At 50.0% G+C, this 70,468-nt stretch overlaps 1 protein-coding gene and 1 long non-coding RNA gene across 3 annotated transcripts; one reads left to right on the top strand and one right to left on the bottom strand.

The window, feature by feature from the left end:
- Window positions 1–24,718: 24,718 nt before the first annotated feature.
- Window positions 24,719–29,663, bottom strand: LOC129785082 (uncharacterized). Its single transcript, XR_008748610.1, has 3 exons — window positions 29,507–29,663; window positions 26,777–27,011; window positions 24,719–25,396 (listed from the first exon to the last, which is right to left on the bottom strand). It is a non-coding gene; the product is annotated as an uncharacterized LOC129785082 (long non-coding RNA).
- Window positions 29,664–32,029: 2,366 nt separating this feature from the next.
- On the top strand, window positions 32,030–69,511 carry ADRB2 (adrenoceptor beta 2). Of its 2 annotated transcripts, none has more exons than XM_005231715.3 (2): window positions 32,030–33,399; window positions 39,233–40,488. In XM_005231715.3, the coding sequence occupies exons 1-2, from the start codon at window positions 32,226–32,228 to the stop codon at window positions 39,325–39,327; spliced, it is 1,269 nt and encodes a 422-aa protein (XP_005231772.2). In that variant the 5' UTR covers window positions 32,030–32,225; the 3' UTR covers window positions 39,328–40,488. The 2 variants fall into 2 exon arrangements, with proteins under 2 accessions (XP_005231772.2, XP_027634501.1); XM_027778700.2 differs by lacking the exon at window positions 39,233–40,488 and adding an exon at window positions 65,953–69,511 and having other exon boundaries at window positions 32,031–33,399.
- Window positions 69,512–70,468: the final 957 nt, after the last annotated feature.

The raw sequence follows: 70,468 nt of genomic DNA, 5'->3' as shown, positions 1-70,468 counted from the left end.
GAGTGAACAGTTTTGAATTAATAATGGCACCATCTTCTTCCAAGGAAAAGGCCGTATAGATCTTAGCTAAATATTCAGGCTTCTGTGTCCAGTTTTTTTTACTTTTCCCCTAGTTCTTAGCTCTCCTCATGGAGAGGGAAGAACAGTTGATGCTCAGAGCAGCAAAGCTGTGCTGCCTCCACAGTTAGTCTGCAGCTGGCAGTGGCCTGACTGCATTGGTCACTGCAGCATGCCAGCCTCTGGTCGTGGGTGGAGAGGGTTATTTATTTGCACCTTAGGAAAATGGGACAAGGACACAGGTCTTTAAATCGTACTGGACTTTAGAGGTGCTTTATTATGGGATCAAGGGAAAACACTGCAAAACAGAAGTGTAGTGGGTGCAAGAGGTGATGCAGAGAGCATCGCAAACAACCCTCCCTGTGGTAGTCCCAGCCCACTTGCTGCTGCAACTCTAAAACGAGGGGTCTTGCCTGTGTGACAAGCCCCCCAGCCCTGGCGCCTCATCAGCCACAGGCTCAGTAATGTCCCTGGGTTAAAGGCCAGATCCAAACTCCTGGGCTCCCTATGTCCCCCCAGGAGAGGCTGTGTGTGTCTGGTGCCCAGGCTGCGCTTGGATTCATATTTATGCACCAATGCAAATCTCCACAGGAGTGACAAGAGCTCTTTGCCAGCTTCCAGAGTAAAGTTGCTCTTGTTACAAAGTCCTCACATGTGAAACTTCTCAAAAGCAAGACCAAGGAGTCTCCAAGCCAAATCCAGCCTAGCAGAAACCACTCAACGGTACAAGCACATGGCAAAATACTGTGCATCGGTATCTGGGTGTAACTGGATTTAGGGATTAGCTGAGATCAGCTCCAGCGCTGACTCCGGGGCGTCAGGGAGCTGTTTCTGTGAATGGTACCTGTGAGAACCGTCTGAGAGTGACTCAGCCAGACAGCTTCACCATCCCTTCAGATCACACCTAGTTTCCCTGCCCAGCCGTAATGCCGCGCTGGTTGCTGAAAGCAAAATTGTCCAGGCCAGGTGAATTGCAGCTGCATTGCTAGCCCCCAGGCACTTGGGACCATGCCTGGTTTGCATCAACCAGACCAATTGCTTGTATTTTTTACCCAAAGTAGGACATGGAAATTGTCTTGGGAGCACCTATGCTGTCCTTATCTGAGGTTGTGGGAGAGCACTGTGGGCTGGGAAGTGCCACTTCTGTGTCAACCTGTGTTGACAGTGGGATAAGAGGCAGACCAGTGCTGAGGGTGCTGAAGCAGTGATTGATTTTGCTGCCCTGGAGGTCTCCCTTCAGGCCTTTTGGGGGTGTATGCCCAACATTTCCTTTCAACAGCAAGCTGTCTGAAGAACCAGCATGAACAGGAGAATTGTTTTTTTCAGCTGGGCTATTTAAAGGACTAGAGGGGTGAGAATCCTGCTTTCTTTCTTATGCCAATGAGCTGAGGATGCTTGTTTGTTTGCTGCAGGACATGTCAAAGCTCACTGAGCTTTGGACCATTTTCAGCTTGGTTAAAGGGGTATCTCAGCTCTCCCAGGAAGGGTTTTCTTTGTTTCAGGCTGTGGCCATCATCTCTCACTACCCTGGGAACAGCAGCACCCAGTGAGCATGTGCTGCAGGCAGCATCAGGATTTATTCTCCTTGTCAGCCTAAATTTAAACTTTTTTTCCCCATAGTCATGATGAAACAGATGAAAGTGCTGCAGCCAATGGGTCCTTTACAAGCTGTGGCCCAGGGACTTTAAGGTAGCATGCTCTGTCTTTCAGAATTGCCTTTGAAGTGTCAAATACCGGGTGTGATGACATAAAGGAGGCAAACTTTTTAGGTCTCTGTGGGCAGAGCACTTGCAGGCAGAACTAGAAGGCTTCCTGCAAATGTACCAAGTGCCCGAGGATGTCAAACCGTGGATGTCTTTCACTGTTGGTAAAGTGCAGTCACTGCTTGGCTGGGTCACTAGTGTATCTATCACCCATGCCCAGCAGTACCTAAGCAGTACTTGGTGTACTCCTAAGTACACCTTAGGAGATGATGTGCAATTTCTGGGTAAACTGAGCTGCTTGAGGCCTCAAGATGATTTATGATCCACCTCCAACCTTCCTGAAGGATCACTTCTAAGTGTGTCACTGCTAATGGTCGTTCCTTTAAGCTCAGAGTCTTTGCAACCTCCCCAGCCTGTAATCATCCAAGTTAAAGCTGGGCGGCTGCAGCAGAATGAAAAGCATGAGATGAGGGCACCATCTGGCCTTATCCTGAGGGCAAGTGTTCAAGCAGGCCTCTGTTTTTATGTTTCAAGTGCAGACCACCCCCTCCTGCTCTGGTGCAGCCCCTCAGCACCTTTACAGAGCATCCCTCAGTGGCTGGGGACACGCTTTTTGCTTTGGCAGCATCCTGTTCTGGGGCCACAGAGCCCAAGGGAAAGCTGATGATGACCCAAGTCATCCAACCACGTTAAAGCTTGGGAGCTTTGGTCCCTTTACCCTCAAGTATTTCACAAACAGATAACATCCACAGCTTGCTTTGCTGAGAGGGGGGTGGCGGTGTCTCTCACATCCCTTGCCAGCGTGGAGAGCAGCATCATAACTAAACCTCATGAAAAGTTACCAGCTGCCGTGAGATGGGGAATGTCCTTAAACTCATACCAGGGCCGCAGCGCTTTTTGCTCAGCTGTCCTCTGAAAGCGGTGTAACTGTGCTGTGCCAGGGAGCTGCCTGCTTTCTCCAGCGAGCAGAAAGCCAGAGGAACACAACAAATGGAAAGCCTCAAGCTGTTGACATATGAAGGAAGATGGAAGCGGTTCAAATTAACCAGTGACTAATAGGACACTGTAGCCATCTGCAAACACAAGAAGGGTGTACACACCAATAAGAAAAGGAAAGCAATTAGGAGTACATTTGGGGTATAGTTAAGAGAAATAGAATGACTAATTGAAGGAAAGTGTAAGCTGAATGTCAGGAAATAATTCCTAACTGTGAGCTGTGTGGGGCTGTGGGACAAGCTCATAAAAAGAATGGAAATGTGATTTCCTGAGCTGCTCAAACCCGAATCAAACACTTGAGATCCGAACCCGCCTGGCAATAGACCAGCTCCTGAGCCAGTTCTGCCTGAGCCTCTGGTCTTGTCACAGTTGTTTTAAAAGCAAAAATGATGTTAATGTCTATAAAACACAGTTAAATTTCCACTCAGCATTTGCCACAGGAATCATGCATTTCTTGAGACTCCTGGTCAGGCACAGACCTTTGGTGCCACAAAACAGCAACAGAAAGCTCTCAAACACTGATTGAGTACATTGGCCTTGAACCCTTCCTTCTCTTGAGGTTGAACAAAAAGCTAAACAACTTCAAATCATTATTTTATCTTTATTGTCCACTCTGGAAGGCACATTCATTTTCTGATTCATTTACTCCTGTGATCAGTGCCCTCTTATCTCTTAAATTGCCTCTCTAGGAAGCTACTGCCTGTCTGGGAGGGGTGGCTTGGTGCTCTCCAGCCCTGGCCATGCCCTGTGGAGCTGACCTCCACTTGCCATTCCTTTCTCAATGTCCCCTGCAGTGCTGGCAGTCCTGCCGAGCCCCGGCGAGCACAGTGTGCCATAGGAACAGGAAAAGAGATGGCCTCTTGACAAAACTTGCTATTGTGAAATCCTAAGCTTCAGGGGAAGATAGTAACATAATTGGTGATAAACAAAGGCAGCCCAGCACGCGGAGTTTCTGTTTCTGAATTTTCTCCAGCCTCTTAAGAAGGGCTGAACTTCAGCAGAAAAGAGGGATGCAGCTCTCAGGAAAATAGTTTAAGGAGAGTGGTCATCCCTGCCTGGCTCCGTGCAGCACCACTGCTAGGTGAAGGGATGGTGTGGAGAAGCACCAGGAGCTGGTTGAAGGAGAGTTTTGTCACACAATTTCATCCATATATTCATCAAAAGGGCTGAGATCAGGGGGGGAAAAAAGCAGAGGAAATCTACTGATGCTTGTGGTACCTGAATGCTTGATAGCAAGAGATAAATACCACCTATTAGAACTTCCCTTCCCTCCCCTGACAAACCCAGGGCTGCTTTGCAAATCTTGGCTGGTTTCTAAAGCTTGCCAGTAGTTCCCACCGGTCTCTTCAGTCTAGCAGACCACGCTGGCAGGAAACTTCTCCAAAAATTCAGCCCATCCTGGTCCTTGCTTTCCTTGCTGTACAGCCAATACGTTGCACACCATGTTTTCTGAAAGATTTCTTGTATTGTTTTGAAATCTTGTTGCGGGAAGGAGAGGACAAACCATTTCCCTGAATGGAAATTCCCTCCCAGCCTGCTGAATACAGCTGCCTATAGGATGTTTAAATTCCTATGGTGGCTTTGGAACAGTGGTGAAGTTTGACTGAGAAGCACCCGAGAGGCACATACAGAGGTGTCATGGTTTGTAGGACTGATTTACAGAGCACCATGAATTTCCCAATGCTGCTGAAGTGGAGATATAAATCAGCAGTGACAAGAGATTCTCTCCTGGGAGGGTGTGTGAACACAGGCACAGACGGGGCGCTTTGACAATTACCTAGGGATACTTCCCACCGCGCTCTGGTGAACTTTGCTCTGTTCACCACGTCATAGAAAGAGGCAATTAATGTTACTTAACATTTGACTTTTTTTCCCAGATTAGATGTTGTTGACTCATTTGGTAGCTGCAGAACTTCTCTGGAAAGGTTAAAGGTTTCCAATCAGCCAGGGCAGAAACAGGAAAAGATCACTAACCTAATGGTGGACACGGACCTTCTTCTGACCTTCAGCTGTAGTTCCTGCCAGGCCCCTCAGACTGCTTTTCTCTTACTATTCACATTTTTCATGCAGAGTAACTTTCTTATAACCTCAGAGTTTAAATTCATTGTTTCTGATGTCACTGATCTATGGCATAACATTATAAAATTTAAATTGGGTTTTGAATAGAAAAGTCATAACTTGCGGGTATAAACGAGTCACAGATCTCCTAAGTTACAAATGAGAAATGTTACACTGATGGAGCAAGAGACCTTGACTGAGACTGGGAGGATGTGACAATGACATCCCTTTTTGCATGCTGCTAGCTCAATAGCACAGATAAGACAGCTACAGAGAAATAGGTGAAAGTAATTTAAATTAGTAGAAAACAGAGCATTAAAAAAAAAAATAAGAGGGGGAAAGCTCTGGCCTTTCTGCAGATCCTTTGGTACTTCTAAATCCCAAATTATTTCAGAATGCATTTTGTTAAGAGACCAGCCATGTGGAGACTGCGCTGGGCTATGTTAGATGCTACTAATCCAGCAACTGCACAACGCTGCACATCATTGCCACCCGCTTCACTGAGAAAATTTCTGTGTTTCTTGGATCACCTGTTCAAAAATTAGTCTCTGCCTGTGGCAGATTGCTAGTGAATGGCACGTGACAGATGTCTGTACACCACCTTGTGCCCTGGGTGCTAAAAATATTCTTGGCACTTGACACCAGGGCTCAGCACTTGACCCACCTGTAACCTGCCCCCTGCCAGGACTTGGTTTTTCACTACGGTGGATGAGGGCTATGCTGAGCTCACCAAAGAGCTGAGTCCTTAATAAATGACAGGTTGTTCTGCTTAGGTGGCCTTGAACTTTCTGTCCTCTTGAAATCTGTAGTACGCCCCATCTTGATAGCCAAGAATAAACCTAAAGCCCTTCACAAACACGCTTGCAGAGCTGAGCAAACAGCCCTTCAGCAGGAAGCAGGTTATCTGCCCAACTGATCTACCAACAGGCTCTTCTGCCTGAACCAGTCAGCTCCGGGGCTTCCCCTTGGGGGCAGCTGCAGCCATCTGGCCCAGGGAGGTCCACCTCTACCTGCGGCATCGGCATCGCAGGAACAGCACTTCCAGCCCGGGCTCCCAGGTGGTGACCTGTGGCCTGCTCCTCCCTCTTGTCCTAAATTCAGCCATTATAGAGGTATAATTGGATCTGTGGCTTCATTAGCATAAGGGAATCTGGGGGGAAGGGCGGTGTACCCTGCAGCAGTCCCCTGGAGGATGAAGACCTCCCTGACCATGACCAAGGCTGTGGGACAGTGCCGGCTTGCCCCGCTCTCTGCTTTGTACCGCACTGACACAGGACCTGCGTGAAGCTGTTGCTTCAGTTACCACCTTGACTGGAGCTTGGTATCGACATTTGGTTTGTAGCAGGAGAAGCTGTTCAGCAGAGAGACAGCCCAGAAGAGCTGCACGTGCTGGCCCATGTGCCTCCCTGCACAGAGCTGGTCTCTGCGGGGACCCGTCTTTGCCCTTGCCTCAGAAATGCCCACTTCCTATCTCCAAAACACGGCAGTATTTCAGATTCTTTCTCCCCTCCTTTCTCCCCTAGCCACAACCTTCCTGGTATTGTATCTGTGCCTGGCAGCACTGTTCCTGGAAAGGTCTCGCTGTAGTCATCGAGGGACTGATTTTCAGGTCTCATGTGGGCACCAGTACCAGAGAAACTGCTGGCTGGACAAGCTGTCCAGCTGCTCCATTGCCATAACTGTGTGTATCTGTTCCAAAATCACATGGGCTAATCTGCTGGCACTCAGTCGTGAAAAGAAAAATAAATGCTAGTTTTGCAGTCTGCTGGTTTTGCCTTCAAATGTTTTTACATTTTAGTTCAATCTCTGCATACCGTGTCCTCAACAAAATTACAGTTCTTCACTTTCATAGCTGAGACTTAGCACTGTGTGTGCACAATCCTCAAGAAAGCACAGAGAGGGATCCCTAGGAATCTTGCCCCGGGCAGCCCATGGTTGTGTGGTCATTAGCCACCAGCTCAGTACGATGCTGAGTTTGGAGCAGGACTGAACTGTGTCGGAGCGTGCTGCTGCTGAACTGCCCAGAGGGTTTACAGAGCAGAGGGTTTACCAGGATAAACATGCCCCCATTTCTCAGCATTCGGAACAAACTTAGGGTGGCAGCATGAATCTGTGCCAGTTCCAGGATCTGCAGTGTGAGTCTGTAGGTCTCAAATCTGGTTGAGCATCCTAAAAGTGCATTTAGCTCTTGAATCTGTGGTGTCCTGTTAACAAAGCTCAGCCATATCTAGAATTTACCTTTGGGTAACTGATCTCTTTGACAGCATCTTGTGGAGCAGTCAGTCACCATGTCTCAGCTATGCCATGACAGTGACAGCAAGAGCAGATTAGGAGATCCCTGTTCCTGCCTCCTACAGCTTGCAGAGACTAGGATCAAAGTACCGAATGGGCTGCAGGTGGCCTCCGAATTCCTGAGTGTTTCAGCCTTCCTGACCTTACAATGAAGTTTAGGTGAAGACTGTTAACCTATGTTGAGCTACCGTCTGTTCCTCAGTTTTCATCTGGTTTCTCTCAGGAGAGGATAGAAGTGGTGGTAGCAGTGTTCACACTCTGAGCTCCAGCAGTCCAGCCTGGGAACCACATGAACCCTTAGCTGCTTTGCCTCCGTTCCTTCCTCTAAGAGTGAATTAAAGTCACGGTGACGAACCTACTTTACCAGGGCTGGACTCTGGCCAGAGCTTGAATATGTGGCTGCTCGGTTATTTTTGTCTTGGAATCCCCTGGAATTTTCTGTCATGATTCCTCAGCCAAAACGCTGCATTTCAACAGCAAGATAAACGCAAACATGAACTGGAAAAGGTCTATCTAATCTTGTCATCATCTGTTAACAGTGCAGTGTGAATGGCTTGACATGTGATACTCGTGCACAGTATTTTATCCGAAGTGTGGATTCCTGTGCTTCCAGATGCTGTTTATCAACTTCCCCAAGGAGTCCCTTGTGAGTACAGGGACACATTCTGCTCTGAGCCACACCAGGATATGTCTGAAATGCTTTCGTTGTCTGTAGTAGCATAACCGGATTTTTTATCAATGTAACTGAGACGAGATTCTGTCCAAGATGTTCTAATAAAAACAAGAGTCTGCCCTGGGAACAAAGAGCATGTGATAGTTTTTTTCCAGCTCACTCAGCACTGAAGAGCTGAAAACAAGATGGTGCTGCTACAAACTCTTGGAGGTGCTGACATGCCTCATGCCTTTCACATTACGGTTATAGTGCTACATGAGGCTCCTGGTGCCTTCAGGGATGGAGCTTTTGCATGGAGATGAACTTTGGTATTGATGGACTTTGTAATGGCCTGATGAAACACATAGCAGGGGCAGGAGGTCAGTGAATAGTAGGGAAACGTGGATTTGTTGTATGCACTGACACTCATGGCATTACAATAACGAAGTGCCTGCACAGTTGCATGCTGTAATTGCTCACTGGTTACAGTGTTGGCAATGCAGTTATAGTTTCTTTTATGCCCCTGGATCAAGAAGGGGCTAGTTGTGCACAGGTGTTGTATTGGCTGTACAGTACTTTGTGGCTGATGGTGAATACATCGCTTTGTTTCCTACTCAAGTTCTGATACGGTTCTCTGCCATGGCTTTCTGAGATTTTGTAATCACATGAGCAGTAATAACCAGTTAAACAAAAACAAACCTTCATTAAATCTGCAAAACATGTGGCAGGAGCATGGTCGGGATTTTTTTCTGCCGGCAGCAGACCTGAATGAGTCAAAACTAAAGTAAGTTGAAATGCAGAGCAAAACACACAATAGCACCGAGCTTGTGAACGTGTCTCCTCCTTCTAGACACAGATTATCCAGCACAAGCGCCTGCCTGATCCACAGCCCATAGGAGGAGAGACCGAACGGCAGGGGCCTCGCTCCCTCTGATGGGCTCTCCAGAGCCATCTGTCTTTGTTTCCTTTGAGAACAGCTAGTTCTTGTCTGCAACAATCCTACATTATAAGTGAAGTTTGGAGATGTTCTTACTTCTAGCATGTCCCCTCTGCTGCTGTCTGTGATTTGGATGCAACCTCTGGCTCGGGAAGACCTTCAGCTGCTGATTGCCAGAACGGGGAGTGCCTCTGAGGGAAGGGTTCGTGCAAGTTTTGTTCTGCTGCTTATTATCTCTCTGTGATCATCCTCAGTTGGTCACAGCTGGAAACAGAATACTGGTCAAGCTGGACTTTTGCTCTAAAGGAGTTGTGGTTTATTTGTGTTTTCCTTAGAGACGTTTAATTTCCCCCAGGAGAAAAATTGTCTCTTAGTGAGACCATGAGGAGGCTGTTTGACAAGGCAGAGGCTGGGTTTTTTCTTTTGGGATAGGCAATGTGTTGAGGACAAGGGGAGACCATGCAGCCAGGTGATAAGAAAGCAGAGGGGACCTCAAGGGTGAAAGGTGTGAGCAACTTCTCAAAGGTCTGATGACTTGCCCAACTATAACTATTTTATCAGCTAATGCTGAGCTTCAGCAAAGTTTTCCCCACTGACACATTTATCCAGCCCTCTTGAATTCCTGCTCTGAGAACTGGCAACTTTCACCTTAGGGGTGGAGAAGGATCCAGAAGAACATGAAGAGGCGGCAGAACCAACAACTTATTTGCTGAGGGCCTGTGACCCAGCCACCCTCCCACTGCTGAGCGCCCACAGGGCAGGGAGGACAAAAACCTCTGGGGTTTGCCATCCAGTGTGTCAGTGACCAAGGATTCATTATTACTGATATCAAACCTGTTCAGTGGGAATTATGTCCCAATATTGTGGTAGCTTCCATCACGACAGAGATACTGAGACCTCTCTTACTCAGCATGTTGTCTTTAGCCTTTCATTTGCCATGTTGGAAAGTGTCCAGTTAGGAATGATGTGGGAGGAACACTGGGAACTCCCTGGCAGGACCTCCAGATAAAGGGAAGCCAGCTGAGCTCAGAGGGAAGCAAAAGATAATCCAGCATTGCAACTGTTGAGCTCCAGGTGTGACCTCTACCTGGCTCTACCTATCTGTGGAAAGTTGGTGGTCAGCCCTTGGTGTCTTCTGCTGTGGGAACTGTGGGGTCACAGCTGGATGGGACATCCCGCGGGGCAGTTTGGTGGATGCTTGCCTACTGCACAGCCCGAAATGCCCTGCCCATCCCTGTCCTCTGAGTATGCCCTGCCACCGCCCACTGTTCCCCTTCTTCTTGGAAAGCAAGTACCTCGTTGTAGGAGCAGGGCAGGGGAGATGACGGCTTTATTGCTTGAAACTATAACTACTGCATCCTGCTTCATGTAGTAAAAACTGGTTTGCCCTTTTCCAGGACTGCTTCGTATACTTTTGGGTTCACAGCAGTTCAGCCTCATCAGGTCAAAGGCAGCAGAGTGCTTACGTGCACAATTGTTTCATAGTGGGAACACAAGGAGAAATTAAAGGGGATGGATGGACAGCCACTCGAGATCAATACAAACTGTGCTGCCGAGTGGGGAAGACTGCAAGGAGGGAATGAAGGTCGCACGGGACAGAGAGACTGGAAGGCTCATGTACTGGGGGAAATGATGTTACAGCGTACAGGAAGAGAGTAGTAGGACCACTTGTACTCCAGACCTCCAGTTTACAAGTGTCTTGCAATACAGGTGATACTGGTCTTGTGGATAGTGGCTGACATGGGACAACACCCAGCAAATTATCAGAACTTGCAGGCTTGGGCTAGACTGAGGTATGAATATGGATGTTTCTGGTGTAGTTATCTCAGTGCTATGGTCATGAATATGAACCTGAGTGCATGTCTGAGTATTGCTGATGGCACACGCATGCTGACGTTGCCTTGGTATCATTTAATGCCACCACACACATCATATTCTGATTCTAATTAGTGAGTTCTAATTCAGATCTAAACCAAAAACCCTGCCAAGAGAAATTTTATTTACATGGTCTTTCTGCTCATTATCTTTTTAACGCCAAAACCCACTGGATTCTGCCCAACCCCTTTGAAATAAAAAAATACAAAGATTTTTCTGTTTCATCAGTGCATTATTGGGTGTCCAGGATCCACACAAGTTTCAGCTTTAAAGACGTGGAAGAATGTCTTCCTGACATTTCCAGAGTACATTATTCACTGTTGCACCAGACATACAAGTGGTAACGTGGCAGTGAAGTGTTCTGGTTCTGTTCCCAGCAGTGACAGTACTCTTAAGCAATCCACTCAGAACTATTCTCCTGATCCAGTTCTCCCACCTGGACAGTGTGTTGATAAGCCAGGGGGCTGTGATGATGAATTGACTCCCTTCGTAGGTTTCCCCGTGGAACCAAGTCATTGCATGACAGATTCCTGAGGCTGTGAAAAAGCCTGCAATCTCATAAAACAGGGCCAACACCTCTGACAAATGGCCAGATCCTGCTGTCCTGCTCTGACAGAAGCACGCGAAAACAAATGCGGAGGCTAATGCCTGGAAGAGTGTGTTACCCTGGGTATGGTGGAATGCTCTTGCTCTTTTCCTGCTGGGACTGGAATGGTGCCAAGCTGACGGGACCTTGCTGCCTGGTTCAGCAGCTTCAAAGCCTGCTGGTATTTCCTTTGAGTCATCTTGGTGAAGAAGTTGATAAGGCTGAGCCAAGACTCAGTGCAATGTTAGTGTCTCTCTGTATCTGCCGGGGGGTGCAGATCTCTCCAGGGCACTGTCACTAGGAGCCCACCTGGGCATGAGTCAGGGCTGGAGCTTCGGCTCTCCTTCCTGCTGTGCACAAACATGCCTTGCTGTGTATTGGCTCCTTTTGGAAAAGCTTAGTAGAAGAGGTGATGCCAACAGGAACCAGCTGAAGAATAAACTTGATACAGTAAATGGTGTGAGGATGTTCCAAGCCCCCTATCCCAAAGCTTTCCAAACTTCCTCAAGTCTCTCCATGATGTTTCATGATTCAAGGCCAGGTCTAACATGCATTTCTGACCCTCCAAAGATGTGGGAGCCCAAGCACGCTCTGAGAAAGCCGCTGGGGATCCTGCCAAAGGAACCCTACGTGCCACGTGCAGACTTGCCAGGAGCAGAGGGCACTGCACAGATACCTTGCAGCAATCCAGCAGCAGTGGAGCATGGAGCCAGGACCTCTATCAACTGAAGAGCAAGCTGCAGTAGTACAGGTGTATGTGATTGGAAGCTTTCTTTCAGGGATGGGCAAAATTTGGACATACATCTTGGAGCCAGTGTCAGATTTTTAATGCAAACACTGGGTAACGCTCTGGAGCAGGACAACTTTCTGCAATTGTTTTGGTGCCCAGTTTTGAGAACGAATTTCTCATTCCCAGTCCTGGACCTGCCTTGTGGCACATTGTCCTCATAGACAAACATGTTTGAGCTGAACTCATTGAGCATTCAGGAGCAGCTAGACTGGGATTTATTAGGATTTTTGCAGAGAACAGAACAGACCAAGAAGCAGCCTGACCCATCACTGCCTCCTCTCAGCTGCTTATAAAAGTGCTGTTTCTGAAGGCCAAGATGCCCACAGGCTCTGGCTGACCACCCATGCAATAAAAAGTCAGAATAACCTCAGCTGGGCTCTTCGGTGTGCTACAATACCTTGCCAGTGCAAAGAAACTCCTTAAAAATTAAGGGATTGTAATTTGCTCTCTTTTCCCTTCTTTTTACCTCTCAAAACTAATAAACCTTGACAAGCTCTAGCTATAAACCAGTTTTATTTCAAGCCTGCCCAGCAGCTCTCAAATCCTGAGTATTCCTTGCAGCCGGCTCGTGCCGTTGGGGTGTGTGGCACTGCTGGGGTTTGCAAAGCTGCCATCCTCTGGGGAGGAGCTGGGACCATCGCCAGATCGGGAAGGTGGCTAAACATGGACCTCTGAATAGACTTGGCTATTCAGTGCCGGCAGCGTAAAGGCAAAGCTTCTTGGAAAATCCCACTCCCAAAGCGAAATGTGGTAAGCAGCATGTGAAGGTCCGCTACCTGGCTGATTCACATTTAAGGACTTTTTAAGACAATTCAGTGGTCCCTGTCTGAACAAGTCAATGTATGTGTGCAAAACACCGCTAAAGCTTTTGAGGTGTATCGCTGTGCCTAAATCGTGCTCTGATTTTGGTGGAATTTCCTTGTTTTTACAGCAAGAAACGTGTTTTGTGCTGTGATAAATGTAGCAGGAATAGAGCTATGACTTTGCTTTTTAGCAAAGCGTTAGTTAAAAGAGATACAGGGAAGCTGGAAGAGCAACAGCTTCCAAGGGGCTCATGTAAAAAGCTGGATGGGGTCATTTCCACCAGTCGCTTCCAACTTTCCCTGTGATTCCCCAAAGTTCTTCCAACAGAAACAAAACCCTGTTTGCTGAGGCTTTCCCAATCCTCCCTCTGACACCAGAACTCTCTTTAGTGGAGACAAATTCCCCGAAGCTGTTTGCAGCAACTGCTGCCTAATGACTATCATGCTGCCGGTTCCTTATAGATTACTTCAAGATGCTGAGAGATCCTGCCTGTCTAATCCAATTGGCTTCACTTTGGATGCCTATGAGAGATGAAGTTGAACAAAATAAATGTAAACCAAAGCAAACCTCTGATGCACGCTGCTGAGGAATACTGCTTGTCATGTAAAGGTCAACTGCTGTCAGACCGCTGCTAAATTACAGCGTTTTATTTCTCCTCCAGTCTGGGAAAAATATTGAAATTACGGCGCAGACCTGCAGTTGGAAGAGATGTGGATTTGACGCGGGGCTGGAGCAGTCTGTAGTTTCCCCACTGTCGATGGGTGTTCTGGTCCATGTGGCTGGGGCAGCCCACCCCCACCTCGGTGGTGGGAGAAAACCTTTAAGGGCACGCACAGAGCATCTGGGAAACAGGACTTGGAGGTTCTGCTCTGCTACCGATTTCTTGCACGACCCTGAGCACTTAACCTTTCCATATGTCATCTTCCTTTGAATTAAAAAAAAGAGTATTGATACTGTTCTTCTGCTTCTGCAGGGAGCAGTGAGGACAAGTACCTTAAGATGTGGCTTCTTTACTTTGGCCCACAGGGCATTTTAAGTCCTGTGGATAGACATCGTTTCAAATTCACGTCTCAAACGTCTGACACGGTGCCAAGCAAAGAGATAGAGCTTTGTGTTTGCTACAGAGAGGTCACCACAAAATTATGTATCATTCTGAATTGTGCCAGAAATTCTCTTTAGCCCGATTTCTGCAGCAAGGGGCTCTGTTTACGTCAGCATGTGCAAACTTTAAAGAATCTTCAGACTTTCTGCACCAGGCTGGGAAGCTTGCAACAAAATCCCAGGATGAGGCTAATATTGTCCAGTGTCCTGGCCAAATGTACTGTACAAACCCCACAGTTTTCTGCACGTTCAAACCATATCCAGACTAGTTTAAAATGTTCAAACTCTAGGAGACATGGAAACAGGCACTGTACTAGGGGTGGTCTCCTACAACATCAGTGGGACATCCATTCTGCACAAGGATGCATCATCATGTATTCCCAGATGTCACCACCAAATAACAGAGGGGAAAACCTGCAGAAGCTCCTTGTTTGTCTCTGGTTTCAGTCTTAATAACTCTCTTGCAGCTGCTGTCATAACCACTGATCCTTGTTCTCACCTTTCCTTAGTCTGGAAGAGGAAAAGCAGAAATACGATATATGAAGGTCCTTGACACTGAAGGGACACTGTAATTTATTTTCTTGTAATCCAGATAGTTACAAGGTCTTATCTTGCTATTCTTCTAATTTGCCTTCATTTGGGGGGGATGGGGGGACGGGGACGAGGATCCAAGAAAAATCCAGAAAGTACCTCTCAACAGAAACAATATTCTCTGAAGGCACTTGAGGAAGGATGTCAAGGAGGCATTCATATAGCTGAACGGATTTTTACCTCCAGAGACACTACGAAAACTTACTTTATGTGCACTGCATACCTGAAACAGGAAGAAACAATCTTGTTTCTGTGCTTTGTTCGCAAAGCTGTTTCCATCTCCTTAAATATGGGCTTTGGACAGAGGAGCTCAGCACCAATAATCTTGATCTACATGTCAGACAGATACAGTTTATCATCATAACCAGGCATCAGTAATGCCTTCTTAATCTTGCCTTTACATGGAAAACAAACCTATTCTTGCCATATAGAATAGACCTTATCTTAGTGTTCCAGTTTAACCTTCCTCTGATTTCTGTCTGAAGTAGGAAGTACCCAATTTTTATGGATTTACCTTTCAGCTTATGAAATATTGCTCCTGGCACTCCGTTCAGTTTTGGTTTTCTTGCTGCAAACAAGAAGTGATATCATCCCCACCATAACTGAGTTTTTTTCTTTTATGTTGAGTGCTTTGCCTTTTTCAGGAACAGTAGAAGTGTATCTGAAAGGTCCTTCCCTTGCGTTTTGCAACGCACAGCTGTCCTCATTACCTGTAACCACAGAGTCCAGTTAGCATTTCCACGTTACTCCAAGTTATAACTGAAATGTTGTAAGATTTAAGATGCAAAAAGCAATTTCTCAGTACATTGCACAGCCACAAACGCAAATACAAAGTTTCACTGGGTGCAGAATACAGATTTCATGTTGTTTTCTTATTAAAACCATTTTGGACTGTGGACCTTAATACCCTATATGGTCAGATATGAAGACAATTCACTACTAGGAGCACTGCCAGCTGATGTCCTAATTGTTCCTCTGTTGCAGTGTATTTCATCCCTTGAAGATGGAGTACAGTATGGAAATCCAAAAGGATGAGTTGAATTTCAGTCCCCCTACCCTGAGAATGTTGGGAGTTTCAAATCCAGCTCGGAATTATACTGAGTGTAGAGCCAAGTTAAGCTCCAATGTGATGTGGGATTTGATGAGTATCCCTAGGAGACTAACTAGAAGGCATCTTTTCATACTGAATCACAAGTAGCTGTAGTAGGATTCAACATGGATAACCTTTACCAAGGCAGAGAGAACACAAGGTTCATCCATATGAAATACCAAGAACATGACCTGTGGAACAGGCAAACAGAACCTTGAATAGCTTATAATTTTAGGTGTTGACTGAGCACCAACAAGTTAATCTGATTGTTAGACAACCCTGGTTTGTCAACATTGCAAAAATTCCCTCTGATTGTAGATTCTTCTTCCCCCTCATTCCACCTTTTCCTCTGCCTGCATCTGCTTTGGTTTCAAGCACTGAAGAAGAGTCAGATCACAGCTGAGATGGGGGCACCAGCAAAGGACCTCCATGTTGCCAGCATGGAGGCCCTGCTGCTGCTCTAACTGCCCACTGCATCTTGGACATGCCCAAACACATGGTCTGCGGTTTGTTTGCATCATGTCTGTGGTAGCTCTGAACCAAGCTGCCTCCTCCAGAGGAGCTTCTGTCCATCACAGAGCATTAGGGAGAGAAGCCATAGGCAAACATCATTTTTAAAACAAGTCATCAGGCACAAGTTTTCACACTGTAGGTCCAGATTATGCACAGGCATGTGTGTACTCCTCCAGCATGTCCAGAGCCTGCCTGGTGAACACCAGTGCATGGCTGGTGAGCTCCCAGAGTTCTGGCTTGCATCCATGCAGTGTTGTATGTGTCCTCCATGGTGACATGTGTCTTCAGTACACTGGGTGCCTGCTCTGGCTTGTGTGCGTTTAGAGGCAGAGACAAATGACGGAGCCTGTGACAGCATGGAGGAAAATAAATGAACCTTCAATCTGAGTGGAAGAACACCCCCAAACACATGCACACACACAAAATAAAACCAAACCAAAACCTGCTTCCATCTTGAAAATAGGTGAAAACTTTTCTTCAGCAGCTCTTCAGTTGTTTTGCTCTTTCTTTGTCTACTCCACTAGTATGTTTTAAAGTTAATTGCAATATTCTATAGCCTGTTGACAGCATGTCAGCAAGACTCTAGAAGGGACTCCACAGAGGATCTCTGGTCCATGCTAAGGCCAATTTTACAAACACTCCCTTCTCTCCTGAAGCACTGCAGAGATAGTAAAAGATCTTTCCTCCCTGTGCTGCTACTAGACACAGCGCGTTACAGCTTTACCTCAAATCAGCAGTTCTGAGTCATCTCCATGCACAGAGGTTTTCCTTGTTGGATCGAGGAGGTTCATTACTGTACACAGCAGCTACTCTGGTCCAGCCACCCAGGCTGTGGTGCTTAACACCCTCAATCATTTGATTTGCCTCTTCAGATCAAATTACTGGAATTCTACATTAATAAAACTGGCGCTCACCCTTGGGTGGATTCCTTATTTTCCTAAATTTCCTCTCTTTACATACCAAGTCCTGGCTCCTCGGAAAGCCATTATTTCCAATAAAGGCCCTTTAGGGCAACTGACTGCTCTATTTAGCTCTCCTCTGCTATCCTGAACCATAAGAGCAAAAGGGATTTTTAATCAATATCTCCCAACTATGCTAAGCATGATGCAAAAGGAGGTGCAGGGAGCAGCAACCAGATACTAAGGTGATGCATGTTGATTTGGGAGCAGGCAGATACGCATTTGCTTACATTAAGACATTGAGATGTGAAGTGGATGAGTGAACTGGGAGGCAGCCCCAGTTGTTGTCCTGGGGCTCTCTCCCTTCCTGCTGCCCGTCCTTTTTAGCTGGTTTTTCCTTCATAACCTGATAATGAAACTTGTTTGTATGAGTGAGCGAACAGCACCCCCACATCTCCCCTGCAAGGTGGCAGACAAGCAGCAGATGGAGGAGCTCAGAGGAAAACATTTCTTTCCTGGGGAAAAAGGCTGGGGAGTGAGAATTCAGGAAATCCCTCCAGCAGTACTGCACATTCATAGTAGCCTTCACCAAACCCACCTGGTTCCATCTCTTCCTTACCCAGCCAAGCCCCATGGTGAAGAGGCTTCAGCACAAGAACAAAGCCATCACATTTGCCTGTCTTTGCCCTTTGCCTCTGTCCTTTCCCTGCTGTACCAGACCTTAGTCCCAGATCATGATGGCATATTTATGAAGGACACTGACCTACTCAATTCAACCCTTGAAAGACCTACAGTGCTCTTGTGCCAAACCACAGCTAAAAGCAATCTTTGAAAACACAGATTAAAAAAATCCCTCCCTAATCCTTCTGTCTTGGCAGAACTTAAAAACATGGTTTAATGCATGACTAAGTCCTTAGACATTTCCATGCATCCTATTTTTCTCCTACCCACCAGCATGATAACGAGAAATGTGTCTGTTTTGCACTGTGCACTTTGCCATGGCCTGCCAGGAGCCTGGGGATGGTCCCTGGGTGTCACCCTTGCAGAGACGGTACCTCACATGGTTATCATCTCCTCTCTTTGGGCCATGAGCTGAAAAGCACTGGTCACAGTGCCACTAAAAGGGCTTTAGCTCCTCCCCTGGCTTTATGAGCTGCTGTGCCGGGTGAAAGTGAGCTTGAGAGAAGTGTCCAAACTCTAGGTTTCCAAGGGTGCTATCAGACCTTCTGCTATGCAGAGATGAAGGATGCTGCCACTGTGCCCTTCTCCCCACGACTGGCTCTTAGTGTCTCTTCACTGTGTGTCAGATGGCTGAAACTAAAGGCCATCCCACCCTGCGAAAGCAGTCTTTGAGAGAAGCACATCAGACTGGTTATCTTCCACTGTCAGCTGCAGCAGCAAAGGGCTGAGCTACCAAGGATTCAGCTCTGCAGTTGTCACTAGATGCTTTTCTTCTCTTGTTTTCCCCAGAGAGCCCACCTACAAGCAGAGCAAGCAACCAGCCTTCATTGAACAACTGCACAAACAGGAGCTGTCAGCAACATCTCAGACCATTGAGGAACCCTGGCTGACAATAGGTCTTTAAGAAACCCATGCTTTATAATTTGCAACAGGAGCTATACGCTCATTTTTTCCCCCTTGGGTGAAGGATCCAAAGCAAACAATGCTGTGTTCTTATCAGCAGAAACATTTGTTGGGGAGTGGTCCAAAAGTGACTGACGCAAAGCCCTCTTCGGTAAAGTGCTTTGTCCTATTCCTAGATGAAGTACATTTGCATCCAGTTAAATCCACTGAGCTTTATCAGTGGGTGTATATATAGATGTGAGTAAGAAAACAGTGATGGACACAGCGGTAAAAAAATACCATAAGGCTCCTGCATTCCTTATTCCCAATCAATATGTTACATGCCAGATGGCTAGCTGTATTTGTGCTGTGCTATTAACTGTAATAGCCATATGAAGGGTCCACTTCCCTAGCCAACATCCTAGAAGCAGGAGTGGATATCTACTATCAATTATCCAGGAATAGCAGAGGGAGGAGGCTCCAGAGATGAACAGACCCTTTATAGATTGAAGAACAGATGATTTGGCTCCACTGACAACACAGATAAGAAATTCAGTGGTGGTTCCACTGGTGGGATGGAGGGAACTATAACAGATTCATTAAATACGTGCTATTTCTTTCCAGTCTTGAGGGTGTGAGTTTCTAAGCAAGGTCACAGGTCCCAGTGCACTGCTGGTCGTGGCAGATGGCTACCAGGTATCACAGCTGCTCAGAGCAATAAGGAGTTGGGATTACTGAGCCTTGACCTCAGTCACCTACCATGGCACCATGACTTCTGAAGTCAGAGGCATTGTTATTTCAAATGGGTGGTTGCATGTGGCCTGCTGCAGTCTCGCACCTCAGTCTCGCTCAGCTGCATCGCTGGCAGCCAGACACCATCATTCGCATCCTCAGACCCTGCAGCTTCACCAGAGCCTTGAGTCCCAGGCAGTTTTATGACATGGGCAAATGGGATGCAGGTGGGAAGGTCCAAGACCACGGCTGCTGCTGTGCTGCCAGGAGGATAATGTCGTCCCAGGGCTGAGGGGCTGGTGCCCCCTTGCTTGATATCACTGCTGGGCGCAGGTCCCTGGTCTCCAGTGCCTTCCTGGGAGAGGCTGAAGATGCTCTTTCCTTCTCCAGCCTTGCTGAAAATCAGTTCAGCAGGAGTTCAGGGAAAATCCAGAACATGCAAGGAAAACCCTGCCTAGAAGGCAGGTTTTGAGACCACCAGCATTTGACCTGTTCCTCTGCTGCAAAACTGATGGGAGTGGTGCCTCTCAGCCCTTTTTTCTGCCCCAGCCCCATGGCTTTCCCAGCAGCCTGGCTGTGTTAGCCTGTGCACTGACACCAGCTTTGAAGTCACCGTCAGTGGCATAGGAGCAGAAAGCTGGGGATTAACAGGAGCATTTCTTGTGAAGGGGATAATCACGTGCACAGCGCACAGATCGGATAGCCCTCCTGCAAGCCAGAGCTACTAATGAGATGTTTCCCCTGTGGTTGTTGAAGGGCTCATAACCAAGTTCCTGTCCTATTCTGTTTCCCAACATTACTTACGACAGCTGTCTGACAGAGGTCTTCTGTCAGAAATACTTGTTTCTTGCCCTCCCCTGTGGCTGCCCTTCTTCATCCTGGACACAGATGGTGTGTTGAGTCCCCCAGCTCCATCCCCCAGCATGGTTTCTGGGCTCAACGTGCGGGATCTGCACAGCATCTCCTGACCCTGCTCCAGTGCTGGGTCCCAACACATCCGTGTGGACCTAGCCCAGCCATCCTGCTCCCTTGGGCCACCCAGACACACTGCGTAGCCACCCTCACTGCTCTGCTACCTTTTTTTCTTAAAGGGTTTAACTGTTTAATTTTAATTAGTATTTACATAATGAATAGCTAAGCAGCAAGCTTGTTTTTCATGTAGCCAGTGCTAAACAGCTGTCATGTACTTTTTATTTTGCCAGGTAAATAAATCATTGGAAAGCAGGTGAGTGAAATTAAGATTTTGCCTTTATAGAATACAGAAAACACTGCACATGGAGTGAAAATTGTTTGAAGGTGGTTTGGAGGTCACATGGTGGTGTTATATTCTTGGGTCTAATCTAAGGGCATCAATGGAAAGTGCAGTTTGAAGCAATACTCCAGGAAAAAGTCTGCATTTGAAGAAATCCAGACCTCAGTAGGATTCTGCTGTAGTCCTGATAACGGACTTGAATGTGCAGGAGCAGGGCTGCGAAGTGGCTGCGAATGAGGTGGTGCAACCATGTAAAGGACATGGCAGAGGGGTTTCAGACTCCATGGTCACCTGCACTTTTGCCTCCTGTTTTGCGTTTTGGGGATTCCATATGAGACATCTGCTTCCTGACATGGGCTCCCCTTTGAAAGGTTTTAGCTCCAGAGAAGCAGCGACCAGGCATGAAAAAGCCAAGAGCTGGGTCTCGTGGGGCTGGGCCAGACGCCTTCATTCCTCCCCCTACAGCAAAGCCCCTGTGAACCGGGGTCTCCCACATCTCCCACAAAAGCTGCTGACTTCACTCATAATGATAATAATAACACAGACTGTGAGGGTTGTTTAGTTAATGAGCTTCAAATGCTTGGGGGAAAAGAAAGGTTTGGTGACTTGGCTGGCGAAGTGAGTGATGGAGCCAGGACCCAAGACCTCCTGGTCCCACAGTCAGTCTGAAGGGAAGGTTGTTACTCTTGGCACCAGAGACCAGTGAAAAGCAGCCGCTCTGTGTGCTCTGGACCATTTTACCTGCTTCAATAAACCATCCACATCCACCCTGGGTGGGAAATACAACTGCTGAAGTCAACTTGCTAGCAGGTGAAGGATAGGGGTGCTGTTTATTTTAGTTTAGCTTATTTAAAGCCTTATAATTACTTTCCACAAGGCTATATTTGTTATTATTTATTTTGGATTTCAAGCACGATTTTCCCTTTTAAAACTGCACCCACTCCGACTAGGCAGCTGCCTTAACTCATGCAATAGGAATGAACTGAGATTTACAAGGAAAGGGAATACATACCTTCAGATAAAATGTTTCTGTCTTATTAGGGTCTGTCAACCACAGTCACCCTAAAACTCTAAATCTGGCTTTCTTCCAGATTAAAAGTCTGGGATATGCTCTATGGGACAGTTATAGCTGGTGCAGCAGACATCAGACAAGGTGAACCACCAGGTCTCCTCCACACCTTTGCTTTGCCTGTAAAATCCCTCATCTTTTAACTTCAGACAACAGTCTCTTCAGAAGCTATTTCAATTGTTATGGAAACTGTTCAAAGGAGTGAGTTAATCTCAAAAGAAGCTTTCAGCTCAGTCACCTCTAGTGTTTTTGTGGAAGAAGGCCCCTTGCTAAGCTCAGTTGTTGGTGGTGACAGCTCCTGACCCACCTCAGTCTGCAGCTGGGCGTCAAAGCCATCGACATGAGCTGTGCCCCTGCCCCTAACGGGGACATTGTGCTTGGGTTGCTGTCATCTCCTTGGTCTGTTTCTTTCAGCTGCGCAAGAGTATAAACTACTCTTTTATAGGAGATGCAGCTAAGGATCTGTTGCAAATATCTGGTGAGAAACAAGGGTTGTATAAATAGGTGACATGGAAATGTTCCTGTTTCTGGACCAAGGCATCTCTACCCTGACGTGCTCTGACTTGTGTTGTCAGCTCTGGGGTGTGAACGCTGCTCCTGTACCACACCTCAGTCCTGAGCAGCAAAAGCAGCTGCTGTGCTGGTAAAGCGACATCCACCTGCCCCACCTGCCCTAAGCAGGCAGAGGCTGTGCACTGATGGGGAGCTGGGGTCCGTGCCATCCTGCCCCACCACCCTTCTGGCCAGCCCTGTGCAGAGGAAGCCGCCGGCACTGGCACGGATGCACATAGGTCTCTCCCTGTGAGTGTTTTACTCATAGTGCCCATGCATCCAGCTGGTTGGTGATGGTTACATTATGAATGAAACAGTGATGACTAATGAATTAATCAATGACAGGGACAACAGGGAAGGTGGGGAGCTGTGGTGACTCCCAGAGAGGTTAAAAACCGGAGTAAAAGCCCCTTGTGCTGCTCATGCTGGGAAACACATGGGCTCCTCCTGTGCAACAGAGATGGGACAAGGACAACACAGCACACTAGCTCTCTGCTGGCTTCGGGGTACGCTGGAGGAAAGCACACAGGCCTTCTAGCTGCTGGATCCCCACGACTGTTTTATTTTAAGGATAAAGTCAATTTGTTTGAATGCATCTGCATTTATAGCAAAAAGAACCCCAAAAGTACAACTCCACAATCTTCACGCATCCTGCTTCTGTTCGGCTGCTCAGCAGAGCTGCCAGCCACAGGCGTGACCTTTTGGCAAGAGCCTTCATAGCCTGACTCAGAGGGACCTGGCAGCAGTGGGGGGCAGAGCTCTGCCCGATTTTCAGGGTAATCAGCAGAGGATGGCTGCTAGAAACCCCCTAGATGAAACTGGGGTGGCCTGGAGGGAGGAATTCTGCCCCATGAAAGGGCAATGGCATTTCTGCCCCCTCCTCTCCCTAATCCTCAGCCCAGAGCTACACTTACATCTAGCTCTGTATTTTGGAAAGGTAGGATCTCCCTCGTTGCACCACCTGCTCCTCCAGGTCTCTGGGACACCTCTCTCTGCTTTCCACTTCCATAAGAGTGATTATGAAACCAAATGGCTTTGACCTTTGAAGTGGGAAATCAATGGCTGGGCAGGGCTCAGTTCACTGCAGAAATATTTACAGGCAGATCAGGAACGTTGTACTAAGTTCTTTCATTCTGGCGAGAAGGCAGGGAGCCAGCATGTGTTACGTTCAATTCATACATTCAGATTTCGTTATGACTCTTGCTTCGCCTGCCTTGGCCTTCTGCCGTGCCCTGGGGAGAAGCTCAGCTGCGGTGCACGAGTCACAGATATTTTCGGGGAAAAATGTTTCTAGAACTGCAAGTGTAAGTGCAGAACGCTACTCCCAGAGGTGTCTAGTGGCTTGGAGGTCCCCATGGAGCTGGACACAGGTGGCTGCATGATAGGAGTGCAGGCACAGAGGCTGGGCTCCTGGAGAGCTCCCCTGCTACCTGTGCCAGCCAGGGCTGCTGGACCGTTGCTGCAGCAGCATCTCCAGGGATGCACTTTAAAAAGTCCTCAGGCATCAGGTGCATTTTTGATGCAAAAATCTGAGCCTTTGGTACTTTCCTGGTGAAGTGAGGGAGAGCATGCCTTTTCTCTGGGGAATGTGGAGGAATTCTGGAGGATACAGGATTCTCAAAATGTTGAGAGTCTGTGACTCCATCGAAGAGGATAATAGCCTGAGCAGCAGAAAAACCCAGGTTTGCAGGTTCTCTATCTATTTAGCTGTGTGAACTTGCAACCGTTTTTTATCCCAAGTGTTCTGCCATGAGCTGGCAGAAGGGAGGGAATTTGAGTTTGCAAAGGCTAATTTTAGTAAGAGACAGCCTTAAACCAGTTCCCTCAGGGCTAGCTATGTTACCAAAAAAATCATCCACAGATTAAAATCACCCAATTACCATACTATAGCAAATAAAAACACTAGCCAGAGATGTAATCTCACGTGCTATTAAAATACACTAACACGCAAAACACCATTCACAGATACCATCTACCTAGATGAATGCCACACACAATAGCCCATCTGAAATCACTTACTTAAATTGTTTAAGGAGTTACACACAGTATTTGTTCTTGCATTCCAGGGTGGGCTGGGTTGGATAAAGAGTCTGGATGGTCATGAGACATGGTGCCTTTCACTTTCATGTGCTGCTCTGAATTTAGCCCGGGTTTATTAATGAGCAGAGAAAATAAGGACTCACTGATGTATAGTAGGTGGGATATGCGATATGACCTGGAAATGAGCTGCAAATTTCTACCAGAGCTGGGGAGTAAGTCAAACAGGGTTCACATCAGATGTCAAGACCAGGCTGAGAGAGGGCGAGAGATATGCGAGCTATGGAGACTGAATTCTGCCTACCGCCTTCTGTTGTACACATCACCTGGATATCTTAGTCCTTACCACCCTTCTTGCTACTATACAACGTCCCCAGTTAGGCGAATTTGTTGATAGTAACCAGCAAAATAAGTATCTTTGCATGGAGATGTTTGTGTCCACATCTCTCAGTGTGATCATTTTCCTCAAATACATTCACTTCTAAAGGATGCTCCTGTCCCCCCAGTCTTTCATGACACAACTACTGCCTTTCTTTTAGGGCATCGATTCACTTCCATGCTAAGAGCAAAATCTCCATGACAATTCCCCCTGTAAATGTCCAATCTCTGTGTAAAACAGGAAGGCTGATGGCTGCAGTCAGACTGGAGGCATTACAAAGTAATGAGTTTACCCTAAGCCACTTCTGAATTGTGATTTCCTTTTTCCAGCCAAGGTATTGAGGGAGAGCATGGGACCATATATATTGTAATCACAGAGAAAAACAACCTTTTTGGCACTACCTTATGAAGTCTTCTCCAAAATAACTGACAGACATCAGTGGGTGTCCTTGTTAGATGCCTGGAGGAATAAGGATTAATTAATTCTGCCTCACTGAGGGAAAACAGAAAATTAAGGGTACAATGACCGAAAAGGTCTATGGGATCTAGGGACCAAATGCCAAGGACTATGGTCTTTTCTTCGTGTGTGTTTATTGACACTCCAGGTCTGGAGCCACCTATGTAAATGCCAAGCACTTGCACAAGGGCTCGGAAGACATTGTAGCTCGCCACAGGGATGTTGTAGCTTTTGAAAGATGCCCACAGAATGGCCAGGCATCTTCTGGCAGTGTGGGCATGGCAGGCGTGACCTACCATGCTCTAGCTAGCCAGGGTGCCATAGGCTGTAGCATGGGCTGTTCAAATCTGTCCAAGATCTTGGCATTGCTGAAGCCGTTCCTTCTGCACCCTTGCTGCTGCTGTCAGTCCTCCTGGCCATGCATACAGTGCAGAGTTATGGTTATTGCTCAGCCCCATCTCCACCTGGCCGTCTTCTCCTTTTGCACATCTCATCTCCCCAGCTGGTTCTGTCTTGCTGGGTACAAGGCACCCAGACACCAGCTGTTGGCTTGGCCCCAGCGCATGTTGGTGTACCTGCCTTCAGGCCACGCCAAGGGCCTTTCCCACAGTGAAAAAGGCTGTTAAAATAAATTAAAATCCCTTGGGTTTGCACCATCTGAAAGGCATGCACACAGCACCCACCATGGCTGTACCACCTTGCAGCAGTGCGTTAGCAAATCCTCCTCTAGCTGTTGACCCATCCCTCAGAGCTGAGGGAAAGCTTGGTCTGACCAGCAGCCACACAAGCTATTTTGGGTTTGATATGCAGTAGGTTTGATAAGAAAGCTCTCAGGAAAAAACAAATTTCCTCTTGGACTCGGTAGAACTGGGCACATACTCCGGCACACAGAGCTTCCTTTCCTATAAGCTCATGAAGTAGCCTTCTAAAATTAGGAATGGGAGATGAAGCTCTGGACCCACTGCAAGCAGAGACCTCTGTCCCCAGGACCAGGATTCACCTTAGGGGTAAGGTAGACCCTCCCTTGATGGCAGAGAGGTGAAGAGGAAGAATTTTCAACACAGTACAAAAATGTAAAGCATTCCTTTCTGTGTTGATTCCCTGGTATGCCTCCTATGTACATGCCAAGTATTCATGTGGGTCAGGGGTTTACACCGGGTCAGTGCAAGTGCCATACAATTTGCCTCCTGTCTAATGATACTGAGCATTATCTGAGGAGCTCAGACCACCTTGCAAGAACAAGGGGTTCTTGTTATTGCTCAAAGTGAGAAACAAGGCACCTCAGTATGGCTACAATTTGGTGCATTTCTGCTTGAATCGGATTTGTCTGCCTCACACTATGAGTGCGCGATTCACCGTGGCTCCAGCCCAGGCTCCCATGAAATTATGGCTACATTTCTGTAGCCTCATCTGCTCTGTGGCCCCAGGTGCCCATTGTACCTGACTGGTATCTCCTCTGAGCTGCTGGATGGGTGCAGTGGAGCAGAAGCCGCTTCAGTGCTCGTGATGCCCAGAGGATGGGGTGCATTTTATGCTCAAAACCCCTCCACTGTGTGGCAAAACTCCCTTGCTGCAGCCTCACGCCACAGCTTTGCACCATGTGGGGAAACAAGATACTGGGGAGTGGACAAGAAAATACGGCTGGCAGCACAGGCCCAGAGGTCATTGCCAGGGACAAATCGAGAGGGAGATGCAGGTCAGAGACCATGATCTCCTCTGCTTATGAAAACGGTGTTCAGTTATGGGAAAAACACTAATGACATGAAAAAAAGTCTTGATACCGATCTTTTACCTCTATTATTCTGATGCTCTCTTCTGTTTCCTCTGCTGCGCTCATGTTGTGTCATTTTATAACCTGTGTTCACCATCAGTATGGATTTACAGGCGAACAGTTCAGTATTTGGCCCAGAGACAATGACTCTCTGGTGTTCAGCTGTTCCAGCCAGTGTCATGTTCCATATAAAGCACCTCAGTTTTCACTGGGGTCATTGCTCATATTCAGCAGTTTCCTTTTTCCTTGATCTAATCTAAAAAAAAAATAATAATAAAAAAATTAACTACCTCCCTACAAATGCCAGTACTCCAGAAGCTAATCGCCTGATCTCCCACACTCAGAAGATGCCCTGGGAGATGCACAGGGAGGACCAGAGGATCCTGCCTGCCTTGGTGCAAGGTGGTTGATCTCCCCCCTCAGTTTTCCTTCACACCCCTACGGGCACCCTCACATGGGAAGATGTAGGGATGGGTACCCTAACAGCGGTGGCACCTGTGGAAGTGTTAGGGATGTTCCTTTGCCAGATGGGTGCTGCCTCAGGCATTTCACACCACCTTGCAGCCCCCAGAGCCCCTTGGCTGCCCCATCACCCTGTGGAACACAGGGTGGGCACGGTCCTTGGGAGTGCAGGGGCTGGGGACGGCTGCCCGAGGGTGGCAGTGGCAGCATCTCCCAGTCAAAAAGAAGCAGGAACGTTTCTGTCCCTTCTGCTGGCCTCCCTGCTGCAGGTGGGTGCCAAAGGGAGTCCTGGGCTTCTCCTTACTGCTGCGGGCTCATGGAGCAAGGAGATGTTGAAGGGTCCCACCAGACCATGCAGGAAGCTCAGAGAGAGAAAGAAAGACACAAAAAAGCCCGCGCTTTATCATTTAAACCCTGATTTCTAATTGCACTGCTGTTTCAAACAAGCGTACAGGGGAGCTTGTCACGGGTGGCTCCCCCTCATGGCTCACAGCACGAGAGGAAGAGAAATCCAGAGCGCCAAGCCTGCACTGCTGCTAGCACAGCTAACCTGCTGCAAGCTCCCTGACCCCTGCCAAGCTGCTTGGAAGGAATGAGGAGACCAAAAGCCCCTGAGGAAGGCAGAGGAGACCCCCAGAAAGCGTCCCTGTCCCTCTTCCCGCAGGCTGGTGAGCTGCCCCAGCACAGCACCCTGCCACAGCACTGCTGAGCGCCCGCTGGCAGCCAAAGCCAGGCACGTGTGAAGTCATGCAGCAGGGAAAAGGGGAAAAGCAGGCTGAAGCCCCTCCGAGCACGCACTGCCAGATCATCTGAAGGGTGCCCGGCGTGGGTCAGGCCAGGGTGGGCTGCTCGCCTGCTGCAGGGGCTGGCGGCAATCAGCAGCCACACCAAGAGGAATGCTTGCACGCTATCTGCATGCTGCTGCTGCTGCCCTACAGCCCTCCCCACAGTGACATACCAGGCACAGTTACTTATCTGTTCTCTACAAGAAGAGAATTTTACAATTCCTCTCCCGCCAAACACTGTGTTGAAGATTGTCACTTCTGAGCGCTTGCCAAGGGCCTGATCAGGCCAGCTGCTTAATATCAGAGTGCTTTGCGCTTTCCAGCTTGTGATAAGCATCTGGGCAGGCAGGGTTGAGGCCAGCATCCCGGCTAGCTGCAGTCCTGAGGAAGGTCTTGGATGCCCGAAAGCCTGGCTGCTTTTTCCAATTATGTCAGTTGGGCTAATAAAAGTGATTACCTCTTTCTACCAACCCTGCCTTTCTCATTGATCCCACAGGCTGTTCTTCAAATGTCACCCAGCAAGGAGGGAGCACACATCCAATTATAAAAAGAGAAAAGATTAGCGTGATGACAAAGCAATGGGGTCAGTGGTGCAGATGTGCTGCACAAAACAAATGAGACGTGCCTGGTTTTGGCACCCTCCAAGCCCAAGGAACCCAGAGGAAGGTATTTTGGGGTGAGCTGGGGCTCTCCCCAGCACTTCAGGCAGCATAGGGACTGCCAGCTTCACTGTTTTCCTGACCTCTCCTCTGAGGTTTGGTATTATATTTGTTTATATAAGAAGCTTTGAACATGCTGGAAAACCAGTAACTACTCAAAAGCGCAGATAAAGGCTTGCAAACATCAAAAGCAACTCGGACTTTGGGTGATGAAATTTATTTTTATGTGGGGCAAATTCCTGCCTTTATTTTGAACCTGTGGTCACTAGTCACGCTCACTTGGTGTGGGTCGTGGGTGCATAGCCAAGGGCAGAAATCAGCTCGAGCCATGGGCCCACCCTGACACACCTCACATAGGAGAGCAAAGATTGCCAACAAAAGCACGAGTTACAGAATCAAGAAAGAAAAATCAGCCTTTCTTGGCTTCGTCTACCACATCCTGTTAACCAAAGCAGAGGTTCAGGCTTTTTTGAATATAGTACAACGAAGAGAAAATATTTAGGTGTAAGCTGGACTGACTGATTTCTGCACCCTGGGCCACAGACACTTCCAGAGTCCTGTAGAAGACTCTGGAGAGGGATATTACAAGGGATGTTGCAGGGCACACGGGTGCCTTTGGTAAAGCACTTGTTACAAAGCAGAAAACTTAGCTTTGCCTCTCCAAGAGCTGGTATCACCCACCAAGTCCCCAAACCTGCCTCTCCTCCTCTGAAGGTTCAGTGCTTCATGCAAAGATAGGGATAGGGGACTCAACGCTTTGACTTGGTGTCGGAGTATTCCCAGATGTTAGCGTAACCCACAGGAGACAGCACAGCAAACTCACCAGGTTATTACCAGAAACTTACCTCGAGCACTTTCCAGAGATTTTTGGTCACCTCTTACAAAAGAAGGGGGAACAGGGAGCTGAGGATGACATGTAGTTCCCACATCTGCTTTTCCTTTCCCGTTTTGCTCTGCTCCCCCACTATTGCATCTCATCTCTGTATGTCTGCTTTTCCAGCAGCTTCTTCCTGCTCTTCCCCTGCAAGGGGCACTCAAGAGAGAGTGGGGGGGTGGCATGTGTGCCCGGGGGGAGCTGAGGAATGGGTGTTGCACCCAGCAAGTGCTAACTGAGCCTGTGTCTGTGTACGGGCCAGGCTCTCAGCTGCTGTGAAGCCTCTGAACGCTGATGGAGCACTACAGAACCGCACCAGCCACCAGCCGGTTACAGCTGTACCTGTTGGTATGTGTGGGAAACATATGGCCCCGTTTATCTCGATGGTGGGCAGGGGAAACTCCTGGTAATTAGCTAAGGTTGTTAGCACTGCACGTGTGGCTCCTCCAAATGCTCCTGCTTTCGATGGGCTCCTCATGTCTGCAGTGGGAAGGGGTGTCCTGTGGGTCTTCTGTTCATTTTTAAAACCTCGGAGGTGTGTGGATGCAAATGTGGAGTGTGGAAAGAGTGCGGATGAGACGCTAGCTAAAAGGTCCCTGCCTAGACAGAAACCTTGTACTGCTGAAACTGCCTTTCATCTCATTTCCTGATTCCTGCACCTCATTTGCTTCTCTTGTTTTAAACCGCAAAGCTTCCTCCGCATACACCCTGCTCTTGGCTATAAATAACCCGGGTGCAGCCGGGGTGCGACACGGACCCACAGCGGGCCATGGCACAGGGCCAGCGGGGTGACGGTTGCTCCCCGCTGGTATGGCCTTGCCAGCTGGGAAAAACGAGGCAGAATCGTGAAGCCCCAGCAGTTTCCGGCAGCTGATGTGTTTCAGATAAGATTTAACATTAGTAAGTGTTTAATTGCTAACGAGAGCCCTCCACGGCCTCTGCCATGGGAGGGCCACAGTGCAGCACCCAACAAGACGCTGACCCGCAGCTACTTCTGGTGCACCAAGAGGTGTGGTGGGAAGTCTGGGCAAAAGTGATGCTTTCCATTCTTGCTTTCTGTGGCACAGGGCAATTTTAGAGCTACAGCCTTCAGGTTTCGCTGTCACTGCCGCAAGCACCCCGGGGCTTGCAGGCAGCAGGATGTGTCTGCAGAGCAGCATGGGACTGGACAGTGTCAGCGCAGGGCAACGGGCAGAAATGAATCTCCAGCGGCAGCGTTATCTCCCATTACGCTAAAAGGAAGTTTGCAGGATTCCTTAGTCCTTATTTAGCAAATTTGTTGCTTTGGAGGGAAATGCTTGTGTTAGTGTCTGGGGCTAACACATGCCTGGCTCCTCTGGAGGACCACTGTGCAGGAGCACAGCCTCCCTGCCTGGCCAGTGCTGCTGGAAGAGCTGAGGGGCATTGCACCCTTGAGCAGCTCTGGGGGCTCTGGGGCTGGGCTGTGGCTGCAGCACTTGGATGCACCCACCGCCCCAGCTGCCGGGGTGCCAGCCGGGCTGCTGAAGCCACAGCAGTGGTGCTGGGTGGGGGGCCAGCAGGGATGGAGACCTGGGTGACATCTTGGCACAAAGTGTCACCAGTGAGCATGGGGGCTCTCAGGAAAGTGAGACCACAGTGCCCAGCCAGGGACTTTGTTAGCACCAGCATCCTCAGGATTTTCCTGGTGCCATGTGTCCTGGAGACACCCCCGGGACACGGAGCACACAGGGTGCGCAGCTGGGGTGGGAGCTGGGTGACACCCCGGGAGGGGGAGCACACAGGGTGCAAGGCAGCTGGGTGACACCCCGGGACAGGGAGCACACAGGGTGCACGGCAGCTGGGTGACACCCCGGGACAGGGAGCACACAGGGTGCACGGCAGCTGGGTGACACCCCGGGACACGGAGCACACAGGGTGCATGGCAGCTGGGTGACACCCCGGGACACGGAGCACACAGGGTGCACGGCAGCTGGGTGACACCCCGGGACACGGAGCACACAGGGTGCACGGCAGCTGGGTGACATGCTGGGACAGGGAGCACACAGGGTGCACGGCAGCTGGGTGACACCCCGGGACACGGAGCACACAGGGTGCACGGCAGCTGGGTGACACCCCGGGACACGGAGCACACGTGTGGCGCTCGTGGGTGCACAGCATGGGGACACTGCAGAGCCAGCAGCGCGCGGGAGGCATGCCGGGCGGAAAGCACAGGGACACCCTGCGGCGGGGAGCACGCGTGGGCAGGGGGGCGTGGGGACACGGCGGGGCGTGGACACGCGTGGGGCAGGCGGTCGGGGAGGGGGGTGCGGGGGGGTGCGAGGTGCGCGCGGGGCGCGGCGCGGGCTGCCATTGGCTGTGGCGGGCTGATGTCACAGCGGGTGTCGCTATAAGCTCCGCGGCGCCTAACGGGCTGGGGGAGTCGGGCGGGCGCGCGCCGCCGCGCGGGGCACGGGACGGGACGGGACGGGACGGGACGGGACGGGACGGGACGGGACGGGACGGGAGCGGAGCGGAGCCGAGCCGAGCCGAGCCGAGCCGTGCGGGAGCGGAGCGGCCCTGTCCCAGGCACGCACAGCGGGAGCGCCCCTCGCCCAGCCCGCCCCGCACCTGCCGGTCCCGTATGCGCCGTGCCCAGCGCAGCGCTGCCGCGGAGCAGCCCTAGGCAAAGCCAAGCCCCCGCCGCCTGCCCGGGGGGCTGCTGGGGGGCCATGGGGGTGGCAGGCACCGAGCTGCCCAGCGGCAACGTCAGTGCCAACCAGAGCGCCGCTGACCCCACGCTGTCGCGGGACGTGTGGATGGTGGGCATGGGGATCCTCATGTCAGTGATCGTGCTGGCCATCGTCTTCGGCAACGTGCTGGTGATCACCGCCATCGCCCGGTTCCAGCGCCTGCAGACCGTCACCAACTACTTCATCACCTCGCTGGCCTGCGCCGACCTGGTGATGGGGCTGGCCGTGGTGCCCTTCGGCGCCAGCCACATCATCATGGAGATGTGGAAATTCGGGAACTTCTGGTGTGAGTTCTGGACCTCCTTGGATGTGCTCTGCGTCACAGCCAGCATTGAGACCCTCTGCGTCATTGCCGTGGACCGGTACTTCGCCATCACCTCCCCTTTCAAGTACCAGAGCCTGCTGACCAAGAGCAAGGCACGCGTGGTCATCCTCGTGGTGTGGGTGGTCTCAGCCCTCACCTCCTTCTTGCCCATCCAGATGCACTGGTACCGGGCGGACCGCGACGAGGCCATCCTGTGCTACGAGAAGGACACGTGTTGCGACTTCTTCACCAACCAAGCCTATGCCATTGCCTCCTCCATCATCTCCTTCTACCTGCCGCTTGTGGTCATGGTATTCGTCTACGCCAGGGTCTTCCAGGTGGCCAAGAAGCAATTGCAGAAGATAGACAGGAGCGAGGGGAGGTTTCACACCCAGAACAAGGAGCAGGAGCAGAAAGGGGGTGCTGGGCACCGCCGATCCTCCAAGTTCTTCTTGAAGGAGCACAAGGCCCTCAAGACCCTGGGCATCATCATGGGCACCTTCACGCTGTGCTGGCTGCCCTTCTTCATTGTCAACATCGTGCACGTCATCCAGGACGACATCATACCCAAGTATGTGTACATCCTCTTGAACTGGCTGGGCTATGTTAACTCTGCCTTCAACCCTTTGATCTACTGCCGGAGCCCGGACTTCAGGTATGCCTTCCAGGAGCTCCTGTGCCTCCGCAGGTCCGCCCTGAAGATGTATGCCAACGGCTACTCAAACAGCAACGGCAAGAGCGACTACAACGAGGAGGACAACGGCTACCCCCTGGCCTCGGATAAAGCCTGCGAGCTGCTCTGCGAGGAGGGCTCCTTCCCTCACCCCGAGGACTTGTTGCACTGCAAAGGTACTGTGCCTAGCGGGTAGCGTCGAGGCGCGACGGGCTCTGGCGTGGCACACGTCGGTTGTAAAGAGGAGCCTTTCTCTCGTAAGGAAAACCAAACCCCCCGTTAATAATAGCAGTGATCCTCTTCTAGGGTGCACCTAGAACCTACCGGCTGCAAGAAACACAAAAACTCAGCAAACCTTCTGCAAACAGGTGGGGGGTTGCTCCGGGCAGGCTGCAAGCAGCCTGCCTCTTCAGGGGTACGGCCGTGGGTGCCTTGGGCGTGGGTGGGGGTGGGGGGGTGGGGGGTAAGGCAGTGGAGAAAGCTTGTCCCCGGCGGGACAAGCCGGGGCCGGTGTTGGAACTACCTCATGACCTGACTGTAGGAGCCGGCGGCGGAGCGCGGTGCGGTGCGGCGGGAGCGGGCGGGGGCTGCGGCGCCCGGTGCGCCGCCGGAGTCCCCCCGCTGCCCTCCGCCTGACCGTGGGACCCCTCCCCGGCCAGGAGGGCAGCCCCGGGCGGTGGTACCAGTCTTGTCCAGCCCAGGGGACCGTGCGGAGGTGCCACCCTGCGGCAAACCCCCCCGGGAAGGTATGCTAGCAGCGGGGCTGAGCGCGGCTCGGCAGGGCTGTGTCGCGGCTATTGCTCTCACTGGGACAGTTTAAACAACGCCCAGAAACAACGAATGGTTTGTTTGGGGTTTTTTTGCCAAGTGCTATCATCGGACTTTCTGCTGAAATAATAAGGGAAATAAATGGACTGTTTGCCCTGAGACTCTGACTATGGGACTGAGGAATGTGGCACTGGGAAGCCGGGTGAAATGCTGCTACAACCGCAGCCCATCCTTTTGTTGAGGCTCCCAAAGCTCTCAAACCGCCCGGCTTGTTTAACTACAAGTCTCGGATACAGGGAGCCCGAGGAGGTGGGAAGGGAGGAGACGTTTTGTTTTCTGTGGCAGACGGCAGCACAGCTCTAGCCGCGGGACGGCTGTAGGTGGGTTGGGTTGTTGGCCGAGGGGGTTTCCCCCCTCACTTCAGGCTTTGCGGGTTGTCCCCGGGCTGCGGGAGCGGGTGGCGGGCGCGCAGCGCTGGCGGGGGGCGGCAGATGCGGGCTGCGGGATGGGGACGGCGCCGCTGCCGGGGGCTTGCTCCCTGGAAGCCCCTAGCTGGAGGGAAGCAGGCATCGGGGGGCAGATGGGGCTCCCCCCATTGCCAGCACCCGCGGCTGCTGTTGGGAAAGGCTGGACCCGAGGGCCGGGAGGATGTGCAAGTGCGGGATCTTTTCAGAAACACCCAGGAGAGGTGGAAACGGTTCTGACGGGACCTACCGGCGCTCCGTGGGGCCGTGCTGGCCCGCGTGGGGATGCTTGGGCACCGTGTGCGGGGTTTTCTCCCCTAACACACAGCCCCCCCCCATTTCCACGCACTTGCCCCGTGCTACGCGGGTTTTGTTTTGCCTGCGCTGCTGCTGAGGCCCTACCGCGGGTGTGTGTGGCGTCTGGGGGTCGCTGGCTTTGCAGAAGCAGTGGGGTGGCCAGCTACACGCCCGGAGCTGAGACCCCCGGGGCTGGTCCCCCCTGCGGCAGGCGGCAGAGGCGGCTTGGGGCTGCGCTGCAAGCAGGCAGCGGGCATCGGAGGCTGGGAGCGGGGATGGAGCGGGGATGGAGCGGGGCTCCTGGCTGCCGGCAGCTCTTTGCAGTCCCCACATTCTCCCCAGGCTCGCTTGGCTGCTCAGAGAAGGACTTGTCCCAAGGGAATCCCCTCTGGAACGGCAGTGGGGGGCCGGGGGGGATTGCTACTGGTCTCTGCTGCTGCAAGGTGCAGGACAGCCACAAACTCCTGGAACTCTCACACCCCTCATGGTAAAACCCCACCTGGCTTTTATGGGGCGGGGGGCTGGAAACTTCTGGCGCTCTCTTCTTTCTTTCCCAAAGCGGTCCTGATCCTGCTTGAAAAGGGTGCTGGGAAGGAGGAACAGCTGTAGGAGCCCTCTCCTCTAGCCCTGTGATGCGTGCTGGCTCAGCTGTGCTTGCCACCTTTTGAGCTCTGCCTGAGCACCCTTCCCTCCTGCCTCTTGCAGTCTGCTTTGATGCCTGTGCCTGCCTGTGCCCTCATCTGCTGCTCTGGTGGGGTTGTCAGCAGTGCCCTAAGTCCTTTGAGTGTGAGCCACTTGGCAAAGGAGTGTGGTGATACGGTGTAGTGTGTGAGGCCACAGGTCAGCAAAAACATTTGCTCCTCAGATAAACATTAGCAGGCTGTCCGAGCAGGGGGAGACCCAGTGCAGGACTGGGACTGGTGGTCAGGTGCTGTTTGCTTAATACTGCACAAGGACGAAAATGCAAGTGGGTAGTGTGCTGTGTTGTTGGTGTAGGTTCATGTGCTTGGGCTAGAGATGCACTTCAGCTCCGTGTGTGCCACGATTATTATGTAGCATTCAGGAGGAAGTGAAAATTAACTTCTTGATTGTAGCAATCGATATCTCCTGTGTTATATCTCCAGCGGTTTTAATCTTGCCGGTCACTTGCCATTATTTTGCAACACTCAGGGGCAGTGTAGGTTAGCAGGTAGCAAGGCCACAGCGGGAGGAGGTGTCCCACAGTGACAGCCAGCTCTGACTGGGGGTCAGGCCAGCCAGACTCCCACTGGCTTTGGGGCAGGAGCCACAGGCACAAAGAAATCTGGTGTCTGCATTTCAGTTGCTAGTAAACTGTTAAAAAAGTAAAGTAGTAAAAATATTTTTACTATTATTATTTGCATTTCAGTAGCGCATGTTGTGGACCAGGACTTTGTTGTCCAAATAATTGCTCTGTTTGTTTGGCTGGCTGTGTTTGTGCTTCAGATGTTGCGGCTGTATCTAGTCAAAGCTGCCAGGTGAGCGAGTGGCTAATGGCAGAACCACTACAGCATCCAGAGTACATGATGTGGAAGGGACAGGGGACGCTGGGCTGTTTGCACTGTGCAGTTGACCTCGGTACTGCACCGTTCAGCTACAATGTTAGGAAACCTCAGCCTTGCAATGAAGTCTTGAGTGTTGAAGAACTGGTTCTTTCCTCTAAGGCAACATTACTAAAACTGGTGAAATGTGAACTGTGCAGTTCTGGGGGCAGCTGGAATCAAAACGGAGAAATATGGAGGAAAAAAAAAAAAGTGGCACTACCCAAACCAAATCTGAAAAACCTTTCCTGTTCCGTGGTTGAAAAAGAAAAGCTGTGTAAAAGAATCCTTTAGCCTGTTAAAATATTTTATAATAGAAAGGTAGTTTTATAGATGCATGCTAGGCATTAAGAAAAGAAGCACTGAAGACTGGACACTAGCTGCTTAAATTGATTTTAGGGTACTTAGGATTTTACACTAGCAGAGAGTTGGCTCAGGTTAAATACATCTGGCAAAACACACAGCACTGACTTCATTTGAGGAAAATCACAGTGACAAAATACCAAATTCTTATTGCAAACAGAGAAGGCTACCTTCTGTGCTGCTGGTTTGTACTTTATGCCACTGCCACAACGGTGGGTAGAACATGGGTGGGATACTGTCCACCCCCCCGGGCATCAGTGTGTACAGCTAACTGGAGCTTTGCATTACATTCACTGCTTTTAGCCACTTTGGCCAAACAGGTTGTTATTGTTTTTAAAGTCTTTGTCAAGATGAGCGTCACAAATGCAGCTTTTGTGTTGTTACAAAATACTGTCTTTGCTGTAGGTTCTGCTTGTGATTCGGGCAGCTGTAGTTTCCACTTCAGGGGCTGTCTTTGCTTTGTCCTCCAAAACAGGCAGAGTATAGAGAGCTGCTGAGTTATGTCAGTCCTTTGCCTCTTGGGAGCATTCCTGGAGAGCTTTTGCTTTCTGGGAAGCCAGGCCATGAAATATAACCTGCTGCTTGCTCCGGCGCTGGGGAGGCATGGAAGTGCAAGGGGAGCTGGCAAGAGGGGACGGGGTCTGGGTGCAGATCCCTACCTGGGAGCACAACTGGAGCATCTCTTGAGGACTGGCTGTTCCCAAAGCACCCTATATCCCAAACGGTTCAGCAGTTCCTAATGCACAGCATTGCCCATCAGTGCATGTCGCATTGCTGTGGGGTTCAGGGTGGGCACGCAGAGCCTGTCTGTGCCTGCCCCAGCCTCACCTGTGGAGCTGGGTCCACACCTTGTGGCCTCCCCTGTGGTTTAGGTGAAGGTGACACCTCTGCCTAAGGACATCCTGGGTACGGCAGGGAGGGAAGAGACTTAAGTTACCAAATGCACCCAAATGTTTGAAAATAGGCCAGGGATTAGTAGTGTAGAAAGGAGAGCCCGGCTTCTTCGGAGAGGGAGCGGATGTGTGAGCAGGCACACAGCATGCTCTTCAGCTCTCCCATGTCACAGCTGCTGGGCTTTTCTAAGGGCTTATTTATGTGTTTATTTACTATAAGGGACACTTTTTTTGCCATAGTGGGGAGGGTCTTGACAGGGCTGGCTAGGAGTAAACAGGAGGCTGCAATCTATCTCCCAGCATCTCTTGCCCTTCTGGTACAGAACCATAGAATCATTTAGATTGGAAAAAAAAGATCATAGAGTCCAACCGTTAACCCACCACTGCCAAGCCCACCACAAAACCACGTCCCTAAGTCCCTAAGTGCCACATCTACATGTCTTTTAAATACCTTCAGGGATGGTGACTTACCCACTGCCCTGGGCAGTCTGTTCCAATGATTGACAACCCTTTCGGTGAAGAAATTATTCCTAACACCCAATCTAAACCTCCCCCGGTGCAACTTGAGGCCCTTTCCTCTCACCCTATTGCTTTTCCCCTGGGAGAAGAGACCGACCCCCACCTGCCTACAACCTCCTTTCAGGCAGCTGTAGAGAGCGATAACGTCTCTTAAGGCAGGACCTGCCTTTCACAAACCCACGCTGGCCGGGCCTGATCCCCTGGTTGCCCTGGATGTGCCACGTGATGGCATCAAGATGATCCGCTCCGTAACCTTCCCCGGCACCGAGGTCAGGCTGACAGGGCTGTAGGTGCCCAGATCCTCCTTCCAGCCCTTCTTGTAGATGGGCGTCACATTTGCTGACCCCCAGTCTGCTGGGACCCCCCCAGTCAGCCAGGGCCGCTGACAAACGATGGGAAGTGCCTCGGTGAGCCCTTGTGCCAGCTCCCTCAGTGTCCTCGGGAGGATCCCATCCAGCCCCAGAGACCTGTGTGTGCCTGAGTGGTGCAGCAGGGCACTGACCATTTCTCCTTCTCATTCTGCTCCCCATCCCTGTCTTCCAGCTCAGGGGGCTGGGGACCCAGAGAAGGATTAGTCTCACTCTTAAAGACTCAGACAAAGGTGGCATTAAGTACCTCAGCCTTTTCCTCACCCTTGTTTCTCCCCGCATCCAATAAAGGACAGAGAATCTCCTTAGCCCTCCTTTTGTTGCTAATGTATTTATAGAAACATTTTTTATTGTCTTTTACGGCAGTAGTCAGATTAAGTTCTAGTTGGGCTTTGGCCCTTCTGATTTTCTCCCTGCTACATCTCTGTAGTCCAGAGCTGCCTGCCCCCTCTTCCAAAGGACATCAACTCCTTTTCTCCCTGAGTTCCAGCCCAAGCTCTCTGCTCAGCCAGGCTGGTCTTCCCCGCCGGCTCATCTGTCGGCACACGGGGACAGCCTGCTCCTGCGCCTTAATTACAATGCTGCTGCTGCCAGGGGTCTCAAACACCCACACTGGCCAAGGGGAGCTTTTGTCCCCTCCCTTTGCCAGTCCTCTGCCTTGAGCGTTTGTTTCCACTGGTTTGATGAATCCATTTCCCAAGGAGATGGGTTTATAGGTACGTTCATGCCAGAGGGAGGATGGCCTGTCTTGCATGTTCCCTTCTCTGCTCTCTGTCAGCAGGTAGAAGGTGCAGCCATCCTTCTGAAAGCATCAGGGAGGCAGAGGTTTCGTGGCTGACCATGGCAGTGCCTGGCTGTGTCCCTGGGCTATGAGGATGGACGAGAGCTGGGGAAGGTGCCTGCTGGTCTGCTCACAAGCATCACCGTCTTCCCCCTCTGCAGCTGCCTCTGCAGAAGCATCCAGCCTTGGTGAAGCACCTCGTACCTTGGCTGATCCACACCTTTTGCTAACTTGTAAGAGCAGTGTCGATGCCTGCACTTCAGTTTTGCAATGTGTGTGGTACCCAGGGTGGTTCTTCAGGTTCGGATGAGCAAGGGCTGTTCTGGTAAGCCACACTGGTCTTGGATGTTGTTCTCAGCAGAAAGGTGGTGTGACCCCAGCTTCCCTGAGGTTAGTGTTTTACAAGGATTAAGAATCCTTTCCTCCTGTTTTTACACTTGTGCTTGTTTTCTCAGGTCTACAAGTAGGACCGCAGCCACTCTTTGTCATCTCCTCCCTGTGCACCAAAGTCTCTTTCAATGTGAAAACTTGCCTCTTTGACACTTGAACCCAGCAGCCCAAGAATTTCTTCCCCTTGTTATTCTTTTATCTGAGCTGGTTTGAAAGCAAGCATTAGTCCGAACCTTTCTTCCTAGGGGCAAAGCAAATGAACACACATCCTGGGCTGTGTTTGATAGCTGGGGTAGCTACACCCTCTTATCAGAGACATTCCTGTGGGGTGACCAGCTGCATGGGCACCCATGGGAACCTGTCGATGCGTGGGTATCTGCTGGAATTGCTGTGTGTCAGGGTGCTGAGTCAAGCAGAGTATTTCTCTCTTGAGAGAAACTGAGCCTTTACAAACTTTACTTTGTCATGAAAAAAGTGGATTTGCTGCTTTTCCATGCATGCAGTTTCAGTTTTTCTCCTGTTTTCTTACCCCCCTAATGGCAGGAGTATACCATTAAATTTCTGTGCAATATTGCCAGTGCCAGTGAGAACGGACTGGGAAATATTTACTTGTTTCCTGTCTTTGGTAAAGTCATTTTTGCACAAGTGCATATATATTTAGATATGTGTATGTATATGTGTGTATATGTATCTCTGTTATCTATATACAGTGTTATATAGATCTGTATATAAAAAAGGAAATGTAAAGGTGTTCTGTTGTGTGAGATAAATACATAGATGAAGATCTGTATTTTCAAAAGTTTGAGTATTTATTGTAGGTCCTATGGATTGACATTGTGTATAAATAAAGAATATTTATGGTATGTTTGTAGTCAAGTGTTCTTGCTTAAAGCTGTTTTGCTGGCTGTATTTCCCCCATACTCTACAAGACTCTTACAGTGAATCCTTCAGGACTCACTAAAAAAAACCCAGCACCTGAACAGCCTGGTGCTGCCGGGGAGGCACACACAGCTCCCTTGAGTGAGTAAGAATTTTTTTATTTTTCCAGCGCTTTGAGCCCTGGAAACAGCGAGGAAGTTGTGGGTGCTCAGCACCTTGCTGTGAGCGGGCTTCTCTGGTTTTCACCAGAAACGTCAGGGTCCACAGACAAAGCGGTTTTTAAAAACCCACCTGCTTTTCTGCCTGTTTGGACTTGAAACAGTGGCAGTCTTGGATGGCTCCTGCGTTCCCGTGGCAGAGCAGGGCTGCTGCAGAAGCATGGACCAGTACAGCTGGGGGCTTTAATTCTCTGTTGCTGGTCACCAGTGCCAGCATTCCCTGGGACTGGGAGGAAACACAGATGTCCAATGCAGAGATTGTTGGGACGGGAAACATGGAACACTGCAAAATGTATGTAGGGCTTGTCTGTAAAGCCCTGTGCTGTCTCTGCTCTGCTGTGATCCAAAAGCAAGCACCCGCACTGCCATTGCAGCAGGAGGGAATGATGACTGTGCTCCCTCTCAGCTGTCTGAGGAAGGTCCTACCTCGCCCAGGGTGAATGCTGCACACCTCGGCAGGGCTCCTTCGTCCTGGCTCAGCACAGTGCAGACACCGTGCTGCAGCCTGTCTGGCTGTGCTGCTTTGGAGCTTGGGCTGAAGCAGGGGTAACGGGGCGAATTGTCCTGCAGGACAGGGGTGGTGGGAGCACGGTGTGGTAGGTCACTGCTGTCTGTCCCAATTTGCTTTATCTCCTAATTGGGATTGGAAAGGCTTCTGGAGGGGTGTCTCTGGAAAAGTATCCTGGTCTCCTGGCCTGTTCTGTTACCTGTTGCCCAGCCCTGTTGTCCCAGTGCTCTTACTGCTTCAGGTGGGGGTGAAGAAAGAGCATGGTTAATGTAAAGTAGGATCCCAGGCCAGCATGTTGCAATTACAAGTATTTTGCATTCTTTATGCCACTTAAAACCATGATGAAAGTCTTGGCAGTAAAGGCCAACGTGTGCCCTGCACATTTCAAAGCTTCTCCTTTCCAGAAACAACAGGGAGTCATTGTGCATCTTGGACAGGGAGAGATTACACCAGGCACTTCCAAAACATGCCCAGATTATAACAATTTATGGGTTTGTAACTTTGTGCTTTCAAGGGATAGATAGCCCTAGCTAGAAATACCAGCTGTTGCTGACTGCAGGGGTCCTGAAGAAGGAATCAGTTGGAACTTGAGCATCTGTGGGGGAAGCCTCAGTTGCCATCCAGCTCCCTCCACCCCCATTAAAACAGGATATTCAGACCAAAGAACATTTCATGTCCCATCTTGAAAGGTGCTTGGTCCTAAGAGATGCTTAGAGCCCAGTCCCTGCTTCCTAGCACATTTGATGATTGTCCTGAGGTTCCCAGCAGCCTGTCCTGGCTCTGGTCCTCCAGCGATGTCAAAGGAAAGGCATTAGGAATCCACAGCAGCTGCTCCAGAGCTCTCTGCGGTCTCACAGACACGACTTCTTCGCAGGTGTAGGCAAGAAGGGGCAAGGAGCGAGCGGATCTCTTACCAGCTCAGGCTGAATGTGGCTCCCCACTCACACCACCTCCTTGGTGGCTCAGGGCAGTTCAGGTTATACCACTGACCTCCGCAGCCTCAGCCCAGCCCTGAGAAATGCATTAACAGCAAATGGCCTTTGGGAAGCACCTGCCAAGTCCTTTTTCCCTCATGTAAATATTTTTTCCTCTTAAGTTTATGCAAGTGTGAAAAATCCCTCCTTAATCTACTTTTTTTCTCTCTGGCTGAAGAAAACGCTTATTCATCCCTGGGTGGGAACTGCCCTCATCTTGATATTTTGCAGCCCAAGCAGGGACCACACTGCCAAAAACATTTCTTACTGCCCTCGAAGCTGTACTGCTCTTCCTGCCTCCCAAGCCTACTGGCATCGGCTCAAATGGTGTCTACCACAATGGGTACCTGTCAGGATACTACACTCCTTAGTGGCTGTTGGATGGAGGTCCCATGGGCTACAGTGTGTGGACAGCAAATTAATTAGGCAGCCTTGAAGAAGCCTTGAAAACCAGTGCAAAATTTCCATGGGGTTGCAAGGTCACTCCTCCAAAGTCCCGTCCTGTTGTATAGGACTCACGTCCGGAAATGTGTGGCAGTTTCTCCTGAAAAAAGCTGGAGCAGAAGCCCTAGATAAGGTCCTTGAGACCTGGCTCTGGAAGCAAATGGCTGATTTTCCAGTTGCTACTTAGTGGAGAAGGGAAGTGTGTCTGCATATAGCAGAGACAGTGGAAGCCCCAGTATACCCACGTGCAGGGGAGCAGGGTGGAGGAGCTGTGCAGGCGCCTGTTCGTGGGGAATCTCTTCCCACCGTTTGGATGCTTTCTTCCTGTCCATTCACCTCACCTAGCTGTCCTGCGTGGGAATGGGTGGGATCAGGCGTAGGCTATCGCCCCTCTCTTCCAGCCCTCTGCTTGGGACCTTGGCTAAGGTCTGTGTCTCATGAAAATAAGAAGGCGCTGCTGTTGGTGGTTTCAGAGAGGAAACGTCAGCACAGTAACCAACCTCACACAAGAGAACGATGCCGAGATAAACCTGTATCAGCCTTGACTGCATGTCTTTTGTGATATGTCATTGTAACCCAGATACTACTGTGATACTCCACCTCAACATGAGTCTGGCTGAGCATGGGACCTTCTTTACAGAGACAAGTCAGGCCTAAAGGCTGGAGTGCAGAGCTGCTGCTTGTGAAGGGCTGTACAAACAGCTTTGTAGCTAAAAAAGAGGAGAAAGAAGCATTTCCTTTATGCTTAGATGCGAAACACCCTTGTAGCAACCCGGAAATTTGATGCGGAGAGACGCTGATGTTTTAGGCTGGGTTTTAGGATGGTCTCCCAGGGGCATTTGTTGTGCTGAATCCAAGGTGCCTGGCTAGACTCTGTAAGTTAGCCCAGCTCAAGCAAGACCTCTTTCCACTCAGCTTGTCTGTGCTGTAAACCATCAGGTCACAGATTTTCCATCGGAATGTGTGTTGCTCTGTTCCTGTGCTCTTGTGGATCTGGACCGCAGTGCCAGACACAGTGGTGTAAGCTGCAAGGTAACACATGAAATCGGTCATGACAGGGAGTCAGTCGACACCCTGCATGATCTTGAAAGCTTGCTTGGAGAAGAGTCAGCGTCTGATTACAGAGAACTTAGGCATGGAAGGTGGGAGGGGAAGAGAGATGCTTTCATGGTTGGGCTCAGGGGCTAGGTGTTACTCAGCATGGCAGTTTTTTCTAGCACAAACATCAGAGCAGTGTCTTCCCCTGAATGGCATTTTGCTTTGTGTTGCGGTGAGTGCTGGTAGGGACCTGCCTTTTACCAGGACCAGCCCTTTGAAGTGCTGTGGCCCAGAGACACCCCTCCCCAAGTCTTCTCCTGGCAAGGACAGGTTGTCCTCTTCTTTTCAGCTTCATGAAAGTGGAGTCATTTGTGAACTTGCCAGGGTTTTGCACAATGGAGGTGTTAGTACACTCCCTGCTGTGGAAGATGGAGCCCCAAGCAACGTCAGTGGTGATGGCAATGGAGAGGCAATGAACGCAAGTGCCACCCAAACCTGGAGGTCTTGCTGGCTCCAGCTGAGATACAAATATAGAGGCACAGAGTGCAAGTATATACGGTTATAGATATGGAAGCAGGGAAGGCACTAAGCTGGGCGTACAATCCACAGCTCTTGGAGTTGATTCATATCACTTCAGCGCAGCAGCTGAGGCAAAGGGGAGCTCTATGGGGGAGACCCATGGTAGAGCAGAACCACTGAAAGACATTGTGTGACTCAGAACAAGAAGGCTATTCCTCTGTAACTGCATAGCATGATTTGTTCAGCTCATTTAAAAGGTGGCTGTGTGGTTCCCTGTCCCTCCAGGGCTCCCTGCTGCAGAGAAAGACCCTTCTTAAAAGGGGATCCTCAGGGTACCTATTTATAGCATGGAAACTGCTCCAGGAGAGCCATCCAGCCTTGAATGAACATCTCCCCGTCCCCAGAAGCAGAGCGATGTACAGGCTGTTCCTCCTGCAATCCCACCCCCTCCTTCGCAGGGGCCCAGCTGACATTTGCTAGCAGACTGTAAGGGACAGTTGCGGGCATCTCTCCGTGGCGCCGGAGGTGATGACACAGCGGCTGCCCTCACGCCAGGCTGGCAGAGGCAGGAGGAGGCAGGGAGAGGGGCAGGGTGCTGGGCTGCTCCGGTTGGGCTGCCCCTCACTTGGCCGTGGGGGAGAGTCAAGTGATGGGAGGCGAGTGGTGCATGCTGTTCCCAGAAAGGAAAGGTCAGGGCGCAGAGCCGCAGCAGGATTAGCCTCCGAGCCAGAGCCAGTGGCAGCAGGGCCAGGGGGCTGTGATTTCTAGGCATGACTTGTGAATGTTGGCCAGGAGAGACAGAAATGAATTGGAGAGGGGGGAAAGGATGATGGTCTGAAGGGAAGCATGGTGTTCTGCAGAAGTGCTGTCCAGGGGCTTGATGAGCTGTCTCTACCAGTCTGCAGTGCCCCCCTGGACCTTAGAGGGACCTCAAGAGGGGGTGCCAGCATTGTGTCTGGTCTCAGGCTGGGCTGGCTCCAACCCTTGGTGCTGGGGGCAAGTCACCGCTGAGCAGCACACTTGGACTCACTTGTCTGGCTGCAGGATAGGATTTTAGTTTGCTAGTTAGATGGCAGAGCTTTGGGGATTTTCCTTTCCGATATGATTTGCAAAGCCAACAGCTTATAACGAAGTCAGGGTGATTTCAAGGATGTTTTCTTTCTCTGCCTAAGAATTCTTCTTGCCACACAAAATTCAGGAGGGGAAAGATAACGATAAAATGGGACAAAGCCAACTTTTTTAGCATAGGTTTGGACAACTTCAGCTTACTCAGGGCTTGTGTCTGTAAGAAGGCTGCTATCAACTTTGCCATTAAAGTCATAAATACAGTACAGATCGTTGATGAAAAGAGGATTCTAAGCAGAATGGTTCAAGGGACAGATAGAGGCAGCCAAAGAACAGAGGCAAAATGAAATACAAGTCAGTAAGAGTATAAAAAGATGATGAAGAAACAAATGGAAATGAGAAATCAGTCCTAAGAGGAACAATGACACCAGCAGCAAACTCAAGTTGGAAAGCAAGAGGCTGGATCCCATGGAAAAGGAAGGAGAAGGTAGAAAGGGATTGGAGAGGAGGGAGAAACAGGGCTGGGAAATGCCATGACAGCAGGATCTGCATTTCAGTGCAGGCAGTCTGACAGCTGCCTCTTCCCTCCTACATCAGTATTTTCCTTGTCTGCTTTCAGCCAGTGTGAGTTTGATTCAGCAGATCTGGCAGGAGAAAGGTGGCAGGGCGAAAGGAAAGTGGACAGTTTCTGAGTGATGCAGAATTGCTAGGGAACTGTGGGTTAGAGAGGCGATGCATGCACAGTTTATTCCCAGCATCAAGGGAGTTGTCCAGGGCAAGTGGCCAGCCTAATTTACGCTCCCAGAGCAAGGAAGGTGAGTGTTGTTTTATTTTTAAAGATGGTCTCCTCTGCCTTGCACCGTGCTACCACCTTCAGTAGGGTTCCAGTTTCAGGAAGAGCAGGGGAAAAGCAACCCCAACCAAATTAAAACATTCTGCTTTTACCTGTAAATGGCATCAAATATTTTTGCCTCAAATCTCTTTCTGCTCCCTTTTTGCCTCAAATCTGCTCTCAGATTTACTCTTCCCTCCTGCCTGACAGAACCAGTGCTGGAATCCGTGGCCTTGCAAGCCAGCACCTTGAGAAGACAACCCAGGCAAGGAGCAGGCAGATGGTGGGGCAGGTCTTGGCACAGGGCAGTGGGGTGATGTTTAAACCCAAATCACTTGAGTGATGAGCACAGTGAGAGCACACCGTGCTGGGGCTGAGCTGTCTGGCATGCAGTGGGATCATGCTGGGGAACCAGTGATAAATTGGAGCTGGAATTTTTCTACCTGCGGCAGAACAAGCACCCAGTTCACCAAGAGGACTAGTGTGAGGTAAAGGGAGGTGGTATTTGAGCACTGCCTCAGCTGAGCATTTCAGAGGGAAGGTAGGCTGCTTAGCAGACTGTCCTTTCCCTTGTTGCCAATGCCTTATGCAGGGTTTGGTTCCTCCTGGGGATGGGAGATGCTGAGGAAGAGTTGGCTCATTGCAAGCAACTGGTATGCAAGCAAAAGCTCTCAGCATCTGCAAATTGCAAGTAAGGATTTAAGTGGCCCAAGTTAGGTGTTCAAATTATGCTAGTGAGCAGAGCCTTGTCCCTACTAATGACTAAAACAGCTGGGACAGGGCATTCAGACCTAATGAAGGGATGTAGAGAGGGTTTCCACTGGAGATGAGTGAAAAAGTGACAACTGATCCTCCTGTCCAGTAAAAATCCAACAAATTCTGGCCTTGGGCATCCAGCCTGGGGCTCACCTTTCCACTCTTCCAGCCTCAGGACCAGGGGTCACAAGGCAGCAGTATCAAGCCAGCCCCTAGTCACATCCCATCCTGACCCGATCTTGGAGAAGGCACAGAGCATGTCACACCTGTGCTGTGCTGCTCGGGTATTCTCCTCTGCCAGCCAAAACTTTCAGCAGGCTCATTACAGCAACTTTACGGCTCCTTTGCATTGCTGGAGAGGGAAGAAAAGCCAGGGATTTTGTCATGGGAGGAAACTCCCACTGCAAACTTGAGGTGCTCCATAAAACAGCTGGATTGCTTCTGTCTTTGCTAGTTTTTTTTTTCTTCAGTGTAGGGAAAGTGCCACATCCCGACTGACAGGGCACTGCAGAGCAGTCCCACCACACCATGGTGGTGCAGGAGCAGGGATGGCCCTGGTGTTCTGCTTCTCACTCCAGCATCACCCACAGGATCAGACTGTCCTGTGCCTTGGTTTTGGATGGAGGTGTCCCTTCTCTGTACTGCATGTTACAGTCTTGATTCCAATATTTGTCTCTCTCCTGTCTCCCATTCCAGCCAGTGCAAAAGCAATGATAGTCATGAGGTGGCCTAAAGCTGACAATGGGTTACCTAACCCTGCTAGAGCATGGGGACAAGCTGTGTGTGTTGGGAAGTGTGTGTGTGTGATAAAGAGGGAGGAAGATGACTGCGTAAGCCAAATCGCTGCAGATGCATTCAGGACCTCACTGTCATTTTAACTGCAATGGGTTTCATGTGATTCGTTGCAGTGGGTATGCTGTCACAGCTCAAACAGCACAAAATTGGGTGATTTGGTTTTAAACAAACAAGCGAACAAAGAAAGTTGACATGAAATCACCTTGTGTAGGCATTGCCTTGCCTTGTGTCTCCTTGGGAGTGGTGGCAAGGTGCAAATGCAGAGGCTGTGCCTCTGCACTCTGGCTCTGCCCTGCAGCCCGCAGGATTTCCCAGCTCCAGAGCTCAGCCACGATGCCAGTGGCATCCCTGTGCCTCCAGCTGCTCCCTGCTGCTTTCTTCTGTTTGTGCTTTGGTGCCTGTATCTGCATCTTACCCTTCTATTGCAGAGTATCTGCACCTCTGGCATCCCTGTCTGTAACCCCTCCAACGTGCCCACCAGCCGTTCCCTTCCTGTCATGACAGCTTGGAAAGGCAAAACGTTTCATCCCCTCCTCTCCTCCATTCTGAGCTATTTGTGGCCTCTGCTAAGACTTTCCCCTCCATCTCCTTGTAGCAGTGGAAGGCCCCCAGAGCTGCCCTGATGGGGAGCAGGGAGCTGCACGCCCCTTCACTCTGCTGGGATCAACACGGGAACTCACGGAGCTGGAGGTGGGGACCTAGGAGCCAGCAGCTGCTGGGCCAGACAGTGAGCTCAGAGGGAAATCTTGGCATCAGTGCTGTGTTTTGCCAACACGATGCCTACATGGGAGCTTGCATGCCTGGCAGACCAGAATACATTGCCTTTCCTGTGCTGGCAATGAGCTTTGCCCTCTGCATCCACGTGTAAAACCTCTGAGCATGGAAGTGGTCTTTGCTGTTGGTGAAATGCCTCTCCTGACACATCAGGAAGGTGTTTCTTCAATCCAAGCAGGTGCTCTGGTGGTGGAAAGGGGAGAGACCCTGTTTCAGCCATGCAGACAGGGCAAAGACCTGCCTCCAGCAGCCTGCTCAGGCCTGCAAGGACAGAAAATCTCTGGAGGTCTCAGAGTCGGGCACTCCCGTCAGGCACCATGGCACCCACACAGTCCTGTATGCTGGTAGGAATCCAGAGAAGCTCACAGGGCTTCATCCAGCACCAGGGAGCACTGGGCTGAGTTACTTCATGGCAAGCAGGGCAGCCTCTCTGTTCGCCCCTGAAGCAGTCGGAGGGTACGGTGGAGCAGGGCTGGGGGAGCCACCAGCCAAACTCCTGGGCTGGTGGGTGGTGGAGAGAAGAAGGGTTTCACAGAGCAGGCTGGGCGGGCAGGGGGACTGAGGGCTGTGCCATACAGGCACACAGGGCAATTAGTTTCCCAGCAGACTTCTGCTGGAATCAGGTGAAAAATGTGGCATTTTTTAAAGGATGAGCTCCTATGGATGGGATGAAGTGCTTCTGAGCATCCCCCAAGGCACTACAAATCAAATGGGCAAGAAAAGAGCTCCTGCCAAATGCATTGCTTTTTGAATAAAAACCACAGGTTGGGAGATCAGCATCTTGATTTGGGAATCGGGGCAGACATGCTTGCGTAGTGTTTGCTTGTTCTCTGGCTGGCATTAGCTGGGGCTTCCAATGTCCATGAGTGCTGAAAGAATTAGAAGGTAGCTTAAAAAAAATGTATTTTTAATGTGTTTTCTATTAGCAGCCTCCACGTGTAGATAGAGGTGGCCAGAGAAAACCAGTGATGGACAACATATGAAGAAAGCCTGGTATTCATTTCCAAAAACATACTGTCTACCTTGATATACCATCTTTATTTCCCTTATTTTTCATCCTTCTCCTTCTGGAGCCAGGGCATTGCAGTCCTACAACCTGGTTCCTTCCTGAAGCATCTTCTTCTTCTTTTTCCTTGTAGAAGACACAAAGACAAACCCATGTGTTTGGAAAGTCCCTTCCCAATCCTTGGTGCAGGGCAGGATTCTGTAAAGCAATAATTCATGATTTCCTCTCAGTCCCCAGGTTCCTTCCCAAGTTGTTGAAACTTTGTGTAGAGCGATGATTGCCTCTGAAATGAACGGCAGCCTCGCTTCCTTCTCGGGGGCTGCTCTGCTGCCTGCCAAGGCACGGTCGGGGCAGGTGTGGAGTGGGCGTTTGTCATTCTGCAGCCGTGCGTGCCTTTGCAGTGAGCGTGTCTGACGGCTATGGAGACAACTCAGGACAGCCGTCTCCCTGCCTCAGTGCAGCGATGGCCTTGGTGGTAGGAGGGAGATGCAGCTGCAAGATGCAAGTGGGGAGACGAGGTTTTCCCAGGAAGAGAGTTGTGGGAAGGGCTTGGGTACCTGGGTGGCACCAGGGATGCTGCTTGGGCTTTAGCATCAGTCCTGGAAGTTTTGCTGCTCTTAATTTGTTTTTTGTTTATTATTTTGGGGTGTCTCCACAATGCAAGACATGCCAGCCAGCAGCTGTGGTTTGGAAGGAACAGGGCGGTGTGGTTCACCTCTCTTGGTATGTCTAACGTGCACACTTGTCAGCGTGGCAAACGGGTCCGCTGTGGCCATGCTATTTCCAGTGCCTGCGGTAACGTGAGCACGTGCCATGTGGCTAGCATCAACGCCGCTTTGCTGAGATGGTTTTGCCATGAGCAGCCCCGGAGGACGTGCGGAGGGGCCCGCAGCTGCACTGTGCCCCAAGGAAAGTCAGACCCCCTGCGGGAGCCTAGCAGGACCAGGACCTGGGCAGGGCCCTGGCTGTATTAGGGGTGCAAACCTATCCACGGTACAGATCTGGACTGGAATTATCCCGCTGTGCAAGGTGCCCTTGGAGTAACGTGGAGATACCCCTAGTCTCCGGTGTCTGTAGCCGTCCCTGAAAAGCAGCCTGGGTTATATTTATATTGCCTCTGGGTGGAGATTGCACTGTTACTGAAACACATCTGACTCAGTAGTGCCAAAATCTTTGTGCAGACTTTGTACATAATTCCTCAAGACCTCAGTCCTCTCTGAAGCACAGAGTCTTTCATGTGGGGGTGCTTCTTGAGTCACAGGAAGAAATACAGCACAAAAATACCACCCTGTTCCACAGTGACAAACATCTACGATACAGGACCCAGATTAGAAACTGAGAGCGCTGAGGTCTGCTCTCCGCTGCAGTGACTCATCTCACATCTCGGTGCCTCGGCGCACTTGTCTGCAAAATGGAGCCTGCCAGGTGCCCGGTGCCTGGGAGGGCAATGTCTCTGCAGGTGGTGGCCAGGGCTGTGGAGAGAAGATGCTTCACAACTGCCAGACATTGTCATTTCTTGGCTTCTGCAGCAGGAATCTGAACCTCAGCCTGATCCAGATTCGCTTACGATGAAACCCTTTTGTTAGTTTGCCAGAGCTTACCCAAGAGTGCTGTGAGGATTCTGTAAGACAACTAGCACTAGGTCATTAAGTCTCACTACGGAGAGTAGTAGCACCTAGTAGCAGTAGAAAGCCATTTTGTGTTGTATTTGTTACTGTCTTGTTAGTCTTGAGTAATCCTGCCTAATCTAAAAGTGACTGCATCCCCTGTGAAAGTTTCCCATTTTCATTAACCCTAATTATGCGTTAAGATTTCTTTCCTTCAGCTGATGACAAAAAAGGTTGTGTTTGCAGAGTGCTTTCTTCCGTTCCCCCTTGCTTCTTTCATGATTCATCCTGAGATGCCGCATTCCTCTGTTGGGAGATACAAGAATTCAGGCTAAGGAGGCAATTACATCACCAGCATCAATGCAAATTGGGCCAGAGCAGTCGGCAGATGCTAATGGATACTTTTTCGTACACATGCTAATTATAGCATCAGCAAAGCCAGGTCAAGCTATGGCTCTGCCTGAGGAACCCCCCCTGTGATTTTACCCAGGAGTTCCAATTCCTGTTTGTTACAAGTAAATGACTAATAGGAACTAGACCTGTTAGGTCACTTTGTGTGCTTCTGAAGGATTCCTCTGCTGTAGTGTGAGCATAGGGATGGGATTATTGTGCTCAGAAGTCACCAAAATGTTTTTTTCATGCTATGTTTGCCCTATGCATAGGATGGTGGGCTGCCCTATGCAGGGTGATGGGTTGCCCGTCTCTTCCCCGGACAGAAGAGTCTGGGACAGCCCAGAGGCACACCATTTCCTATGCCTGTGTCTCCGCTGGTTTACCCCTTTGCTCACAGTTATTCTGTTTTGATCCTTCGTCCTGAGCCCTGTTCAAGGAGGGCAGCAGAGGCAGGCTGGGGCCCTGGCTGCGCGGCTCGTCCTGTGCCTGTGCCGTGCTTCTCACTGCAGGCATCCTCATCCCCATCCACAGCTCCCACGAAGGATGGCAATGCAAATAACAAACACTTCGTTGTTAATGAGAGAGACAATTTAGAGGTGAGCTGCTGAGTGATTTAAGGGCTGGCTGGACTGGTTTTTGAGGCGAGAATAATAGAGCTGAATAGACGTGTGCATCTCACCCGCTCCACCTTTTATCTTCCTTACATGGAAGTTGTTAACATCTGACTTCCAGTAATTTATGAAAAGCTCAGTTATGATTTCCACACGGATTGCCTCTGGGTGGATCTCCATGCCACAGAAACCACTCTTTCATTCATTGCATATCACGGGTTCTTTATTGGCCATTTTAGCACGCAGCTGGATACTCCTGTGACCCTGAGCCCTGCTTTGTCCTCCAGCCACCGTGGTGAGCCCTTGTACGGCGGGGTCAAATGTGGAGGAATCAGACATTACACGGCTGCTGGTCATTCTCTGTAAGTAGTTGGAGGCCTTCAGATTTCAATACTGTCATAACTATGCAATTGAGTTAAAATACAATAAACCCGAAAGCCCTTCCACATCAGACCGTCAGAGAGCTGTAGATGAGCCGCTTGGACCTGCCGTAAATACCAGGGCTGTCATTCCTGCAGAAGTCTTGGGACCATCCATTTTTAAATGGGGTTTCACATTACAGCTGGGCTTTACAGCACAGCTTGTGATTGCTGCAGGGTCATGATGCTGGGAGGTTAAGATCTGGCCCTTCCTAAAGAGCAGGGAAATTACAGTAAATATATGAATATATGAAAATGTATGAAAATATGAAGTGAGAACCCAATGTCCCTTGAACATTCTGCCTCTGACGTTTCTGCATGTTCCTGTAGAGGTTTTGCTGGGCTTTTCCTCTCCTCTGGTTAACTTCTGCAAGGGTTGTCTGACTTCTAGCCCTCTTTCTGGCCCCAGGAGGACAGGTCCTGCTGTTGCGTTGTGTGCAGCTGGGATTTGCACTGGAAAGGATGGGTTAGGTGATCACAGCCTCCCTGGCTGAAAACTCAGCTGAAGGCAGAAGTAGCTGCTGCTGAAGGAGGGCAAGGGCAGGGGCACTGGAGGAAGGGGTGCCTCCACCAAGTGCAGCAGGTCACCATGACTGAAACCATGAGATCATCAACAAGCCAAGCTCCACCTTGCAGGGAAGTCTTTTTATATCTCTGTGGCAGATGCCAACCATTTGCTCACTCGCTGAAGAAGGTGCTTGCCAGAGAGCAAAGCAGAAAAGCCCCTGAGGGCTGCTGCGCTGCAATCACCAGCTGGAGGCTGGGCTCTGGGAAAACAGGCCTTCTTGCTGTGGTTGTGTTTACCCAGGTGTAGTGCCCGCTCCACCCGAGGATTCCTGGCCATTGCCTTCATGCTGTTTGCGCTGCAGAACTGGGCGGCTGCCCGCCAGCCGTGTTGTGTCTGCCTGCGATACCATCAGCCATGTGCAGCACCTCACCACGCCGGCCGCCGCTGGGGTGCCTGTCGCTTTGCTTTGATGCAGGAAACCAAAGCGCAGTGCGAACTCAGCCGCGCTGAGGCAGAGTGTTTTCCACACAGGTTTAGCCCCGTAAACCCTGGGAGTATTTATCAGCCCTGGCACAAACCTCTGTGCTCCACCCTTGATGTGTGTGAGCAGGGTAAGGGAAAAAGAATTGGACTTACTGTCATCAAGTAGCATCTACTCCTGAGCGAGCGATTATCCAAGGCAATTTTGAAAATGAGACTTAAGCTCCGGAGCCACTTTGGGAAAAGCTACTGGAGATTTGTTGCACAAGAGAGAAATAAAGGATGGCTAGGGCTCCGTGTCCCTCCCTGCCCACACAGTTATGTATTTCTAACATGGTTGTCACCCATTTAATCGGATGACAGAGCCGCAGGACTTCCCAGGAGTGGTGTCCTCCAAATACCTATGATATAACCATGACTGCAGATAATTGCCACTTAGGCTCTCCTTCAAGTTGCTTGTGTGACTCTAGCATACACAGGGTGAAAAGAATGTGTTTGCTTTTAGGTTGCTTTTGTGTGAAGTGAAAAATAAGTTCATTCTTTATTAGACTGAAGTGCTGTGAGGAGGAGATGGGAAGGAGTGCCGATAGATGCTCTGCACTGAAGTCATGCATGTGGGCAGTTCAGAAACAGTCTACAGGGAGGCTGTCTGAGGGGCATAACGTGCTGCCCAGCCTTTCAGATAAGACTTTCCACTTGTTCCTAGGTGGGAGACAGCATCAGGTGGGGACCCCACCTGCCTCAGGTCCTGTTCCAGTGCGGTGCTCTGCAGTTCCTCATGGCTCTGCCACATTCACGTCCTTTTCTGATGCCCGATTGCTCTCTGGCTGGATGAGAGCAGGCCACTTGTGCTGCTGCTCAGGAGTCTCCAGGCTTTCTTTAGTCTTAGGAAACTGAGAAACCGCTGCTGTGGAGAAAACAGGCTGAGAGCTGCCTGCGTGGTGGAGAGCTGCTTTCTGCTGTGCCCCGTGCGGCTTAGGGAGGTGTGCAGGGAGGATGCCAGCTAAGAGAAGGTTAATGCCACCTCCACCTTCCTCAGAGCCAAATGTGTCCTGCTATGTCCTGTGGGACAGTCACTGTGCAGCAGGGCTATGGAGAAAGGGCTGTGACTGGGACGGCAATGCTGCTTTTGTGTTATTTACGTACTCTGTTAGTCACAGTCACTGCTGCCACATGAGGGGAAGGACGCGCCGTCTCCAGACGGTTTCTCTGTGCTGAGTCACTTACACTTACATAACTGCCTTTCCCCAAGCGGTAGCAAACCATACAGGACCCCCAAAGTCTGCCTTAAGTAAACCGCAGGAACCTGTGGTTTTTCTTTCTTCTCCTTCCTTTGTTTGCTTTCCCCTCTTCTCTTTGCCTGCTCCCTTCTGAGCTGTTAACGTTCGTGCCAGCGTCAAGTTTTCGAGCTGCCATCGACTATCCCAAGGGGCACCAGCGTATCTCTTACTTCCCCGTGGCAGCAGCAATACCTTGCCAGGTCAAATGTTGTCAAAATTTAAGGCTCTAATAAAGAAACCCTGACCTTTACGAGCTCTGTAACCACTCCTGAGAAGAGAGTGCTTCCTGCCCCGCTGCAGCATTAACATTTCACCAGTTTCTACTTTGATTCTCATTCATCAGAGAAGCTTCCCTTTTGCCCTGTGAACCTGCTGCAGTCTGGCTAAAAGGCAGCCTGAGCCCTGAGCAAACCCCCGCTGTCCTGGGCAGCCCCTGAAATGCTGCCACATCCCTGGATGTGGTCCCCCTCCTGCAGGATGGGGGCAGAACAGAAACTGGTGAATTTTTCCTCCTTCCTTCCCAAGCGGTGATGCTTAAACGTGCATCACTGAAGTCATATTTAGGAACAGCTGCTTGTGACCTGTCCCACGGCTTGGATCCTATCGCTAAATACAAAATTGTGTAACACAATGATGTGAAATCGCAAGAACTGAATTTCTCCCCTAACTGCCTCTCATGCAGCTGCCCTGTCCCTTGTCCTCTTTGCCACATCCCAATCCCAAGAAGTCAAGCAGGTGGATAATACACAGTTTTGGAGAACAAGTTCTTCTAAGGGAAAGGAAGGGATTTATTTGAATAAAGAATTTTATTTGTGGGTGAAATGGTATCCGCTATGTCTCTGAGTTTAAACTAGTATCCGCCTTACCTCATTAGTCATGTTAGTCATAAACTAGCATTACTGTTGGCTCACACATTCATCAGGGAATGTCAGAGCTGCCCAGAGAGTTGGCTGAAGACTAGAGATTTGGAAACCAGACTTATATCACTAGTGGCTCTGGCTCACTACGTGACCTTGGTGGGATCCTAGCCCCTTACCTGTTGGGTGGGAGAGAGAATGCTTCTTTCCCGACTGCTTCAAGATCAGCAGATGAAACGCACCATTTTGAAAATGACGGAAATACTTTTGTGTTGATGTAAACAGGCAAATGTCTTCCCTTCCTCCTTCCTCCCAGCTGCCAGCGGGACCACGCTCCAACAGCGGCGCTGGGGGCTGCAGAGGCACCTCCTTCCTTCTCGGGGAGGGTCACGGGAGCCGTGTCCTCTGTCTGGCCTCAGACCCCTTCTGGCATCACATGAGGTCTGTGTCCGATGCACGTCACGTTCTGGCTTTATTCAAGGAAGCAGAAGAGGGGTGTGGAGGCAGGCTGGGCAGCAGGAGCGTTGGAGGTGGATGCACACAAGCCACCCGTGTCCTTCCCCAGCAAGGCTCTGCCACACACCAGTCCTGTACAGCAGGACCCCAGCATCTGCAGCAGCTCAGCAAGGCACGGCCGTTAACAAGTGTGCTGGAAGCGGCTGGTTCGGTGCCCCCTGCACTCTGCCTAGCCCCTGGGGCTAGCGTGGGGTGTATAGGCTGCCTGAGGATAAGGGACTTGGTTGTAAACCATTTCCCACATCCAAGGCTGTTCCAGTCATGCCCTTGGGATCAGAGATCATCCGCACTGGAGCCTTGCATGGGAACGGCGCCTGCAAGAGGGACAGCCGCAGAGCTGCACGTGAGAGGCACTGAGGATGTCCTCTGTGTCTCGCAGTCTCTTGCTGCCTCTTCTCCCCAGGAAGAGTCTCAAGAGAACCACAGCAACATGACAAAAACTCACAGCAAAGCACAAAACCGGGGATGCTAAGTGTCTGTGTTTCTGAAGGGGGAGATGGTAATACCCAGTTTCACCTGGCCTGAATTCCACCTGTGTCCCCATCCCGTGTTCAAGCCTGACAGCCACCCTGGAAATGCTCAGTTCAAGGTGGCAGAATTCAGCTTACAACAGTCTGGGTAGCTGTGACTGTCAGTTATGGGTGTATGCATGCAGGAAATGCACCAAATTCCTCCAAAAAGAGATTCTGTGCTCTGACCGACCATGGGACAGCTGGTTTGGGTGTTTGCCAGTGGATTGGAAGCAGAGATATGGACCTTCTTCCCCACTCCCTTATCTCCAGCCAACACGATGGCTGTGTATGGGGTCTCTGAATGTGACTCAGCCCCTCTTTACTAGCAATGATATGCAAGGCATAGGAAAAGCTCACTCTTCCCACTTTATTCAGTAAAAAGGAAGTTTTTTACAAGGAAAGGGAGCAGATTTGCTTCTGCTTGTTACCCGTTGGACCCTTGCACCAATAGAGCATGGAGGCAGCCTTGTGGGACACTGTGGTGGCTTCATGATGGTTTCTGTTAAGCCACCTGGCATTGACAGCTTTACTCCTAATTCCCCGTGTTTGCTCTTCCAATCAGACCTTTAAGAACAATTTAGCACTGGAGTGTTGTGGTGGCTGCTGCCAACTCATGGGGTCACTCAACAGACTGAGAAAGATCCTCTCGTGTAAGTGTCTCCCCATGTCACAAGGACAGTGTGGAGAAGATATCCCTGCTTTTTTTGGTTGAAAACCGAACCCTGTCTGAGTGCTCGGTGAGTTACCAGAGAGCTGCCCCGTGACACTGTTGGACTTTCTAAAATAAAAATTCTTCTGCATCTTCCCCAGACCCCAGGTTATTTTGCATAAAACAATTAAACAGACCACCCAAACCCCATTTACAAGGTTTCCCAGAAACCCTTGGAACATTTGAAGCAGTTGGAGGAAATCAGAGTTCAGACCCAAATTCCACAAGTGATGACATCGCTAAGGCTGGAGAAGGATTTTCATTGCTTGAAGCCAAATGTCCGCAAATGGTTCTTTCTTGAAACGTAGGACTTTTTTCAGTGTGAAACCACTCCAGGCATTCACAGGTAAGCACCGAATGACCTGCTGATAGGCCACTTCTGTCATGTTTGTCAGATCCCTGGCCCTTTCTCATCCAGAGGACCATCGTTTGCTATTCTCATATATAGATTTGCATCTAAAAGCAGGGCAGGGCACAACCTGGGCTTAATCTCTATCTTAACGGCCCTTGAATTTGGCTCTCTTGATGGTGGTCCACCTCTGTCTCCTGGGGCTGGCAGCCTGTCACTTCAAATACTCCTGGGCCAGAAGGAAATTGGCAGAGCTTTAAGGAACAGCTTGACCCTAAGTGGGACCACATCTTGTCAAACCTGAGAAACAACCCTGATGTGCAATCTCATCAGAGAATTGGCTGCCTTCAGTTTAGCAGCTTCCATCAAAGGCTGGCGCTTTTGGTTGTTCATTTGCACGTAGCCTACACAGCAGCAAACCACAGCACAGCAGGAAAATGGAGAACTCCTGAATTAATGGGAAAAATGCAGTTGTAAAGAAATCAGTGGTGGACCTCTACTTGAGCTGGTAGTGCCCATGTCACCAACACCTTGGCACTGAAATGCCAGTGACACTTAATCAAAAGGCTCCTTGCTATTGCAATTCACTGGGAGCCTCAGGAGCCCTTAGGGAAACTGTCACTGGAATGCCCCTTGGCACCAGCCTGGCAGCTAATGTGTTTGGCAGCCCCACAAGTTCAGTGTGCTGCCCAGAGGGCAGAAACCAGACAGTTCATAGGAAAATTAGGAGGCCTTTGTGAAGTCTTTGCTTTTTCACAGCTGGCTGGTGAGAAAGAGGAGATGGTGGTGTCTTCATGTATATCCTTTTCCATGTTGCATGGCTTTCTGAGCCTGGCACACAGCAGTGCTCCTACCTGCTGTATTTCACAGGACTGCGGGATAGCTGGGGCTGGTAGGGACCTTTTGAGACCATCCCATCCAAACCCCCCGCTCAAAGCACAGTCAGTGAGAGCAGGTTGCTCAGAGCTGTGTCCTTTGCTTGTGGCAGGAGAGGAGCTGAAATCCCACCCCAGCACCTTCCTTTTGACAGGGTGTGAAGTACAGAGGCAGGTGGAGGAGTGAGGGTGCTGTTTGGCTATTCTGTTGTTCTTACAGGGAGAGGAATGTTCTACTCATTGTGAACTTGTTTGGTTTGGGTTTAAGTCTGTATTAGTTGAAACAACTGCATAGGAAACTGGGTGTAAGCCCAGCTTAAGGACAGGTCTGCACTATGTTGGCCTCACACCAAGGAAAGCAAATTACAGTGTGCCACAACCTAAGGCAAAAGCATTGCTTACATTATCTGGCATGCAGGGCTCTGACCTCTGTCATAATTTCAGGTTTGCAGAGTATCGAAAGGATGTGGATTTTTGCATAGTCATGAAGTCATGTTCCCATACCTTGAGAGCATAGTGAGATCCCACGTACAGGGTATTTTACACTTGCATCATGTGTACATGCAGTATTTCAGAGTAAACCTCTTCCATTAAGGCTTCAGAAAGTACCTTCCCTTTCTACAGTCCTCCCACTTGCCCTGGTAGTTACGCAGTTGCAAGATTTGAGTGAAGTCTATCAGCTGCAAAGAGTTGAGTACGCGATAGCAGCACATGCCCTAGCGCATTGCGCTGTCGTCAGGAAAGCACAGGGAGGAAAATCATGATTTGCCAAAAACCATAAAATCCCAGAAAAGCATTACACAAGGCTTCCAGCTCTCCAAAGTCAAGAGCTCCTGCTGGGGGATTGCAGAATTTTACAGTTTATTTAATAGTTTCTAAGAGAATTGTTGCTCTGTTGGGAACCACCTTCAATCTGTTCAACGATTAAAAAGAAGCAAACAATGTTCTTCCAACTTCCCCAAAATTCAAAAAAGGAAACAAACAACCCCCTCAGAAAAGCTGGGGCAAGCAAACGAGAGAGAAATAATATAACGTCGCTTTTAAAATCCTGTTGCTTTGCAGCTGTTCACATTCTGGCCACTTTCCAGAGTTACTTTGATGATCCTCTGCCAGGAAAAAAAGAAGTCCTTCAAGTCTAGAATTTGATTAGGACATTATTTTTCAGCAAAGTAAATGAAGATGCAGGTTTGAGATTTAATGATGGAACTGGCATCTGCATCAACTTAAGACCAAGGGTCTTTACCAAGACCCTGGCAGATCTGGGTGATATCCTAGTGGTGGGAGATCTGTGTTCTTCAACTGGTGGTAAAGGAGAAAGAGGACTTAGGTCTTCAGTGACAACCAACAAGTGGAGATGTGAAGTTAAATTGGTGCCTGGCTAGCAAGGAGCGAGCTGGACATGCGCTAAGAACCGACACTAGGGAAGTTGTGTCAAAGTCTGGCTTTGCTGCGTTGGCTGCTGGAACCCTGTCCCATAGGAGAGCTCATGGGGAAGGAGTGTAAAAGAAGCACCAACTGGTGCAGGGGAGAATGGCGGGGAAGAAAGACAAGCCCTGAGCTGATGGATGCATTATGAAGTATTAAAAGCACTGCCAGCATTCCCAAGGCTGTGACTTGTACCTAGGGGTCATGGATGAGCTCTGTGGAGGAAAGATGCTGTGTCAGAGCCCTGCAACAAAACAAGTAGCATCACCGTGTGTCACTCAGAACATCACCCCATACAGCCAGGTGCAGATATGCCCTAAAGCAGAGGTGTGGGTTACAGCAAACTAAAAAGGCTGAGACGTAATTTTTTTTTCTTTCTTAGTTAAGGATGTTCATAAAGTAGCCTAACTCTGGGATCGGTACTCTCTGGGGTTCCTTGTGCCCTTATGTTACAACTCAGCTTCTTACCGTGCATTAACTGGTTCTTACTTTATCTTGATCTGTGAAGAAGCAACTGATGGTTCATTTCATGTTGTTGTACCCTAGAATTCTTTTTACACTCTGCACTTTTAACATATGCTATTTAAAGGTTATAGGAAGAGCTGTTGGCAAATGGTAGATGACAGGTTGCTGAAACATGATAAAATAGCAAGAGTTTCCACGGAGAGATTGAAGCGGCAGGAAAGGAAAGAGGGGAGGATCTGTAGGCAGCCTGTGCCAAACTTCATGAGGTTGGAAGCCCCTGTTTGGATGCAGAGCCTGTGCAATGAAAGGCTGACAGACTGTCTCGCCTGCTGGAGTGCAGGAAGGCGATGGAGTGAAATCCCCTCCTGCCCTGCCCTTGCTCCACCTGAACCCGGCTGATGCTCTGGGGAAAAGCCGCTCAGCTGCCTTGCAGGTGGTGACACTAGTCTGAGGACTGGGCTCCCAGAGTGTCCATTCCTCTGGACGACTAGCTCGGATGGAGATTTGCACAGACGTCTCAAATTGAGTGAAGCAAATCTAAGATTTGCAAAACCACTTAGTAAACCACTAAGACAATCTACTGCCAATCTACAGCCTAGGGCCAAGGAGAGAATTTTTTTCCTCTTCATCCTTTGCTTGACCCCTTGGGAAACGTCCCTTAGGGGATGTTTTTAAAGTCTCGCTGTGACTATGTGGGTTACAGTCGATTCCCATTGATTGAAAAGGTCATTTTACTTTTTCTCCAGAACTTCACGCATCAGAATGGCTGCCCTTGAGCCTGGGATGTATTGTGACTAATGACCAAAAGTGATTTCATCATTAGACTTCCACCTCTTCTAGGGCTGTACTGGAACAATATAAAGGAATTTAAATTAGTGATATCCAGCTGGCTACATGGTTAGCAAGATGAATGCATGTGGCCTGTCTCCACACATCCCTTGCTTTGTGGGATGTGGGTGGTCCATCCCTCTCATCATGTTTGTCTGATGAGCAAATCCAAGCTTCCCACAGGTGAACAGGCAACGGGCAAGAACAGCAGCTACGAGTCTCTTCAGCTGACTTCTGTTTTGAATATTATGTTTTGACTTGTGAACCCTGAGGAATTCAGATCTCAGGGCAGAGGAAATGTTGGAAGAGGTCAGGCGAGCTGTGCTCCCTCTGTGTTACTTGGAGCAGCAAATAGCATGCATTCCAGGGCAACATCTGATTTTCTGCTTTTACGAGGCAGATGTTTAGGATAAGTGATCTGCTGTTTATTTTAATTGCCATCTTCCAAACCTCCTTCCTACGTGCGCGCACACATTCGGAGCCCATAAATAAGGATTCTTCAGATTATGCCGTTATTTGGGTAGCTAGCCCTGTCTTCCATCAGTGCCTGGACAAGGCTATGTGCTGCCAGCCTAGTTCCCCTTGCACATCAGCTTTACAGTGGTGTAAATCATTAGGTCCAATTCCTTTCTCAATGACACTAGCATAAATCTGAAATTGTTCCACTGACGTCAGCACCGTAATGGCAGTCTAAAGGAAAGTTAGACTCCCTTGACTTCAGAATGTTGCTGCTGATTTACACCAGAACAAGAGCAAAAGTAGTTGGGCTCAGCATGTCCTAGCACTGTTACTAAACAGCAGGCCAGGGTTTGCTCTGGGATACAGTGGTGATGACAGAGAGCAACTCCGTGGATTTTGCTGGTATTAAGTTGATGGAAATGACACAACATACCTTCACCACAGTTTACGTCTCAAAGAGCTCCATGTAGTAGGTCATTAATGAAAAGAAGGATAAATCAATGCTCCTGTGTAAAGTGATTAGTCTCATTGCCTGTCACTATTCCAGGAGAGTCATAAAGGGATGAATCTGACCATTTGGCTTGTGTTGTGATGATGATGATGGTAGAGAGCAAGACAGAGGTACCCTCATCTCCTGATGGATACCATGCAGATGTCCATGGAGGAACTGGTGGTCCTAGCTGAAGACAGAGGGGCATGTGGGGGGGCTGTGCTTGCAACTGGTGCTAAGAGCTAGTCTGGAGGGTTGGAGATGCTGGCTGCACTTTTCTTCTCCAAGAGACACAAGCAGTTGTTGTAGGCATTCTGTGCTGGCAGCATTCAGTGTTAATCCTTACTTGTTTCTCTAGATTTCCCACCTTTTCTCTAAAGGGCTGGAAGTGAAAGCCTGGCTGTAAAAGGGGTGCTGGCCCCTCTCTGCTCTGCTGTGGCTTCAGCCTGCAGGCTGTGGATTTAAGCAGAAGGAGATGAGAAGTGGATATTTCCACTTGAAGTGGTAGGGCTTCCCAAACAACCTTGCTGTTTAAAAGACACTTTGGCAAGGAGGGCCTGCATTTCTGCTGGCTGCTCTTTGGGAAGTTAGAGAGCCCAGTTGTCGCCTCAGAGTCCATCAGCCCTTCCCCATTACAGCCAGTGGAGACAAGCTGATTTACACCCCTCTTCTGTTGGCATCTGGCCAATCTCTTAATTGCTCATAAGTGACTTCCTTTCTTAATGGTACACGTTTGCGCTGGGTGGCTCGGTTTGCACACAGTGAAATGCAGCCATGTGTGGCATAACTGCTTTAAAGCCACCAGGTCAAAATGGGGTCCCTGTGAACTGCTGGGTAGCCTGGAGGTGCTGCAAAGTAGGATGGGGCCATGGGTGTCCCAGGGAAATAAGCCCTCACCTTCTTTCTGTTTTTTAAAAAAAGTTGAGGCCATGCCTTCCTTACCCATCTCTCAGCCTTTCCCATGGTGGCAGAGGTGGGAGGCAGCAGGAGAACCTCAGAAACCAGAGGGGAACTGCAGTCCTTCCTTTTCTACTTATTATCCAGGGCTCCAGCCACAGCTATCATCAACAGACAGGAGAAATAAAAGCCATTCTCCATGCTCCCAGCCCCAAGGAACCCCGGCTGGGTGCACTGAATGGTTCCCACATCCCTGCTGTACAGCCATGGGGATGGATGGCTGCTCCGAGCTCCAGCCAAGGGTTTTGACAGCCGAGGTAGAACCTGTGAGCTGCAGCACGTGGGATGTTCCTCACTCACACTCGCCTCCTTGTCTGCACCCTTACCTGGAATCTGGCCCTGTGGAGATGCAAGAGGGCTAAGGGAACATGGGCCCAGTTTTCCCACCTCTTTTGTTCTCAGTAGTGGTGAATAACACAGTCGACGTGATGCGTTTGCTGGCAGGGAGCGACAGAGTTTACCAGTCATGAAACAAAACTGTGATTATTGCCATAGAAACTGGAGCTTGAATGTGAAGCTCATCCAGCGGGGCAGTGGGAAGAGGACATTGGACTTCTGCCTCCTATCTAAACTCATGTGCATGGCTTGGATTTGGAATACCAGAAAGTCACTTATAAGAATCATGTCATAAAATATCTAGATATCAAGAAACACTGACTTCTTTTGGATTCCTAGGAAGAACTAAGTCAGGACCTTGGGAACTGGCCTGTGAGGGATGAGGGTGTTTAGTAACACCACTTCAAAGAGCAAAGTTCTTTCCAATTAGGAAAGCAGGCAATTAAATCACAGTGGCTGAGGGATGCAGAGTCAGGAACATAACCTTGCTCTGCTTCGTGGCTCTCTTTCCTGAATGCAGACATGCAATTTGTTTAGAGAATTCCCTCCTCCTTTCACATTTGAACTCTCTGCAATAGTGGCTTTGCCCTGGGAGCTTACAGCGTGGCTCAGATTTCTTTGTAAGTTTACAAGCCCCATCTATAGGGTAGCCGAAGAAGAGCCCTTTGGCTTCAAGTTGATGAAAAAGGGCAGAAAAGCTGCACTCAGAGGTTCCTGTTTTGCTCTGGAAAAACTCCAGCATGCTTAGCATACCGCATTGCAGAAAGTCACTGATTTCATCGTCATGACTTCATATTTGGTATAACTTTCCTTCCTGGTTAAACTGTCAGACTTTGATCCCATGCTGCATGATTGTTCCATGCTGTTGCCTGTGGAAATTGCTGGAGATGTGGAGCTGCTATTATTCCACATGGGAAGTCTCAGGAATTTTCTAAAGAGCTCCTGGTTTGCAAGATTTCTGGGTGACAGTTGTGATGCCTTTAAGTTCTGATAGCCTACAGTGCCTCATGAACAAAACTGAACAGTAGTGATTAACAAGTCCAAATCATCTAAATCCAGCTGTTTTAGCAAATGAGTTTCTCCTTATCCCAGTGTTTAACGATTGCCAGCCCCAGCCCACACTTCACTGCTCAGGCTGCACCAGAAGTAATTGCAATCCATGGGGTGGGGGAGCTAGGAGGAGGAAACAGAAAGTTGAAGGACTTTTCTTCCTTCTTTGGTGCAAAGTAGAATCCTTCTTGGCAATAAGGTGTGGTACAGACTGGGCTGTGTGTGGTTCTAAAGAAAGGAAGGAAGGAAGGAAGGAAGGAAAGAAGGAAAGGAAGGAAGGAAGGAAAGAAGGAAAGGAAGGAAGGAAGGAAAGAAGGAAAGGAAGGAAGGAAGGAAAGAAGGAAAGGAAGGAAGGAAGGAAGGAAGGAAGGACAGACGGACAGACACACTTTGCAGGGTGGATGGAGTGTGAGCAGTCGTTAAAGAGATGCTAGCAACTGACATTGTTGCAAATCATCTCTCTCATGTTGGAACTTCATCTTTGAGTTGCGCAAGAAATACAACTTCATTTTGGATACCCAGTATTCTTCCGAGAGAGGCATTGTGTTCCCAAAGAACAAATATGTTTTTTTCCTTTCTGCAGATCCATTCTGGTTTTAAACGCTGCTTTCTCCCCGCTCCCCACAGACAATAATCTTTGCCATGTACTTACTAAAATATCACTTTCAAATACATAAAAAGCACACAGGCATATCCAGTACTTGTTCCTTGCTCTATCTCAAGATTAATTTCCCATTTTTCCATCTAATGTGTCTGTCATTCAGATATCTCCACAATCAAGAAAAAGCCCTTTTTCTTCCCTTTTGTAGATTCACAGATATTAAGACCAGAAGGAAATATATTCTTATCTACTGGGCAGCTGACCTGAGTGTATATGTAGAGAGACATCTGTTTGTTCCGATTATTTCATGCAAAGAAGCTTTGCTTTTTGGTAGTACTGCAGGAAAATCATCGTTCAGGTACTAAAGCAGCCAGCAGTCCAGGGGCTGCAACCCCTGCCCAGTGCCTTGGTTGATCATCCCACTCACACAGCTCAGAAGTGTAACAGCACTGTAGAAACATCACTGAAAACATGGGGGCAGAAGCTCACCCAGCTGGAGGAGGTGCAGCACCAGCACGCAGTGGCATGTTTGGGCAGGGCACCACTGGGCATGGAGGGAGTGGGCTGCTCCTGGTGCTCATTCAACCACTGGCTGCTTCAGTAGGGGTGTTCACAGCATCTGGGGAGGGTGCCTGAAGGCTAAGACAGAGCCAGTGGACATGGTGTACACCAGGCAGGATCAACAAGTCCTGGGGAAGTGTAATTTCTCTTCCTACCTTCAGCATTTGAATCCCTTCTCTACCCCAGCCATGCTAAACTGATGCTTTTTTTCTTTCTTTCTCTGTCACATAGAGATCCCTGGGTGCCCAGGAATGGTGGAGAGCTGAATGGGCTGACCTGTCTTCCTCACCATCCTGAGCTCATGAGGGCTCTGAAGAGATTGAGTGGGAGCATGGCCTTGCTTCTCTGAGCCTGGGGATGCTGCGGGAAGTGATTGCCTTGGCAAATGTCTTCATCCCAACCCATAGTCCATTGTGCATCACCTGAAGGAGAAGCTGATGAAGGATAACTAGAGGACCAGGAAAGGCTCTGCTAGCCTTGGAGGACACAGATGGTGGACTGGCACTAAGAAAGGCACTTGGCAGGAGTCACTGCATATGAAACCAGCGCTGGAAAGAAGCTACAGGAGCCCTTTGAACTGAAGGAGGTAAATGTCCAAACCACCACAAAAGGTGCAGACGGGTTTCCTTGGCACAGCATCCTCAGAAAGCACTTTCAAAAGGGAAGAGGGTACCAGGACCATGTGGCCATCTCCAGTGGCTGGTTTGGAAGAGGCACAGCAAGGTCTCTGCCTTGTGGTCAGGTCAGTGGACTGGCAGGACATGCTCACAGCTGCCTGTCCACGTGCTGGCTGGGGCTCCAGATGAAACAGGAATCTGACCACAACTGAGAAAGCAAGAGCGTGGAAGACTGCTTTGACTTATTCTGTGCTTGTTTGTCCTTCTGGTGTCTTCTCTGTCTACCTCTTTTTCTCTCTAGGCCTACGTGTACTGTGTGTGGGGCCCAGACCCCCACAAACAAGCAGAAGTATTAGTACAGGGCAAATCCTGCCCAGTGCACAACGTGATGCCCAGTGCAGTGCTGTTACTAGATGAGGCTGACGTTGCACAGTGCAGATGTAACGTGGCCTTTGTTTGCTCCTTACACCAACAAATCTGCAGCTGTAATGCCTGGACTTCAGACAGGAGAAAGGCTTGAACCTGGTGATCCTTTTACTTGCAAGCAGTCACATGCTAACCTGACCAGCCACGCTTGGGAACCGAGTTTTAACACCCCAGCCCCAAAACATTACAGAGCATCCTCCCTCTCCTGGCTGTGGAAGTGAGTGCACCAGCAGGCTGCACGCTAAGCTTCTGCACCTTGGACTGTAAAAAACTCATTAAGCAGAGAAAGAGAGAGAGACGGAGGCAGTGGCAGGGGCTCAGGTAGAAAATAGTAGGAAAAACTGGTTCAAAACCACAGGAAAATATGCGCCTTTTAATTGCAGGTGGTGTCCCAGCTGCAGACTGTCATGCCCAGCTGGGTGGCTGCAGGTCTCTGTTCACCAAGCTGCTCCCGCAGGCCTGGGCAAAATGTGCTGGTACTGAACCGTACCGGGAGCCCTATCTCAGACCTTCTCTCTTGGCCTTCCAGCTGCATACCCCTTCCCTCATGTGCAATTGTATTTATTTATTTATTTCCTTGCTGCTTGATGCAAAGCTGCTAGCAGAGCACCCTCCCCACAACCATCCACATCTGAGAGGGGATGGAGAAGGGGAACGTGTACTGCGTGTCTGTGCGATGGAAGCGGGCCAAGGGGCAGGTGTCTGCCTTGAGCGGGCCAGATCCGGGCATGCATGCGGGGTCTGCATGTGAGGCAGGAGGAAAAGGCTGCAATTAAACCAGAAATACTTTCCCTGGGGTCAGTGTGCAATTTTGATCTTTCGAGAATTAAGAACAGGCTGGGCAAAGCTTTGTTGGGAAGGACAGCAGGACAGCTGTTGGCTGCACAAGCTCTGCCGCTCCAGCCAGATTTTCTCCGTGCAGCTGTGCTTGTGCAGGGCATGTGCCTCTGTGCAAGTTGCTTGTCCAGATCGTGCCCTCTCAGCACCCCCAGCTGTAACGAAGCAAACTTACTGTGTGTACATCCTGGCTTTGGACACTTGCAGGGGGCCCTATCCTCAGCCAGGCAAGTTGCTACCAGGGTGCTCACAGAGGTTTAACGCCCTTTTCTGCTCTGTCCAAAAGACATATCCATGTACAGACCATTTAATGCAGCCGGTTTGAGACCGGCAGACACAAGCCTCTCTAGACAATGCTGTAGCTGTGCTGTAATGGGCCATGCTCAGCCTTGGCTTGTTCCGTCCCATTTTGCTAAAAAACTGGCACAACAGCAGCATCCACTTGTGGCCAGGCATCCCATTTTATGGAAAGCCTGTGTGGCCTTTGCAGAGGGGAATCGTTTCTCTGGGAGAAGGGGGGTTCTCCAGTGTCCTGCTGCTCTCCCACAGCTGCCACGCTCAGGAGGGAGCCAGGGTGCCTGGGCATCCCTTGGCAGAGGTCCTGGCTGCTCCAAGGGAGCCTGGCTTCTCCCATACCCTTCCCTCTGAGATGCCCCACCAAGGCTTTGTCCAAACCTGTGTGGCTGCTGAATGGAAATACTTCCCAACCAAAACCTGTTCCTCAGAAGATTCCTGGCTGGCTCCAGTCACTTGTTACGTACTGGAAACACTGCCCTTGGGAATAGTTTTCAGGTTAGAGACACGCATGCGATCGTTGTAGTCCTTTTTCTCACAAATCCTTTCGTGTGCAAGAGCAGGTTGCAGCAAGTGAAATGGGTACACTTGCTCTGATAATTTGCCAGCATGGCCCAAAAGCAGTGACCTGCTTACTGCTGATTGCTTCCTTGCAGAGTTGTAAGAGTTGGAGATAGAAGACATGTATTATGAATCCATCTGCCTATGACCCTTCAGGCTTGTTCCATGTATTGCATTTACTGGTGGTGTGCTGGGCCTATTTTTAACTGTCCTGACACTAGGGTTATTGTGCTGTCCTTTGGGAGATTGCTCTGTAGTCCATGTCAGGGGCTGCTATTAGTATTCCACCTGCATTTCCTCCTGAAAACTTCATTCCATTATTCCTAGTGATGCTCTTCAAATACCTGCTGCTCATTATGCCCCAGTCAGTCTCTACCACCTGACCAGCGCTCCTCTTTGCTCCTCCAAGAACCTTTCCGGCTCCTTGATTGCTGCCACTCCCTGTCCTTCCCATAGTTCGGCACAGAATGAGTCTTTTTGTCAATTCAGCTGTGCAGAGTTTGTCGGGCATCGGTACCCACCAGTGGAGCAGCTGGGACCTCTGGCAATGCCCAGTCTCCCCAGTGGCTCTAGGGCTGCTCTCTCCCTCACTGCAAAGCACGTGGGGCACAGGAAAGGGGCAGAGACTGAGATGTGTCTGAAAGTGGACCAGTGTTGGCAATGAGCTCTCCTATCCCGTGGGGAACCAACGTCTGCGAGGGACAGTACACAACAAAGTCTCCATTTCAGCAAAAGCCCAGACTGAGCAATGGAGGTGGGTGATGCTCCAGTACTGCCTGTGCAGCCGTACTGGGATCGGTGGGGGTCAGAGGTCCGTGCCGTGACAGGGAGCTGTGGTCTGTCCTGCCTGGAAATCGTATGTGTGAGCTGGAACCATGGCTGGGCACAGAGGGATCCCCGTGCCCCACCAGCAGCGCGGGGGCTCGGCAGGCTTGGCGCACGTGGAGCGCTTGCATGGGGATTCTGTGTACAGCGCTTGGCTGGAGCACCATTGTGATTGTAAGAGCTCTGTTCTCACCGAACAAATTGTTCCTACAAATAAAGAATGAAAAGTCCTCCTCTTCCCACTCTTCTTTTTTGCACTATTCATTGAGTGGTGCCGAAGGAAGGGCCTGCACCTGGATGGTGGGAGCAGAAAGTCACTGTGCTCCTGTGGCTGCCAGGGCAGCTTGTGGGGAGGTGCTGGGGCTACCTGGAGGGGAGGTTGAATGCAAGAAGAATAGCCAGGGTAAGTCAGAACGTAAAGTGCACCAGAGCAGGTTGCAGCGTCTCTCCATGAAGCTCGCTGATGCTGATAGGCAATGGGTTGCAATATCTCCAGGCACTGTGGGCACGCGCCTGTGGGACAAGGCTAGAGAGGCACTGAGGGCAGTCTGTGCAGGTACCAGTCCTGCATGAGCAAACCAGGAGGAGGACAGGTCAAAAAACCCAAGGAGGATAAAAAGACCCAGATGAAAGAGGGTGCTGAGTCTCCCAAGGGTTTCACAGGTTGACAACAGAGGAATCTGGAGTCTCCTGTGTGGCAGCGTGTAGTCCCAGGGGCCGGTTCTTTGCCCAAAGTTCAGACCAGTGACGGAGCAGAAGGCTCCTTAATTCCTTCTCTCAATCCCCAGCTGTTCTCCCCAGTGATGCAGAGCAGGATGGCAGAGCAGGGTGGCAGTGACAACATTACAGCTTTTCTTAAGCAGTTGTCAGGGGAAGAATTCGGTCCCCAAACAACAAAAGAATCAAAATGACACATTTCCAACAGAATTCATGATTAGACAATTAATCATCCCAATTTACAACGTTGGAGGGCCTAGAGTGCCCTAATACATAAAGATGCTCAAGGCAGTGGTTGTGCTACAACTGTCAGTAACCCGTTCTCTGGCTGCCAGGGAGCACGGGGCTTTAGGCAGCACCACACAGCTGGGGACTGGTCTTCTGGTGGCACCTGCATGCAGAGCTGCCAGGGGAATTTGGTATGTCTTTTATCAAGGCACAGAGACAGTCTTGAACTGCTGCATAACGGT

This window comes from Falco peregrinus, chromosome 8 (genome assembly GCF_023634155.1).
Source record: "Falco peregrinus isolate bFalPer1 chromosome 8, bFalPer1.pri, whole genome shotgun sequence".
Classification (NCBI taxonomy): Eukaryota; Metazoa; Chordata; class Aves; order Falconiformes; family Falconidae; genus Falco; species Falco peregrinus.
Note: the sequence above shows the minus strand (reverse complement) of the source record. Positions and strands in the feature narration are given on the sequence as shown.

Excerpts from the sequence above, each read along its gene's own strand:
- ADRB2 (XM_005231715.3), top strand. The coding sequence starts at position 32,226 with ATGGGGGTGGCAGGCACCGAGCTGCCCAGCGGCAACGTCAGTGCCAAC. Across the intron at positions 33,400-39,232 it reads GGACTTGTTGCACTGCAAAG|CAGGTAGAAGGTGCAGCCAT; the intron begins GTACTGTGCCTA and ends GCTCTCTGTCAG.